This window comes from Maylandia zebra, linkage group LG2 (assembly GCF_041146795.1).
Source record: "Maylandia zebra isolate NMK-2024a linkage group LG2, Mzebra_GT3a, whole genome shotgun sequence".
NCBI classification, from domain to species: Eukaryota; Metazoa; Chordata; class Actinopteri; order Cichliformes; family Cichlidae; genus Maylandia; species Maylandia zebra.
In genome coordinates, this window is record NC_135168.1 from 17,993,217 (window position 1) to 18,063,700 (window position 70,484).

Genomic DNA, 70,484 nt, shown 5'->3' on the forward strand with positions numbered 1-70,484 from the left:
TTAACACAAATTCTGCTTCTTCAAAATACTGGAGTCAAAGTTTGGTCATGATAGTTTAAAGTATCCCTGAAACAGAATCTCACTTCATCTTTGATGAACACACACAAATAGATTTAAAAAGAAAATCAGAATGGTGGAAAGGTCAGTTTACTAGTTTTGGTAAAACCTGGAACAATCCAACACTGTAGAAACTGGCATCATAATAATATGTATAATATATAATATATATAATATGAATTTGGCTTTATCGAAGGTATTCAGGAGTACAATTTTTGCAAGATTTTGGTAAACACACAAAAATATGTCTGACCTTTAGCAAGTGTTTGAGGGACAGATACAGTTTGTTTGATTTCCACTTATAGGAAAATCAGCTGACTAGGTTTTGTATAATCTTGTGAGCACCCACACAGCAGTGAAAATAAAACCTTCCTGGTATTGACTTTATCAGTTGTCAGTAGATGAGCCAGCAATTTCTTCATCCCAGTTACGCAGGATTTGAATTTCTTATGCCTTCAAATTCTGGATTTGCAGGAAAGAAGTGACCGTACATGCAATTTTATATTGTGGTTTGTTGTTTTGTGTAATTTGCCTAGAACCTCTTAACGGCTTTATGCCTGTAAAATGAGTCAAATATTTTTGCTCCGCTGCAGCTTCATATTCAAACAACAAGTAGCAAAACAGGCAGCGACAGTTCTCGTGACGTGGTTAGAGTAATGTATTCCTGTCAGTGAACTAACTGAGGTCAGTATCGACCAAGAGCATTCACAACCTGGCTACAAAACAGCACCTTTTTCCTTTTCCGAGAGTAATATGACGCAAAGTACCAGTCCCAGTCAATATATTGGAAACATTTTGAGACTGTGTGTAACTGCAGAAAGAAATTCCTTCAGCTAATACCAAGTTTTTATACTAAAAATAATTCTTTTGCTCTGTTACATTAGAATCAATAATGTCTTTACTTTGTGTGACAGTGGAAACAAATGACTATCATCTAATAATCTGAATGAAGAAACACTTAGTCTAAGCACTTAATGGATCTTTGTCTTCCAAAACCTTTCATCTGACGCTGATAAATGAGGCTCAGTAGTACCTGGAATAACAGTGTTTGTATTACATCAGTGGTTAGGACCAGACTAAATGAGGTCATGCTATCGTTTCTATTCACTATGGAGCATTTTTCATTTATTTTCCATAGATACGCAAAACAATACTAGACAACAACAAGGTTTGTGCTCATGTTTGAGTATGTATAAAGCTAAAATCCACAGTCTCCAAATAAAGTTAGAATACTAGTTTGTTGACAGATTATGAATGTGGTAAATATAGTAATAACTTTAGTCACTGCATTTATGCATTCAAAACTGAAAGAAAGACTGCCAGCTCCTTTGATAAATGCTTGAAGAGAATTTCCCATTTATTATTTATTTGACAGCTGACATTTGTGTTGCTTTCAACAGCACATAAATCAATAACAATTAAATTTTTGGTTATTAAGGTTCATTTATCATTGTCAGTAATATGCAGTTCCATGACTGTGCATTTTTAGCATTTGGGGCTAATATTTGGAGTAGATGACAAACTTCAAGAGTAAGTCAGAAAAACAGATGGGCTGACACTGACACATGCTCTCTGTCAGTGTAATAACCTCTGTCTCGTGAACCTAAAGTATCCTCTTCCAATGAATCACTGACAGCTGAGAAGCTAAGTATTGTGTAATTGCAGGAGCTGCAGCAGCATGCTGTGGAATAATATACTAAGTGACTATTAATCACTTCTGTGACAATTAAGAAAATAAAGGTGATACGTGGGACGACACTTGCATTTGATTGATGTTCTGTAGATAAAAGTTCTCAACAGCCTAATTGCTGATGAGGCACTAAACTTTTTTAAAGACTTTGAGTGTGTGTATTGTTTTGTTTGTTCTGTGCAAACTCACTAACTACTCCTACTCCTTCAGTTTAGTATAGCCTAGGAACAGAGTATACTGAACAGCAAATTCACAGGTGAAGCTTCTTTTCATTGTTATCGCCTACCATGAGGCGAAAGCATAGACAGGTTATGCATTTTTAATACAAGAAGTTGAGATCTGCTCTCGTAAGCTCCATCTCCATTAATTACTTTTCGTGAACGGTTTTCAGGGTTTTCCATTAGGTCATAGCACCTGGTACCAGTTACTTCTTTAGTACCTGCTCACCTGGGGTTCCAATCAACCCGAGCAGGTACTAAAATGTGACGTCGTCAGACTGCATGCCACCAATTGGTTTGTCAGCAGCGTTACTCGATGAGTCATGAGAGTTCATGAAAAACCCGGCAACGCACGAAATGGCTAGAAAAAACAACGCTGTGTTCCCCAAGTGTAATGAAAAGCCACAGACTGAGTACAGTGGGTTTTCATGGTGCGTCATCAAACCGGAAGTCGCCATGTTGGAGATACTGGAGGTAAACAAAGCACGCGCACTCAAACAGATTCCAAACGTCAAATGAAAGGAAATGGTGAATTATTGCCGTGTTTTTGGCTGTACCAATCGGTCAGACCGTGAAAAACATTTGCAGTTTTATAGACTGCCAAAAGTTATTACAAATCAGGGAGGACAATGCCGAAAGTTATCAGAGGAAAGGAGGCGGTTGTGGTTAGCGAAGCTAAACCAGGATCAACAAGGCAAAAATCTGGACAACATCCGAATTTGTTCTGCTCATTTCTTTTCTATAGTTAAGCATACTTAATAAAATATACTCGTATGCTACTTTTTGGTAAGGGATGATGAAGGTTTGGTTGATTAAAGATGTTATTGCATTACTTACTTTGGCATTCACAACACATCTGTCGCTGATGACTTGATACTGCATCTCCCATCCACACACCATCTGGTTATAGGCCGCCAAACTTTTCTAAGATTTAAGGTGTTCTGCTGTGTATGGGCTTGGCGAGAAAACCAGACAAGACAACTCGTTTGGATCTGCACCACCAATAAACCTTAACTTTTCCAAATATTGTGCTCTTTCCTGCAGACCAAGTCCTTCACTGTATGCCTTCTGCATCTATAACGCATTTTGAGGAGCTTTTCTGTGGTTTCAGACATTGATCCATGCAGTGTTTACCTCCGTGTGCCTCCAATATGGCCGCACATGCAGGTTACCGCCCAGAACGTGACGTAGGTGAAAACCCTCTATTGGTATATTCTTGCATCGACGTCCATTTTTTTTGTAGCGTTCGTGTCGCATATTAATTGCGTCGCAGGCGTTGCTATTAAAACAACCATGCATATTAAGTAGGAAGCAATTGTAATGGAAATGGAGTTAAGCTGACCCGAGTAGCTACCAATGGAAAAGGAGCTTATGTAGACTGGCAAAATATTTTTGATTTAAAGAGCAAGTCAGCTATACTGTGAATTCCAGCTAATTTTGTCTAGTATTTTAAAGCCATGTGTTAGTTTGATTGTACAAAGCTCAAAAGGACAGTGCGTTAACATGCTATGGTTATCTCTTATGCACTTTTTTTAGTTAAATTTATAATGTGTTAAATGTAAAAGTTAGTCCTGATGAACACTTACTATTTCTCTCTTTGAAAATTATGTTTTTAATTTTAAATTTGAACGTGATAAACTGGTAAAGTTTACTTAGGCTCAGCTGATTCTTCATTTCTTGGGGGATGATTCTGGTGACAGTCAGCAGTGACGCACTTTCCAAAGGATTGCTCTGCTTTCTCTTTGAGACGCTGATAAGCAGGGGATATTGTTCAAGCTTTAGGTTTAACAGTTTCACACAATGTTAGATCACTGCAGTTCCGCAGAAAGTCACTACATTAATGATATAGAAATGACTGACAGTTTTCAAGGTTTACAAATGTAACCTAGGTTGAGCCAGCCATTGATAAGTCACAGCTAGTTATTTTAGTGAGTGAGCAAACACACTCCTTAGTAACAAAGCAAGTGGCTTATGTGGTAGTAAATAAAAGTATAGTCTACTGTGCGAAATAGAAGACAAATATCTGCATTTGAGATTTTTGAATTATAAACAATATACTCAGCAAAGTTTCCTTTGCTGCATAATTGGCAGTGACATTTAATAAAGGTGCAACAAAGACATTTTCAATTGTATGTTCAGTTTTCAATCATACTGAATGTTATTGATATAGAGCATAAATTCACAATAGTCATCTCAAGGCAATGAATGTTGTGGGAAACAGATAATGACCTAAACCTCCACTTGGCAAACCTGACTTGCCAAAACTCTGAAACTGAGGAAACCTTTAGGCAGAACTAAAGTCACACAGAAGCCGGCCATCTACCCATACTGGTTTGGGTTAGGGGAAAGTGAAGACCTGAACTGCACAGAGAAACAAAAAATAATACAACAATGAACATAAAGCAGACAGGGATACATGCAGAAAAGTACACGGGAATATTTATCCAGCAAACTAGATGTTTCTTCAGGCTGTTCTTTTCTGCACTGTTGACTCCACTTTTTTAAACTTATGTTAACTTGACTTGTTTGCTGCAAAATCAGGTGTTGCTAGGATTTGCTTTTCTTCCATTTTGTTTGTGTGGAGTGATGGAGACTGTTTCAGATATGTTCATACATAGGTAATTATTCCAGAGCAGTGTGATTGGGCTAGTTTTTGACTGTACCACTTCCTGTACTTTTCTTCCCGTAAGGCTGATATCTTAATACCTAAAGACAGGCAAGAGAAGTCACTTATAATCTTATAAACAATTGTATTGAAGAATGCTGAGAGGATTTCGTACTTCTACAGTAAGTATATGGCCAGTGATACTGAGATAGGTCTTTGCCCCAAAAACCACCTTCGCTGGTTGAATGAAACTTGAGAAGAAGGTGACTCACAGAAGCAATCTGAACTGCTTTTGTTGTACAAGACAAACATGCCTGTCATCCACAACTCTCTCTTCTTCCATCCTGTACGTTCTCCATCACCGGGTGATTATGGCTTTGGGATGATTGATGGGGGCAAAAACAAGCTCTTTCTATGTTTCTTCAGGCCCGGCATGTCACGGACACGCTCCCCGGCGGCCATCAATCTGGTACCACGGCCACTCAAACCTGAGTCCAATAACGCGACAGCACTTCAGACTAAAGAAGAAATAAGGAGCATGAGAGGAAGAGGGAGCAAGAGAGGGAATCTGAGGGAGGAAAGGAAAACAAGCTGTTCACGCTGACATCAAATGTACCTCAGAGGGTCGTCAAGAGGAAGCGCTGAGCGAATGCAGTCCCGGTATGAGCGCCTACAGACGGGAAGTGAGCACCAGGCGGGGAGAGTGTCTGCAAGAAGAGGATGAGCTAATGCACGGGGGAGGAAGGGAGAATCACCTCTTCCTCCTCTTGATTCGACTTGATTTATGTGACAACTTTAAAAACAACATTAGGCACAAATAAAATCACTCAGGATTATTTTGGTTGTAAATCAAATACTTATTACTGTGATCGACATGATGTCAAGATGGGAAGGAAGCATTTTGCGGAACACATTTAGTTCTAGTAATGATGTAAGGCTTTACTGGGATGAAGTTTGTTTTAAATTTATTACCAGAACATGTGGGTGCATCACCAACACTTTTCATACCAATTCAAATGTTGCAGGGCATTTTTCTTCAGTAGTCATTCACTGTGCTTGTGTGTTGTTTTCCAAGGGTTATATTTTCATATAAAACTGTCAATGAATGGATTCATGCTTTCAGATATGTACAAAAAGTACAGTGTCTATCCTTCCAGGGTTGATGGGCCTGGGAAATCAAATTGAAAATTGGCTTACAAAACACTGAACGTAATTTTGAGGCTATTGCCCCATGCCCTACAGAGACGATATTACATGAAAAATGGCACTGCAAGGAGTCTGAAAATTGTTTTGTATTCAATAATTGCTTGGTTAGTTTTGGATGAAGTATTTAGAACTTTTCTTAAGTGAACAATATCAATTTGAAGGTACTAATTGGGTTTTACAACTAAGAAAAACTGTAAAAGTATTAACATGAAAATTGACTTAAAGTACAGAATTTTACAAAATGCAATTACCTAGTAAGTCCTCGCAATGGAGAACGATTACTTCTGGAGTCATGTGCATAATAATACTGAAATGCTAGTTTTGATTCATCATTGAGTACGTCACTTGCTGGGGCTTGTTTTAAATTTATACAATCTATGGGACCTCTATTTACTATGTAGCGTCATAATAGCAATCTGCAAAAATAAAATGTCTAAAATAAAGGTACAGAAAGTGTCATCCTATGTAACATCTTTACACAGACTGCTGCATCCTTGTTTTGACTCTGCAGTGCATTACATTTACACTGAAAGGGCAAATATGCGGTTTAATTGCTGATTTTCAGCTTTAAAGCAGTGTAAGTGCACTGAATGCATAACATAGAAGTTAGACCTCAGACATGTGATCCCATCAAAGTGCAGTGCCGTTTTAAACCAGTGTGAACTCACGTATTTCCGTCAGCATACCTTCATATTGAGGAGATTTACAAAAGACAAACAATCTATTCAGCAAGAGAAGCTTCATGCATCATTACATTTATGTTATAAGCTCAGTTTGGCTTTTCACACAGAGTGTGTCTGCCATCTTTTTGCGTTTAGTGAAACTGTAAGCAACAAAAGAGTTTGTTACGCTCTAATTTTAGAGACGATTCAGACCAAGCATGGTACTTTTGTGAAGCTTCTTATTTTAGAAATTTGCAACTCCATCTGAGGAGATAAGCCGTGACAAAGAAAATGAACTTAAATGTAATGATTGAACTATAGTGATTTGTAATTAAAAGTAATTTATTATGAAGGATATTTAACATTCTTGAGTTTTAGCTTCTTAGATAGCAGTTTCTGCTGTTCTATATGAGTATCTTTTGATTATTTCCAGCAGCGACTGACTTTCATTAACTTCTGTTATAGAGTACTATATCATGGTTTGTCATTACATTCCTAAAACTTGCTTGAGTTTCATAATCTTTTACAGTCAACATCAAGTCCCCTTTCATTCTGTCAATGATGCATTATCATTGAGTCATAATGCACTTTAAGAGTAGATGGATTTGATTTGAAACATCTGCACTGCATCATCTCAATTAAAGCAGACCTGATGTTAACCGTAATACAATGAACAAGACAAACAAGCTATAATAGCTCCACAATAGATTTTCATACTAAATAAAAAGGAAAGGAAATTATGGTTTTAGATTAAAAAATAGCAATAAAGTTTGCAAAATGGTGATTGAGTTGATACGATTTCTCGCCAATGGGTTCAAACATCCAAAACAACCTTGTCCTCATTCACATGGCACCAAATGCTACCATTCTCGCAGAGCAGCTGGCATCTTAAAGTGTGACACTATCTAATGTGTGGGGTTTGTGCCTTTTTGCGGTGTTTTCAGCAATCCTGAGATATTTGGTGTGGACCATTTAATACAACACTTACCACGCTTGATGCATGCTCAATCATCCAGATAAGTAAATCCCTGGATGTAGTATTTTCAGTGGGAAAATGCTACATCCAGATGAACAAAATCAACCTTTAGGGATTTAGCACACTACCTTTAAAGATCACTTTTCAACATTCAACGTTAATTCTGTTAAACCAATCTTAAGCTACTGAAAGGACATTTTTTAAAATAGTAATTTTCTGCATTTGTTTTAAAAAGTATCTCTTCTACATAAAAATGCAACAAATAATCTCTTTTGTAACACTTTGAGGTGGGACCAGCTGCTCCTTATTTGATGTATGGCTGTGGTGATTGTATTAAGTATGCTTTGTGAAAGGATACCTCTCACAAAGCACCATCACTTTGTGCTGGACATGACTCTAGAACATTGCTTGGGCATCCATTTTCCATTGCTTAAATTCCACCCAGGGACACAAATCCCTTTGGTGTTACATCAGGAAGGGCGTCCGGTGTAAAACTCTGCCAGATCAAACCCAATGCTGAATTACCCACTGTGGTGTGCCCTTGTGACAAAGGAGCAGATAAAAGTAGCTTTGTCACAAAATAAACAAATCTTTCTTATTTGAGAAAGAAAAGAATAAAAGAATAAAAACGAATAAAAAATTCTGGAATGATGATCCACTTTTAGGGATACTTAAACTCGTGACCTTTCACCCAGGGGCCAAGCTCTTCTTTGACTAGGCGAACTTAGTAACACTAGATAGCAGGTTTACAATGGTGACGCAAAACAAAAAACAAAACAAAAACACACAGAGATTATATAAAACAGGTTTAATACTAGTGGCCAGTGTCTCTGTGTGAGTTTAAAAAAATGACAAAATGGAAGTCTCTGCAAAAATTGGTGATGTACCCCTTTAAATTTGACAGTTCTCTTTGATCTGATAGTCATTCTTGTAGAATCAAGCCTAATTCTTAACTGTAGCTAGATCACAATTTCCCTTGTTTATTAAAGTCATAAATGTGACTTTAGGAGTATTGGATTATTGACTCACCTGCAAGGATTTCTTTGTTGGGTTTTTTGTTTTTGCAACAACAGGGAGACTAGTGACAGTTTGACTGGCAGGGGTGTCATTAATGCCCTCGTGGCAAGTATCATGGACATGCTTGTCACATCCTCTCAGCCTGAAGACACTGTATTTATTGAACTGTCATCTTTAGGTCAAAGTAATACCGTTCCAAATGGGATGGCACTGACTGAGATCACCTCTGACAACAATTACAAACAAATCCAGCTTCACATCAGTTACATCGCTAATGTCTTCCATATCAGATTGACTGTCCCTTATCAATCAAACTGTCACTTGGAAAGAAGACATAGATATGATGGATGGTCAGTCAGTGAAGTAATAATTCCCAATTTTAAAAACAAATGGTAATTTCATTTTTGTCCATTGACTGGTGTTTTCACTCAGAATGTGATGTTTGTTTCGCATTTGAGTGAGTTATTCAAAAGCTGAGATAGATACTTAGCTGTAGCACTAAAAAAAATCCATACATTAAACATGTCAAATTAAACACTCTTAAGCACAAGATGCAAATCTGAGAAGGTACTGTACAGTTAAATTTAAAAATAAAATTATAAACATTTTTGGATCTGTGTTTTCCCCCCCTCCAAATATTAAAAACATAGGATTATCTCATAGAAAATTAACACAGTAGCGAGATTTAACACCTCTGCAGTCATTGCGGATTATTGAACCAGACGCCAGTGGCAACACCTAATACCCAAAGTGTTGGTAGAATTGGATGGGTTTTAGTAATTGATGGTCGGATGTGTTTTCCCACTGATAATGTGTCTTTGCTGTCGTGGGGTTGCTGCTTTCCTTCCTCTTGCTCCATCAGAGCACTTGCTGTCAAAACAGCACATATGTCTCCCCAATGAAGATGGATGACTCTCTGTCGCGTGGATACTCAGGGATTCAGAGGAGGATTGGGAAAGGAAGGGAGAGGAGGGCAAGATGGAGAAGGAATGCAAAAAACAGAGAAGCAGAGGAGGAGGAGGAGGAGGAGGAGGAAAAGATGAAGACAGACAGAGAGGGGGAATGGAAAGACAAATGGCAGAGGGGAAAAAGAGCAAGGGAAAAAGGTAGGGTGAGAGACAGGAGATAAAAAGTTGGAGGAGGTTGAGGCTCATTTTGAGGCGTTTCCTATGTGGACTGAGCCATCAATATGTTGTGTTTCCTGTGTGGGCGCTTTGGCCTTGGACCAAGCCAAAGAATAGGGACTTTTATTTTGATAGTCTCCAAGTACCAAAACATTAACTGTCAGCAGTTTTTCATTTAAAGAAAGGATACCTATTGTAAATCTTGTAAATCTTGCACGCTTTATTTAAGTGATATCTAAATTTTGTCAGCTTCTCACGTGTGAAAAATGCCATTAGCATATATGATTTTTCACCAGTGTTATACTTGACATGTAAAAGATCACAATTAACCATACTAGTGCTATATTTGATTGGGTTCAGTATGAACAAATGGCATTTTTTCAGTTATTTCCATTGCGAATTAAACAACTGTGCTCTTAAGTGTGCTTTCACAATGCAAATACAAGCTATACATATGTACATGATAGTTTTCTGTGACATTACATGTGTCAAAAATGTAACCTGGGCTAAAAATGTATTGATAATGTAGTCTATTTTTTGTATATGTGGCTAAACCTAAATGAGGAATATATGTAAAAATCTAAGTTCACCTCTCAAAATACCCTTTTAAAAGCCCATTATTAATGCTACATGTCAAACTAAGTGCAAAATAATGGGATAACTCCCACAGTCTTTATGAGAGTATGGCCTTAAAACTGCAAGACACAAACACTCACTCATATACAGATGCTCACACCCTGACATAAAGCGGCTTCCCTTACTGCACCATCCATTAGCGTTGACCTTTGACATGACCAGTTGTGATCATGTGATTGTGCAACACAGGGGTCACGCTGGCTTGTCAAAACACCAGTGCTGATGAGTGACAATGTGGTAACCAACATGGCTATCTGTTTGAAGTGATGTTTTTGACTCACTTCACTCTTCCATGGCTCTTACTGTGCCTCAATCAGACTGAGAAGGAGTGAATGTGTGAGCCTGTTATGAAGTCCGAGGATGTGTTCTTCTTTGTTGTTATGATGAACATGGAAATGCATAATTCAGCTGAAGAACAGTGGTTCTGACACTTTCATATTGCAAAATTTTGTTTTTGATGTGATTTATGAAGCTCTCGGATAGCATTTTCATATAGTTATTACTTATTTTCCTTACTTTATTGGACTAAATGTGCCGTGTTTTCAAGGACCATACTTCATCATATTGTGCTGATATATGAGTTTTTTAGTTTTCAGGACATACTAAGGGGTTTGATCACATTTGATTAGAAAAAAAAAAGATTTCAAAGTCATGGAATGAATCCATCAAGGGATATTTAAAGTGGCCTCTCATCCAATGAGTTCAATGGAACTGATCCACTGTAGGTAACCTGAACAACAAGCTCACAATGCTGATGTTAGAGGGAGCATGATGGCCGTGACCAAAAAGTTCCCCACGTAACAAATAAAATGCATGGTGAATTATTTCTTGGATTGCAGAGGTTCAACTGACAGAAACACTATTGTCTGGCAAAGTAGTGAATTTTTTTTTTGCTTTGGTGCAGTTTTTGCCATCTTACTGTGACCGATGTTTGTTGGACAGTGTCTTCTAAAAAATGCCAATTTTTAATGCTGTGGCTAAAATTAGATGATGTAGCCCAACTTCTGGGGCAAAAATATGAATCCAAATTGCCAAAAACTGCAGTTACTAATGGCCGCTTGGTGGTGACTCCACTTATGTATCATAGGCTCACATTGTGAAAGGTCAATGTTAGTGCAAAAAAAAACATGTTTGCTGTACTTTTTTTGCCCAGTGGTGCAACCAACAGAGGGTGTGTGTGGGGGGGTTAGTTGGAGGCGGGGGTGCAGCAGTGGCCAACCCCGAAAAAGTTACTGGCCCTCTGATTGGCTCCCTCTGGCAAGACAGTTATGTGTTGGTTATAATTTCAATAAATGTGAGCACAAGAGAGAAAGACACCCTAGAATGAGTTGAAACATTGATTTGCTATTCCTGCGTATATAATTTTTGGTTCTGCTGCACCCCTCCACTTTTCTGTTTTTGGTGTAGCACCCCAATATTTTGGCCCCTATATGCCCACCCCTATGAAAACAATTCTGGAGGCACACCTGGTCCTGCCATAAGAATGAGAGCTATAGTAAAATAGAGAGCTACAATGATATGAAGTAAATATATACAAAAAACATGCTTTATAAAGAATATAAGCTGTATTGCAGCCTATCTAGATATATTGATTAGGCATAACATTGACAGGTGAAGTGAATAATATTGATCATCTCTTTATCGTGGTGCATGTTAGTGGATGGGATATATTAGGGAGTGGACATTTTTTGTCCTCAAAGTTTATGTTTTAGAAGCGAGAAAAATATTTTGAGCAACTTTGACAGTTGGGTCTCCAAAACTGGAGTAACTAACAAAAGTAATCCAAGGAATGAATATTGATGCATCAGCAACAGTTGGCCAAGGCTCATTGATGCATGCGGGGTGTGAAGGCAGGCCTATGTGGTCAGACCCAATAAACAACCTTCTGTCGCTCAGATTGCTGAAAAAGTTAATGCTAGTTCTGATAGAAAGGTATCACAATTACATTTTTTAGTTTGTTTTTTTAAGGCAACTTGAAGTGAATACTTTGTTCATTTGGTGTTACAAGTTTAAGTTATTTCAATAACCTTTGTGAGTTTTCCTTCTCTACCTCTGCAGAATGAATAGCAAAATCCATCATCAATCATTAAGTATTAAAATTCCATATATATGTCTTGAAAATATATTTTTGAACATTTTTCTTTGGAGCAGAAGAAAATATAAACTTTTTTCCCCCAAAACCTTGAAGTCTCCCTTTTCACGAAAGCGTAATTGATCTGTCTTTTCACCTAGCACATGTGATGTTTACCTTGTCAGCAGTGAAGAGCAACAGGATTTGTTTGTGTACCAGCCACGGCGATTCAGGTAACGAGGAGATTAGAGGAGATTGGAAGCAGGGAATATTCTCTGACACTAATGAATATCAGTTTTATTAGGATATGATTGCGGCCATCAAAAAGGTTATTGCTTTCATAACATTGTATATTAAAAACAATTTAATCTCATCCTTGTAAACAGTAATTCAATCCCTTTCAAGCTGCATCGCTTGTGATTGATGGCAAAGCAGAAGTATATCATCCATACGATGTCACTTGGAGACAACTGCCTTATATCAAGACATTGCCTCTTGATTTAAGGCGATTCTTTTGACAAGTGAAACTCTGTTGGACGGGATTAGGATTCATGTTCTGAAAGAGAGCTAGAGGTCAAAGATATCAGCTTAAGGGGAAAATTACATGTCAAAGCAAATCACACACCAAGAGCAAGATTGATAGAGTATAATAATTCCTCAGATGATTTAAAAGTTCTTCATAGGAGATTTTAATGATTACTGTAGCAGGAAACAAGTATTTGCTACACTAAATATAGAGTGCTTTCTTAGCAGGAAATGAAGTCATACTTCTCTGTGTATTGTAATCCGAGCCTCTCTGTTTAATAGATGATCAGGCTGCATGTGTCTGTTATTATGTGTGAGTCAGTTCTTTTAAAACTAATGGCCATCGTGCCGTTTACAAAGATATTAAAGTTAAACTAAAAGCAATTCAGTGTTCTGGAGCAGTGCGCTAGTTCTCCCAATACATGTTTACTTCATGTTATTTATTTCATTCACATACAATAGCTGGATTTTAGCTCAGCTGGAAGCTGCTGCTGTTGTTTTGCTGCTCTCCTCTGCTCTCAGTTTCATCATGTTTATCTCTCCTCTGCTCCATGAAGCAGACCCACACAATCATGCATGGTGAAACAGAGAGCAGAGGCAACATAACATCTGCACATGGTAGTCTAAGCATCTAATGACTTAAATATCCATGCAATTCAAAGTATTTTACAGTGCTACAATGGGTAGGTGATAGTGGCTGCCTTACCTTTTAAATTTAACATGAGGGTAAGGGGGAAGTGGAACCAATTTGTTTTGGATTGAGGTGCTGATGCTCCAATGTGTATGTAGCACCTTTAAAAATGGAGTTTGACCTCACTTATCCTCATTTTGCCACTACTATTGGTACTGGCTCCACCTGACACTGCTGGCAAAACATAAAAACCATCACTATGGGAGTTTTATACTATGTACTGTGTCCTAATTTGACCAGAAACAGAAGAGAATAAAAAGATTGAGAGATGGAGAAATAAGGAGCTTAAAAGGAGTGGAGAAAGACAGAAAGAGAGAGGGAAGTAGAGAATGAAAGAGAGAGAAAGAGGGAGAGAGCTTTTAAAAGGATTTTGTCGGTTATTGACTGGTTGCACTCTTCAGCTAATAGCCATTTAAAGATTATGGGCCTGCTGGTGGAAATCAAGGCCTCCATTGTTTGCCTTATTGCATTCTGGCAGATGGGGGCTGACACAACAACACGCAGCATCCCTCCGGGCACGCTCACAGAGCGCCGACCCTCCATCAGCAGATCTCCTATTGAACTGGCCCTAATAACTGGCCATGAATTATTAATCCATGAACCATATTGAAGACAGAGAGAGAAGAGGAAAAAACAAGGGAAGATTGTGGCCAGTTGCAGTGAGTGTGATTGGCGTACAGGTGCCAGTCGAAGGAAAAAAGGTCCGTTCAAAAGAGTCCCAGGACGACCATTTCTCGGAACGGGGAGGACATTCCGATAACTGGCACGGGAAGATAAAATATATATTCATTAAATGTCAGATTGCTGATGAAATGGGTCCGATCCATTAGTGGGTAGCGGAGCGGCCAGTTAATGTTTCCCGGTTGTTCTTGGGTTGGGTGGCTTTTAGTGTTGCTCTGGGTAACTGCTGGAAACAGGATCACTTGATCTGGAAAAAAAAAGAAAAGTTTTCAAAAGCAAGAGCAGGTGCTGTTAAAACTGAAAAGGAGACACTTTGAAAACTGGAGTCAAATGCACCTGTTGTTGAAACCCTGTAACTTTCCTTTGTTTTAGGTCAAGTGAACCTGATCGCTGATTTGGAGGTCTTCTAAACTCTTGTCAGTTGATTTATTTGCAGGGATTGATTGCTAACTTTGGCTAGACTAGCCTTTCTTTTCTTAAGCTGGATATTAATGACTCAATGGCCAGAGAATACTAGCAAATAACTGAGGCCAAGCAGCCAAGTCACCCATAGTGTTTCTTTTCACCATCATCCTCTTTCCCTTTCTTCTTCTGCTGTTGCAGTCTGTTGTACCCCCTAGAACCACATGGTCAACAGATTTAAAATTTGGCACAGTGATTGGTAACAGCTCCCTAATTGCTTTCACCAAGTTTCAGTTTTTTAACATTTGCCAAAATTGGCACAAGTGATCTTGAGACCAAGCTTCACAAAAGCTGTTTTATGGATTTCTGCTATTCAAAGGCTTTCATCTGTCACAGGAAATCCTAATCTTGATACATGGTCTCAGGAAACGATTCTAATGCAGTGCAAAAAATTAGTCTATTCGTCTCCCAGGAGGATGTCTCAGTAAGGTAAATTATATTTATGCTAAACATAAAGAAAAAATGTTAAACACTTTTGCGTTGGCTAATAGTGTGGAATGACATGTCAGCTTGCCATTTTGAATGATGAGAGTACGATATTGGATTTTATTGAAAGGTTTGAAACTTCACTCACATTTCTTTGAATCTTCACCATTTGGCTGACTTGCAGAGCAAGCGCCACAAAGCTTATCAGCTCAATTTAAACATAGCCGCACCATTCCAGGGCTTGGTTTTAGCATGGGGGGTCTAGCCAGGACCCTTACTGGATACCAGGTGGGAATCAAACTCGCAACTATCATTCCAAAGGTAGTACTGCACTACACTATCCAGCTGTGTAGAGATTTTTCTTTATTAGAGCCTATTAAAATGATGCAGAGAACCACGAAACAAAAAGCAAGGCTATAGCTCAGCAAATGTTTGATCTACTAACATCATACTTAACTCTAGAGGACAAATGAGGAAATGAAGAAAATATTTTTTGTCCATCTAACTTACTACCACACTTTTTTAATATTATCAGAAATCTATTGGGCCTGCAACCTGTTGCACTATTTAGCTGCCTCATTGTTGCTTCCAGCTATATAACTTCTTTGTTTTTTTGTTTTGTTTTTTATTTGTTTGTTTTTGACATTAAAATAAATTTCTCCAAATCTATTAAATATTTTGTTTTACTATTTTTTAATTTACTATTTCTTCATATGCAGGGTGCCAGACTTCCTTCTTGGATTTTTCACAGGACTGAAGAAGTGCTGAAAATAAATATTTTCCTCTTCATCTCTGCAATGTTTATTTTAGGTAAACACTGCTTACAGAATTTTGTACCCTGAAGGAAGACATGACAGACTATTATAATTTTTTTGAACATGATTTAGACAAGGATAGGTTATAATACTTGCAAACAAATCCAAACTAAAAACTATATACGCATGTTGCTGTTTAATTTTTGTGTGTGTATCTAGATAGATGGATAGATAGATAGATAGATAGATAGATAGATAGATAGATAGATAGATAGATAGATAGATAGATAGATAGATAGATAGATAGATAGATAGATAGATAGATAGATAGATAGATAGATAGATAGATAAAGATGAAAGTGGAAGGAAGAAAGTGAAGATAATTCCTAGAATTATCTTCACTTTCATGGCAAACACTGTCTCAACCATCTCTTGTACAAAGTATACCAACAAACATGAAGTGCTGATTTTCTGTTTATCCTGAGGTATGTTGACAAAACTTATGGATGCCAAGAAAGAATTGTCAGAACATGTCAAAACAACTCCTTTGTGTATGGGATGCAACACATACTGTGTGAAGAGAAACTATGAAAAGCTGATTCATTTTGATTCACAAAAGCCTTTTTAATGCATTTATAAAATGAGTAATGGTGTCAAGGCTTTCTTTGTGGAAGTATACAATGAAGTATACAAAGAAAAAAGATAAGAAGGATTTCCACAACCTGCTATGCTTTTCTGAACAGTAAGATTTTAGTTTAGCCCACTGGTTAGCACTTAGAATTTTTCCATCTCAGTTTTGTTTTTTTCCTTTCGACTGTGTCAGCCGCAAGCTCCCACTGAATTAAAAAGCCTTTGGCAGGGCAGTTCTCACTTCCCGTTGTTTCAAAATGAAGTCTACCCAGCGCCTGATGAATTGAATTTCCTGTGTCAAAAGCCTGTGATTTTAAAGAAAATAATGAACAACGCCCGAAGAATCCCCTTTCAGATTTCATTATGAGGGAGAGGTTCTAATTGCGAGGAAATTAAATTTCCATTGCTTTCTCTTTCTATGAGTTACTCGCCTGCTGATGATGATGTGGTGAGGTTTGTTTCAGCTTGACGCTTTGCATCCCTTTAAAAGGCAATAATCTCATGTTAACCAAAACCACAACAGGAATAATATAATCAGCTCATATCAAACAGAAGCTTAATGTGTCATTCTTTAGCTTCCGAGCAGTTACTTGGTGAACAGTGACAGCTGCTGCAGGTTCACAGACATCAAAGAGACGCTGAGACGTGTACCCTCATCTATCTGCCTGAACGCTGCTCTTTGGATGAGTGCCCCCATTTCATCAGTTGAACAGACATCAAGAGCATGAAGGAAAACCGCAATAAGCACCTGAAAGAGAGCCAGGAGTGAAAACAAATAGACCTGGATGTCTTCCAGTGCAACTGTCCCATTGCTTACAATGAACCTGCCTGCATTCACTTGAGTCATTTGAGAAAAATCCAAACTATAAAAGCGTTCTTTTTTTCTTTTTTTGAAGATGTTGGTGAAGCTCCTGAGCATCTCTGTTTAGATCATAGCGTAATACTAAAGTCATTACTTTGAAAAAAATCATACTGTGTCATTTCCTGCTCGGGTTTTCCCCAGAAATACCGGAAACAATAAATGCAAAACTTTGAGTCATAACAGTAGATATGTTATCATATGCCTGTATAATGAATGTCAGATAAAAGCAAAATGTCAAAAAAGGATCCACCAAACTGTTGTTTACAAAACTAAAATGAAAATTTGTAGTTCATTAGAGGAAATTTAAAAAGAAAACTGCTGGCACTTATTTTTTTTAATCTGTTGTAGATAATATGCTATCATTTTTTTCTTTTTTGGATTTCATTTAGTCTTTTACCTCCAACTTGCCTTTAATTAACCTGACTGGTTAAGGCTTTAATTACATAAAACAAAAGGCATAATTAGAATTTTGAATATGAAGGCTGGAGCAACTGTTGAATATCCTATTTTATTTTTAACACAAACAATACAAAGTGTGCTTTTGATGCTCAGAGAAGATAATAATGGCTATGCTAATGAATCATCCGCACACAAAAGTGAAAGAGCTGATACAATCATAATTATGTGCCATGACACAATTATATGGTTGAACACCGTGTGTGTGTGTGTGTGTGTGTGTGTGTGTGTGTGTGTGTGTGTGTGTGTGTGTGTGTGTGTGTGTGTGTGTGTTTGAGAGAGGGAGAGACTGAAGAGAAAGAGAGTGGGAAAACGCCTGCAGGCACCAAATGAATGGGACGTGGAAACGAGGGGGGGCAAACACAGAGCAGGTCAAAATGAACACCATCTGGGTACATGAAAGGGAGGTGGGTAAGGGAGGTGGTGGGGTGAAACAAAACAAATGCACCAGCGCTGCCAGCATGTAACCAGCAACACCATACTACCGCCACCTTCCATGTTGCAACCCCCCACGCCCCCTCCCTCCCAGTCAGGTGAAAGAGGGGTTGTTGGACTCACCATCACTCATGCAGCGCCCCCCCCCCCCTTCTCTTATCCCCCAGTGTGTTCAGATCATTGCCAAAGGAGCCACAGGCCACTTGCAGGCTGACAGTCATCTCCTCTAATGGGCCTGGCTGTTTATTTTGTACCGCTTGGAAGTGGATTAGCTGGAGGTAATTATGGTTAATGATCTGCTCGCCTCACCCCGCTGATCTGTAGTCATCCGTTTGCTTGGCTAGTAGCAGCATATAGCTGCTGGCACCATTAATATGGGATAATGTTACCTATTAGGGCTACAAAAGGGAAAGGGGAGATGGAGATTTGTCAGATGGATCAGAGTGTGAAGCATTTCAGAGAGAAATGAGATGGATCCATTTTGGAGTGAAAGTGATGTTCAATGGGGTTCAAGGAGCTTTTCAAATTACAATTTGATTACATATTCTGACATATTGTTGTTTGTATGGGAAGGCCTCAGAACAAACACCATTAACTATACAACTTTGTCAGAGGGATTTTTAATTTTGTAGGATTCAGTTTATAATCTGAATCTCGAATCAATAAAACTGTGCACTGAATCAAAAACACTGCATGGACTGGTTTGATTGGGAAAAAGCAAAATATTTGATAAGATAATATTGGTTTTCAGTAGCACTCATTTGGACTTTTTTGGACCAAATGTCATTGGGATGTCATTGGTCTATATTATGATTGTCACGCACAGATTTTTGTTTTTCTTTAACGCTTGAAGCTGACCCACGATTTTGTTATAGGCTTTTAGGTACTTAATACACATGTATTACTGTCACTTTAAGTATGAATGTATGTATGTATGTATGTATATATATGTATATATTGTACTATTCTTAGTTAGCGTATTGTCTGTCTTGTCTTAATGTTGGTTTAAAATGGAGCACTGTAACAAAAAATAATTTCCCCCAGGGATCAATAAAGTATTCTGATTCTGATTCTGATTCTGAAAAGCAGGCGCCAAACAATCATTTTTTCATTATTCTGTAAATAAAATCAATGAAGTATATACGAAAGAGCTGATACTTTTATATTAACTTTTTAATGATCCATGATTGATCCTGCTGCCTAACTGAAAAATCACATATCACCAAAATTCTACTCAAAGAAAACTGGCATGTTTTTAGGTTTGTGTACAAGCATTCTCAGTTGCTGGGATTTTAAGTGATCCCTTATTTTAAACTGTTCCATAATTTCTAAATTGTTTTTTTTAATCTTTTTTCTTCTCTTGTCTAATAAATGTATATGGCTTACATAAAGCTGGGAAGATGTGCAATTTCTGTACTTCCATAATGTACTTAAAGAGAGCAATACAAAACAACAAAGACTCTTGTGCTTTTTAAAGTTAATTTAATGCTGGGAAAAAAATCAAATGTAAGAAATTAAAGTTGTTTTTATTAAGAACTATATATTCTTTTAAAATGCATGTAAACTAATATATGAAAAGTATTTCTCTATTTGTGTTTGTCATTTAAGCTTATAAAAAGTAATAAGACATAAAAAACAATAGTTTTAGTACCAGCATATTTCAGAGATATTGGCACCATATATCACAGAACTCATTAATTTTCGTCAATCGGGGTGTGTTTTGGTTCTTAAGAACATAATATAATAAATTGCAATAAAACAAAGGCATAAAAGCTGAATAAAGATTTTAGTTATTAATGGCATTTGGAAAGAAGGGCATAAGAGGTGTTATTTTATCCATAATTTCTGAAGTGGGTGAGAGTAAAATGAAATCAGGAAATGTTCTACAGTTTAGGTCAATGTAACTCGTGGTCATCCTAAACACTTTTATCTCATATTGCAGTTTTATGTATAATGGGAAACTGAGACTCCCTCCTGTGTGCGAGACATGCACACACACACACACACACACATATAGAGCGTCAGTCAAGTAAACCAGCTGAGAGGGACATCAAAAAATGATGTCTTCTGCAGTCGACTTTTTTTGTGCTCATCCATCTTGAAAATGCACCCATAATAGCAACAAAGTGGTTTTTCCCCCCAAAATGAAGTTTTACTTAATCAAATCAGGGGTCAGAGAAACATATCTTCACGTGAAAAGGACAGGACACTCCAGGGTTAAACCGATTACGTCCTGTTAAACAGGCATTTCAGAGTTTCCATCTCAGACACATTTTCCTGCCTTTTCCAGTAATTTTTGAAAGCCTTCAAGCTGTAATAAAATATCACTTTTTGTGCATTTGTGCATTAAACACTCTTGGTCTCATTGCATTTTTCTGATGATAATCACATTTCCCCCGAAACCCTCCCCCTGGTCTATTCCCATCTCCCCTTTTAATGCACTTTGCTCCTGTTTCAGTGAAGATGACACTAACTAGGGGTGAGCAAAGGGAGGGAAGTGGAGGGGAGGCTGCGGTAGGCTTTGGCTTACGGTTCCAAATGGAACGTTTCAGCTGGGTCCTCCTTCTGCAGGTTATGTGGCGTCACGTCTCGTTTTGACTGAGCTCAAGAACAGCGCCCACCACTACCCTCTCAGGGACTCTCGTAAAGTGCTCTGATGCTTCATAATGCAGATCATTATCCGGAATGCTGTGGAAGACCCCAAGTCCCCACTTAGATTCGGTGCCTCCCTGAGCCCCCGCCGTGTTATGTATCCCTGCAGATCTCCTGCAGACACTCTGATTGTCCATTCCTGCCCGCCGTCGCCTTGCCAGCAGCAGGCTTTATTGACACTAAGTTGCCCCCACAAGGCGATGTTAATACGCACGACAAAGGCGTTTCTTTTCCTCTGTGTCATGCTGAAGGTGCTTACAAGCAGGAGGTTATTGAAACACGGAGCCATAAAGCTAACACAGATATGACTTAAGATGTGATTGCACCAGGTGACCGATGCATGAGCGCAATCAAGTCATAGACAATGATTTCAAAAGGAGAACAAGGAGCTGTGAAGCAAGAAGGGAGGCAGAGGCCTTATGAGGCTTCAGATTGATGAAGGCAGTAAGAATGACATTAATAGGGCAGTTATTAAGGCACCAGTCAATGATCTGACACAAGGTCCTCAAAACAGCCTTCTCTTCATGCTGGACTCAGTCTTTAAACCACAATTTACACATTTTTTTAATACCTTTAGTTCTAGCTGCTACAATAACAGCTACAGTTCATCACATCTGTAACTCTCTGATGTGATATTCACAGATTTGTTACAGCAAGTGGTTCTCGCAAGTGTCATAAAAGCTATTTTTCAGATCACTACATCCTTTTCTTTAAATTTTGTAGTGTAACATTGAAAACATTTGCCATTTCCTAAAATGTTATTTACTGTAACTAAAATTTGCCCTCCACACTAACTACTAACAAAAATGACTAATATCAATACTACTACTAATGAAATAGTAGTAATAATAAAAAATATAAGTTAATATGAATTTACTGTATCAATTTTTTTACAGGTCTTTATACAGTTGGGTTTTTTGGCTTTTGGTTTTTTAATTATGCTTCACATTCTTCATGTATAACAGAAGTGCCCATAAATGATACTAACAATATAGATTATAGATATATTGGAGTTGATGGAAATGACTGCAAAAAGTCAGTAGAAATTCTGTTGAAAAATGGCCAATGTGCTGGCAAAAATCTACCAGGATATTGATTGCGGGTTGGATGGCTTTTTTATTCTCATCTGTAGCCAAGCTCCTGACAAAAGTAACCTGTATCTTGGGAAAAAATATGTATTTTTATTCCAAGTTGCCCACAATCATTTAAGTGTACCCAGAGGCTAAATGTTCTCGGGCTGTAGTGTTTCATAACTGGTAGGATTTTGCTGTAATGCACACAGAATCCACAAATTAAAGGAGTCACATGCGGTGAAATTTGAATCAGGAGTTTGATCACCATTGCGACTTGTCTAAATGCCCTTTACTTCCTTTCATTTCTTTGTAAAATAAGGTTTTCTTGCAGCACAGGTAATATAATTCTTCATGTTAAATCAAAGCAGATTTAACATGAAAATATGACACTGACAACGGTATGTAACATACAGTTCTGAAGTGTCAAAAGCCTGTGCTTCTGGTAGGTATTACATATCTGAAAGATATCAGATATTTGTGTGGATACAATTATCGGGGCCTCTTTCACATAAGTATTCACGTTGTCCTCAAGCAATCATTTATTCATCCACACAATTAGAAACAACACAGCCGCTGCTTTATTAACTCTTTCCCTACCTGGCCACTGCCTAGCGAGTACAAAGAGGGCTTCAGGTGTTGAGAGAGAGAAAGGAGGAGAGCAGATTTAATGAAAGCTCTGGCATCTGTATCCGATTCATCTTGTCAATGTTGCACCACCATCTCTGCCCCAAACCAAACCCCCAGCATGCCTTGCCAGCCACTTTAATTACTTTTCCTTTTTGCATGATATGGCGACCCGCAGCATTGACAGACAGGTGCAGCGATCCTGATTAATTAAAATAATAAAGACCGGGAGAAGACGAGGAGGGGGAATATCAATGTGTGGACAACTTCTCTTGATGGGCAAGCGGTGAGGAGGCATCAGACTGCAGGGCGGGAGCATTGATTTACTTTGTGACAACAGGGTGGCCTTCAGGCTTGACAGGGCTGTATAGAAGAAAGGCAGCGACAGGGAGGGTGGGGGAAATGGGAACTCTGTCCCGTTCACATCCTCAGGGCCTAGTTTAGCTCCCAGGGTGAGGACATGAAAAACCCCGGTGCCTCAGCAGCTGCAGCGTCCCGCTCGGAAAATGCTGGTGCCATCACACCTTTCAACATGACATGGAGTTAATAAAAGCCATCTCCTGGGATTCATCAGTTCTAATAGCCATATATTATTTCACCAGACAAAGAAAACATGTTTTTGAATGATAAGCCCTAAGAGAGTGTACGGTTATTGTCCTATCAATTTCTCTTTTCATACTTAAATCACATATTTTGGAAGGTATGCTGGATTCAAAATAGGGTTTCTAGGCAGAAATGTGCTTCGAGAACATAGGTGTGGTGAAAAAAATTTTTTTTATGGGATGGGAAATTGTATTGCAGCCATGCTTTTTCTAGAACCTAATTACACTAATCATTTAGACATAATACATATAGTACAGTACAATCACAGTACATTTCCTAAAAGTATCACTTTTTTGAGAAACCATTCCCATACAGTATGTCATCCTGTCTTTTGGCAGCAGGCAATGGGACACTTGGCGTCACATCCACCCATACTGTGGGCTGAAATGTGAGAAGTGTAAGTTTGTGTGTGTGAAAGCTGACCTGCAGTGCCCACATCCTCAAGCTGACACTTTAGAGCTCCTCTGTCTCAGCTGAGCGTGTCAGAACAACAGAGATGTGGAAAAGGCCGGCGTGTTTACCACCTCTCTGTGAAATCAAATACAAGCTGAGCTCGCAGCGCCTGAGTGTGTGAAAGCAACACATTGTGAGCTTCAAAGTTGCTCTGATACAGTGTGGAAATGTGCATGATGTTGTTGTTTGCTTACAGCTATTATGTTTACTACTAATGTATTAAACATGCAACAAACCTTAAAAGTTCTACTCCTGTCGTGAGTTGAATCAGATTTGGATTCGACTGCGGAGAAATGCATTAAAACCTCCAATTACCATATGAAGCAACATTGGGTTTCACAGCTAGGCTCTGCATTGAACTGGTACCTGATGGCAACATTCTCTACCTCAGGGATTTGCCTTCAATACTAACAAACAATACATGCAATTCCTCATTTTGCAAATTCCTTTATAGAGATCGAAGGTAGCTAAGCTCTTGTATTACATTCTTCCAGTCTTACATCTTTTACATGTATTTCACTTGGAAAAATTCCTTTTCACTGCACTGTGTAAAGGAATAATGTCTTAAAGAGAAATGCTTTTGCTTATGTAATTTGAAGGATAATTTTAGTTTGTTTTTTTGTTTATTTTACTAATTTATTTTTAATCGTAGCATTTTTTTTTTTTTTGACACGTTGTGCACGCTGAGATTGTGAGTAATGTTGCCCAAGAAATGTTTCGCCACTGCATTGGCCATTTGAAATGGACTAATATGACAAATTTAACACAGAAATGTTATTAGGCTCTTCAAGAAGTTTCTGAACTACTATATTTAACAGTGTAACCACAGTCTCCTGCAACATTGAAATAATGCTTTAATATTAATGAAAACTTTTGTTTCTAATACCTGCTGATAATACTTGAGCAACTTTATAGTAAAAATGTAAATGGATAGGGTTGGGGTTTTTTTTAAATTATTTTACTTTGATGAAATAATTAAATGTCAGTCAGAGGCTATCTGAAATGTCCCATTCACAAAATGCAATTTTTTGTGACATAATATAAGGTACGTGCCATTCATGTTGAGTGGGATCTTTGCACTCTCTGTCTGAAACAGGATGTCAGTGTGGATGGCAACTGAGAGCATCACACGCCACCTAATGGACGAATCATGCTGAGCACATTCAGCGATGCCATTCAGAGTCACTCATATTTAAGGCACTGAGAACAGCTGTATAGGATCATGAAGACAGATACTTACTTGTTTTTTTTTCTCATACTATATTCTATGTTTCTTTTTTGTTCTTTTTACTTTTTACTCATCTAACAAACATTGCGCCTTACTTTAAAAGAGGTTTGTCACACATTATCTGTGCATTTATAAAACTAACAAATAACCATGCAGCGTTTTTCATACCTTAACAGTAAAAATGTCACTATTATGATTAAGTGTGATCTTACTTTGGAGAAGCTGGAAACTGCATTTCCAAATCAAAATGAAACACAAGACCAGAGGCATCACTAAATTAGGTTTTAATAATTCAGTTCCCTATTTTTCATTCCTTAACAGTGGGATAATACCATACTTTAGGAGAAGAAATTGATTTTTCAGCGTGCCTATTAATGCAGAAAGTCAAAAGCTCTCAATGCAGCTGGCTATTTGATATATTCATAATCAACTGCACTGATGTACTGCCTAACAGTCTTAAACTGCGATGGATCTAGCAGGAAATGAAACAAATTCGATTGGCTTTCTGCTTCATGTCTGAAGATTGGCTGCTTTGTTTCCTTTTGATTGGTCAATTAAAAGTGCGCTTCCACTTTCAAAGACTGGACCCATTACAGAAAGTAATTTCAAGAGCCAAGCTGTTTGCCCTGCGCTCTCTGCTACGAGGAATTCCCTCTTCACTTTGCTGAATCAGGCTGTGGGAGAGAGGGTTGGTAATATTAGCTCCCGTTTTATTGAGAGATCCATTAATTGTAGCCTTCTGCTGCTGACCCGTTGACCCCCGCTGACCCCTGGACATCATATTACCAGTCGAGCAAACTAGAGTTAAAGCCAGCAGGCCAGACATATCTTTCTTTAAAAAAACAAATACCAGTTTTCAGCTCACTATTTTGTCCCAATTCTCACAGCAGCGCTTTCTAATGCTGATACTTGGCCTTGATAATGTGTTAAATGGCAACATGATTAAAAAAAACATTAAAATGTTTCTCACTTCTGCTCAGGAGCAACTTTGAGTTGTCTTATGTGTAATTAATTAACATACAGAAGGTGTTGGCCAACTAAAAGATGGCAAATCTTTTTTCCAGAGAGCAGCTTTAGAGCAAAAAAAAAAAAAACATTAGAGCAGCACAAGAGCGTATGCATTAGGCGATGGAAAAACATCCAGCCAGTGGGGTGGGGTTGTGTACAGTAATATACTACCATTAAGTATCCTACTGATCTAATGCTACCATTAAGTAAGCCAGGTCTTTACAAGGAGTGTAGGATTTCACTGAAGTTACCCTGACATGATTGCGAGTATTGTGTGTAAAATTATGCTAATAATATATGTTGACAACGCGAACCTTTTATAGAAGAATATGAGCACTGCTTCATTCAAGTTCCTTGACAAGCTATTTTTGAAGATGATGGCTGAATACATTTGTTGCAGCTTTATGATGGGTCATTTAGTAAGTATCATTCCTCTAGTACTTTACAGGATCTCTTTATCAGCTGTCGAGCACCCGACAATAGAAGACTTGTGTAATTTTATATACGCCTTTGTCTGACGGCTACATAGACTGCACTCTACCTGTTTTTCGACAGGCAAAGGCTGGGCCCAGGACGGGCGTTGAAAGCAAATACCTGATTGTATTAGTGTCTCTCCTTTAAGCTGTTGTCACCTAGCTGACCGATTATGGGCAATTACCTGCTCTGTCGGAATCCTAGCCGAATAGATTGAATTCAGATTGATTTTTGCCCAGGAAAGAGGAGGGAATTTAAAGCCTTTTTTAATTGGGTATTTGGTGTGTGCTGATCTGAACACCGTGGCCTTCCCGAGGGATCCTTTATGGGCCAATAATGGCATTGGAGTGAGGGGGGTGCTGCAGTCTCGTCTGCCGACTCCTTCCCAAGGCCATAACCCTGCATTTGCTCTGAGTGCTTTTCTATTATGCATTGATAGTTGAGCATCAATCAATAAGAGGGGAAACAGAAAACCCAGCGAAACCAACTTCTTAAGTGTAAAATGCCTCTTAATACCCGGGGCCTTTCAAACAACTTAACCTGGACGCTTTTTACCCTGCCCTTCCTCCCTCTGCTCTTTGAGGGACACTTACCGGCGCCTGGTGACACAATGTTTTATTTAGGAGGCCTGGAAATGTGCAGCTCTCAGGTGAAAATGTACCACAACCCTCTGGTTATACTTCAGCAATACATCACTAAGTGTATGCAGGCACAGAAGCAGATTTACAGAAAACAAATGGGTCGTTCCATTTCCAATATATTTGCTCATTTTACTCTTCTCTGTAGTCAAAAGAGCTTTCTGTCAAACAGGTGAAAATGTACCACAGCCCTCTGGTTATACTTCAGCAAGACATCACTGTATGTATGCAGGCTTTACAGAAGCAAAATGCATCACAGCATTTCCACTTCCTTTCTACAGTTTTCTTTTCTCTGTACAGTCAAAATGTTTTACTGACAAAGGGTTCTGAAAACATATTAACAAAGTAAAATAAGCAATGTCTCATCACTGACCGGGTTTATTTGATTTGGCGTTAAAAAAAAAAATACAAAATTTGGTTTATCACATTATGAATGCAGTACGTCTTGAAGTCAATTCCCACAAATAATTTTAAGACGATACTACTCCTGCTCCTAGTCTTTCTTTACATGAACTTTCCAATTGGTTGACATGAAAAAAAAAAAGGTTAAAGAGTCACCTTTCATATTACCAGCGCAACAGTTCACTAACTTGGGGAAATTACGGGAAGGAAAGGGGGAAAAAAACAAAACCCTCACTCACAGATAAGAGGAGCTGTGGGGATCGGACCTCCTCTGTGGAAGAGATAAGAGGGAGACAGTCACAGCAATGCCCGGCCACATAATACACAAGCCCACCTCCAGCCGTCTAAATCTCCCATCAGCACCAGTCCCCATCGGCTTTCCTGTCACCACTAATGCACCTTTTCCTATAGGACAAAGCCCCAGATGCAGTAAGGTTATCTGGGGCTTTGCGGGACTTCTCGGAATTGGCAAGTTCACCTTTCCTTTAGTCCAGATGACAGGAGGTGATACAGCTGAAGGAGATCGATTGTTCGTTGCATTGTGTGTCTTCATTCTCCAGCTGCTGATTAATATTATCACATATCAACAAGTTCAGGTGCAAACTCTGAGAATAAAAGGTGGAATAGAACTGAAAATCCACGGTCTACAGACTTTAACAACAACAAGGTATTAAGCAACGCTGTTGCGAGGGAAGCTGATTTCCCAGAAGCATTCTTCAGTCCTTGGTGGCATCATAGCCCTGAGTCGTCCATTAAAACATTTCTGCACGAGTGATTAATTATCTCAATTTTAGAAAATCACAGTCTAATGGCCATATCATTTTGTAATCAGTGTTAAGCACATTAAAAACTATTACTTGCCCACTTTCAAGATATCTTATTGACACTACAAAAAAAGACAAAAAATATTAAACTGGCTGGGGGAGCGGAGGGTGGGGGAGTAGTGGGGGTATATGCACAGGGAGGATGCCCCCAAACTCCTTTGGTTACACAAACTTTGTTTTCGGGCTCAATGCATCAGAGCCCTCTCCCTCCGTCTGCCATCTGCTGCTGAAGAATCTGTTTCACTCGATGAGCCAAGCCCAGCCTTTATTGGTCCTAATGGCACTATCAGCTGAGCCGCCAAACCCAATTACCTTTTAAAAAGGGAGGCCACCCCAGCTAATCATGGCTGCCTAACCTGATTTGCCTGTGATGAAGAGACGGGATAAAGAGCAGTTAATGGAGGGAGAATGATCTCACAAATACAAAAAACTCAATTCATTTCTCCGGGAGAGCAATCTGTCCGATTCAGCGGTAATGGAGTGGAGATTCATTAGACCTCAGGCCTTAGTAGTAGCACCGTCCCCTTATCAACTGAATGACAAAAGAAAATTCAGTGTGTTCCACTTATAGACTTCATGCTGTACACAAGGCGCATAAAAAGGTGCCAGACTGGTAATTGAAGCTAGATATAAAGATTGGGTGGTGTTTCTACATCTTTTTAATTCCATAACAGAGCACTGAAAGCATTGAAGATGGAAAGGAGCACATTAGTTTCTATTCACAGTTCTTAAATGGTGAATATCTCTTTGTTCAGTAAAGTGGTATCAGCACTGGTAACTCGCAATTCAGAAAATGTCTTCGCATACTGTAGCCTATTCTTCTGACTTGTATGAATCATGTAAGTGGTTTTGAACATAAATATTTAATTTACTGTGTTTCCTGAAGATGTTGTAACATTTTATTGTTGGTAATTTATTGTAGAGTAGCTTTTTTTATTGTGATGAACCAGTGTGGAGCCAAATAGTACCAGTCATCTATATCTACCACATATCCAGCATTGGCAGATCACTGCATTTTAAATAAAACATAGGCGCCTGGCAGTGAAGTCTATGCTGTGAATTCTATTCATGCTGTCTCGCAAAAATTAGAGTTCACTGGTTTCGTCATACAGAATCCAGGCCTGCACTAGAGGTATAACCAGCTCAAGACACTCAACATCCGCCTTCTTCTTCAGCAGACTCCACTCTCATTCACACGCATGTTCCCTAGATGATGTAAGTGACACACATGAATGACCAATTGATGCCAAGAATGTCATGCAGGGAATGAGTAACTGAGAGCATGGCGCAGCGAACACGAATGACCCGACCCCCAACCCAACCCGCAGAATCCATACACCACTACAGCTCAGCTTGGCCTGGTCCAGATATGATCCAGAGGACGTCGACTAGATGGGGCATAGGGCCATAGCCAGGGTTTGCAGACGGACATTAGGCCAAAGCCAGAGTTAAAATCCTATTAGTTTGAGTTGGGAATCGGATTATCGTCGTCGAGAATCACTCGTCTGGCAACTAGGGTCTAATTTACGCCAATCAACGGCAATTATTGAGGGGAAGGGAGCCCCTATTAGAGAGCCTCATCCACTTAGTCTAATGAATGGGGAAGATTCAATCTTGGCTGTGGAGACGCATTGGAGAGCTCCAGCTGAATGCGACTACACCAGCAGGCTAAAGAAGAGCTGCTGTTATTTATCAATGGTAGGGTGCTGTCAGAGCAAACATGCGTTAGCCATGGGGCACTAGGCTCTGGTTTCTGATGGTCTGAGGACACTCTGTCTAGTAAAGCAGTTAGTTTAGCTCTCTGTGACCCATTATGTGTATGTCATACACATAAAGATATGAACCTGTGTTTATGTCATATATTTAAGACCTGAGTGCTGGAAATTTTTACCAATTTCTCTTTATAAAGTATGACCTTCCAAGTCTATATAATAATGTTATCAAAACTAACATTGAAAATGGCAATAAATGTTTAAATTGATTTATTTACATCTTATAGATAACGGACACACTTTTGAAAGTTAAAAAAAAGCATACTGTACTATATTTTCTCAATTTTTGGGGGGGCACAATACAATTGATTTTCTCCTACCCTAACTAAATGTATGGGGTTTTTTCCCGCATTTTACCAGAGTTTGCCTTTAATTATCTGCAATGAAGCAATAATGAACAGAAACTTGTATCATCTCCTCGAGCTAGTTTAAACCTGAATCATCTGCTACTGTCTAACTAATAACTAGATATTTTTTTCCAAAACCCAGCGGATGATAAATGATTGATGATTATCTTATCTAAAATTAAACTACAAAGTCTTTTTGGACAAGAAAGCATGATTCCTGTGTAACCTTCAGCTTGCCACATATGCTTTGTTTTTATCTCCGTTCTTACACTGCCCTCTACTGTTAAATGCTAGTTTTTACTATGAACTATGCAGATAGGCTGCTTTCAGAATCTAAACACAGAGATCTGTATTTGACACATTGTACTACATAGCATATATATATATATATATATATATATATATATATATATATATATATATATATATATGTATATATACATATATATATATAAAAACACCCAGCACGCCCTGCAGGCGGTTTATCCTTCAAGCTCGGGTCCTCTACCAGAGGCCTGGGAGCTTGAGGGTCCTGCGCAGTATCTTAGCTGTTCCCAGGACTGCGCTCTTCTGGACAGAGATCTCTGATGTTATTCCCGGGATCTGCAGGAGCCACTCGCCTAGCTTGGGAGTCACCGCACCTAGTGCTCCGATTACCACGGGGACCACCGTTACCTTCACCCTCCACATCCTCTCGAGCTCTTCTCTGAGCCCTTGGTATTTCTCCAGCTTCTCGTGTTCCTTCTTCCTGATATTGCTGTCATTCGGAACCGCTACATCGATCACTACGGCCGTCTTCTCCACGAAAAAAGTGGGCTACTGGAACAAGAAGGCATCAGTGGGCAAGAGACGAAAACATATATATATATATATATATATATATAGATATATATAGATATATATGTGTGTGTGTGTATGTATGTGTGTGTGTGTGTTTAGTTTATATATATATATGTGTGTGTGTGTGTGTATGTGTGTGTGTGTGTTTAGTTTATATATATATATATATATATATATATATATAGTGACCTAAGACAGTCAAACAGTGTTAAAGGTCAGTTTAGAAGAACTACTGGTGATACTGATCATCGCTGCATGTGGGTGGAAGCAAAAATAAGACCAATGATGGAAGATTGATTTGCATATTCCCCCTGCATGTGCAAGTGTTTGTGGTCTACCTACAAATTACATCAGATCATGTTTGTCATGACTTCTTGCGCAATGCCCTACTGTAATCTGGTGTTTATTTATTTTTTATGTCTTTTGCAAAAGTTGAATGTAAAAAAGATAAAGACTTGATAGCAGTAGTGGTGTCCTGAAAATCTCACATAGCGGGGGAAATTCCACCACCTTTATTGGCTTTCTGTTGGGGTTTAGCTTTTCCAAACTGGTAAGAGGGTGCAGACGTGCATGAAGTTATTAATAACACCAAATATTTCCACTGTTGATGGTTTCATTTCCGATCGAAGCTGTAGTGATTTTTCCGCACTCAACAAACAGTCCCGCAATAGATACATTTACTTTTTAACCTTTTCTCCCACTATTTTTGTTTCTATCATTTACATGTTTCTCTACTGCACAAGGATAGTGCAGGGGAAACATGAAAAGCTTATGCTGTTACTATTTCCTGACCCATTCAACCTACTTATTTAAATATCTTCCCGTTGCTTTGTTACAAATCTAGAAATAGGTTTAGTATTTAAACTGAATTAGGAAACGGCAGATGCTATAAAGTGATTGTCTTCTAAATACGCACTTTTCAACATGTGTGTAAATCGGAAGAAATCTGTCTCCAAAATGAGAAAAACAAAGCAAAAACAACCGCTCTCCCAGCTTCATTAATAGGAAAACCTGTGGTTAAGGCCTGAGTGACTCATCTTTTTCCTTTATCTTAGTTGCTTATGGGAACAGGGGGATGGAGCATGCAAACTCATTTCAGACTGCACCCTTTCTCTTTTCAAGTGTGACTGATTAGAGAAGTAATTTTAAGATTGTCCCTACAGTCTGCGGGGGTGGCAAACCATATTTGTTCCTGTGGTGACCTTCACTGCTTGTTGCCTGTAGGCTGCTTGTTCCATTTTACTTTTATGCTCTCGTAATTGCTAATCAATGTCCCCGTTGAGGGTACTTTATACATCAAAGGGAAAAGTGAAAATACTGACATCAGAAGCCTTTAATACTGACCCTTATCATACCAAAAGTTTCATTTCTGTTACCTGCAAACAAGGAATGTCAACCATAGGCATCTACACCCACTGCACTTACTATACTTTGCCACTGAGGTGTGATCACCAAGTGGGCAAAGAAAGATATGCAAATGGATATGCAGCAGCCCTGATACATGCTATAGATGTTATAATTAGAAGAAGCAGCTCAGTGTTTACTGAAACATTGGCAGGCAGGTTTTGTCACCTTACTATGGAGCAATGTATGTACCTGCCCTGTTTCCAGGTAAGCTGTTCTTACTGGAAGCTAGTTGTGGATTGATACGAACCTACATGAAATACATATCAATCAATGAAGCAAGCAAGCATAAATGTCAAACTACATCTGTTTAAGATAAGCAGTTCAGTTTCCCTTTAGCTATAAGCTGTAGTCCCTAACAGAACCACAGCATGTTATGCTCAGGATATATATATCACCTTGACCCTACAAGGAAAAAGAAAGCAAACTCTGTTCTACTTGTATTAGTGTACTCTGCTGAACAAAAAGGGAAATGACACTGTGTACATACTTTCGTCTGTACGAATTGCGACTTATTTATAAACATACTGTAATTTTGTCATACCTGAGGTAGCGATTTAATTCTTTAGTACTAATAGGAATGACTCAAACAAAATATAATAGCACAGAAAAGGCTCAAATCAAATGTAGATAGGAAATAGTTATTTCAGATATGAACTTCAGGGCACTAGGTCAGGACAACACTTTTCTTATTTCCATTACTGACTTGCAGGCTGTTAATCAAGGATATTAAACTTTAACTAATGTACAAGCAAATTAAAATCTAATCAACAGTTGCTGAATACACTTCCTTTTGTTGAAGATGAGGCCAAATGCTCTGATGTGTCTTCTTGTCATTGTATGACACCATGCTTTTTCTTTAGATAAACAATTAAGAGACAGTACAAAAACCTATAATTATCAGTGTGAGGTGATAAAACAAAGCAACTATTTTGAGTGAGCTACATGTAAGGAAATTCCTATGCCGCTAATTTAATCATCAACAAGACACACGCAAGGTGATTTTGTCTTTACGCAATAAGGATACTTGAAGGTTTGCAGGCAGCGAGAGTAGGTGTGTGATCTCTGTTATCAGCAAGTGTGCATCTGAAAGGGGGAAGAAGGAAACTGCTGCTGTATACAAATATACCACAACTGTCAACATGTCGGAGGCCAGTGGGAGGTGAGGGAGAAGCCCCTTTTTGATTAACACGTATATATATATATATATATATATATATAAATGGTTTACATATATGTATATAGTTTTTATGTCATGAATAATAAAAGAGTTAAATGGACAACACTAAACAACACTGAAACATCATTTTAGCAAATAACTTCTCATAGTTAAGTCTGTCTGTGATGCACCACTGATTACAACTAACAGCCAACTGATCCTGTGTTGTTAGGTCACATCACCCATGGCACTAACCATGACCACTGATGATATGTCAGAGGGCTCAGTGAAACAGATAGGATTTCAGGATTTTACTAAGTCATACTTAGTGTTGTCAGGTGATGGGTTGGATGAGGCCCATAGGGAAGTGAGTTATTTCCCTATGGGTGAAAGGGAGGTGAAAGTTCCTGTTTCTAATGTCTGACCTTTGTCCACCTCATCTCCTGACAGCTCCAGGTTTGACTCCACCTTTCACAGTTTTACTGCTTCACCCCCTTCCCTCTGCTTCCTGAAATATGGACACTTGCTGTCCAGTACAAAGGGTACAAAAGTAAAATTATTTTCCAAATTAAATAAATAATGTGCCACTTTTTTACCTCAAACATCGATCTTAAGTTACAATGTGTATTAAACCTCCCAAAAACGTAGCACCTAAACTTACAGCTAACGTCATCATTCATTTTCCAAACAGCGTGTGTCACCTGATCAACCGTCAACGCCCACATTCAAGCAAGAACGTTCACACGTTGACGGCGACCACTACGTCCAAAGTTGTCAGCACAGGTAAAACGTGTTTGCCCCTTTTTGTAGTCACATTTACATATATAATTCAAAACTCAAAGCTTAATGTACACAGTATATCAGGTGGGTAAATGTAGCGGGCCTAGCGAGTTTTCTTGGCTAGGTTTGTTTTAAAGCGAAGATGTAAAGATTAGTGACTTTGTTCAGAACTCTGACCTAAAGCACGCTAGCTAGCTAGTTAAATCTCAAATGTTAAAGCGACAGTGACCCTCAAGTTAAGGGCCTTAACCGTTAAGCTATTTTCTTTTTGAACGTAAAGAATTTTCTGTATCTATTGTTAAAGATAAAGCGCTAAAATTATTTTCTAAAGAAAAAAAAAATAATGTTAGCAATTAGCAAAATTGCATTTTAGCAGTTAGCCCACGCTTGGCCTATCTTTAAATACTTGAGTTATATTTTGCAAGGAGAAAGAATGGAGCGATTTATTGAAATTTCCAATCCAACTTTATTTATAAAGCACTTTAAAATAGCCAGCACAGGACCAAAGTGCTGTGCAGTAAATAAGTTAAGAACAATAGATAAAACAAAAGAGCAAAAATTAAAACACATAATGCATAAAGTTAAAAAGCCCTATATTTTTTTTTAAAGTGAAATATGTGCAAACATATCTCTTTAGAGTGTTTAAGGCAACAAATAGTTTGTACCACCATTCTGAAAATCAGGACAGTCTGAACTGTATTTGGTAAGCTTTCTCATATATATATATATATATATATATATATATATATATATATATAAATAAAAATAAAAAATTTTTCGGTAGTCTAAAGAAATAGATCTCCAGGTTTCTTAAATGTCATTCATGTCATGTCAGTTCGCTGCCCTTTCTTGTGCTCTCCCACACTGCTTTAGTAATGTTGAAGCGTGGGTTCTGGGGAGGCCAATCCATGTCTCTGGGTGTTCTATTGTGTTTTTTTTTTTTTCCTATCCAGGTATCATTTTGCTGTACTTGTAGTGTGTTTGGGATCATTGTCTTGCTGAAAAATATAGCCGTTGTGAATCAGATGCTTTGGTGATTGTGTATCCAAATCTAAAAAAACTGATCTGCATTCATAATTCTGATCATTTTGAAAAGATCACCAACATCACTGACTTAGATGCAGTCTCAAACCATGACAGAGCCTCCAACACGTTTTATCAGATCAATCACAATTTGAACCAAAAATTTTACATTTGAATTCATCACTTCATAAGATGTGTTTTGTGTTACTGACAGTTCCAGTCGGTATCAGGTTTTTGCTGGACTTTTTCCTCTCTTTTTTTGGGGGGGGGACATGACTTTCAGATACTGTACATCTGCTGTAGTTCACTTTTGGCCTCCACTTGTGTACTTTGGGCATTTTTTTTCTTCCCTAGAAGAAAGTACATTTCATGCCAAAAGATGTCAAGTTTGCCATTCCAAGTTTTCAGTTAATAGCTCTTTGAAAATCACCTTGTAGGTGTAAAACTATTGTATGTTTGTCAAACTGTTGTCAGCTCTTTGAAATTGTCCATAGTTTCAACCAAAACAAAAAGAAACAAACCGTGAGCTTTTGTAACAGGCTGCTGGTAGCAAAGTGCCTAAAAACTGGGAACTTTCTGCATTTCAAACCTTTAAAGCAGGTGTCTCAAACTCCAGTCCTCAAGGACCCGTGTCCTGAACACCACAACACACCTGAATAAAATTAGTAGGTCATTAGCAAGGGTATAGAACTTTACTTCATGCTTATCTGGCAACCTCAAACCCTACTCAAGTAAATTTAAGTAAATGTAAGTGTTTGGAAAAATGTACTTCTAAAAGTATTTTTATTCCACCATGTTCATTCACTCATGAGATGCTGTAACATGAATCAAGTGGCTGAATTACCACCTCAGCATGCAGTCAAGTTCTATAGAGTCTTGCTAGTGACCTACTAATTCTATTCAGGTGTGTTGCAACAGGGACACATGGAAAAGTTTCAGGACACCAGCCCTCGAGGACTGGAGTTTGAGACCCCTGCTATAAGGGAACCCTTTAAACTTTATTTATTCAGATAAATGTGGTTGATAAGACATGGCTTTAAGTCAAACAGTGCTGTTCTCCTCTTTTCAGAACTGGTGAAATTTGGCAGGATGTATCGAACTGGTGGATCATTTGGGGGTTCCAGAGGAACTTGTATTGAACAAATTCTCAAGAAGAATTTGCCAACGACATCAGGACCAACCCGATCACCATCTAACATGAATATAGGTTTTGATCAGCAAGTGAAAAGCACTTTTAAACCTGGTAGGTTTGAGAAGTTAATCTACTCCAGATACAGCTCCCACAGTGCTCCAGATAATCAATGTTTCAGCCCCTTTAAGTTGTGGTTTCTGTTGCAGGCCTCCAAATAGAATCTATATGGGTTTAAAATTTGAATCTGCTTTTTCGTGTTTTCCCTACTAAGGTCATGATGGAAGACCAAAAGTCTCTCCTAAAACACTGATTGCCAGATACAGGAATGGAGAGACAAATGCTATATCTTTGCTCCATCAGCTTGCCCAGACTTTGCAGTTCCATCTGGAAATGAAGGAGACAGTAGCCCCAGGTAAATCTTCCGAGCATGCTGGTGCCATTCAAATACAGATCTAAAATCTTTAACAACATCTATGAAGACGTCTTCACGTAATCTATTCAGACAGCTTTACAATGCCACATGGCGTTGTTTATAATGATAGAATACATAGCTGTATTCTATCATTATATATTACTGTTTTTATCTTTGAGGTAAAAGCAGCAATGTTTTAAGGTCTTTCAAGTAAGAAGTGAACTTGGAAATACATTAGAATAATGCAGTTTATTTTTTTATTTATAATGCAATCACAAGATCAGGTCTATGCTAGATTTTTTTTCCTTTTGTTATTTACCCCTTTATACAAAGAAAGAGAAAAAAAACTGTTGTTCAAGAAATTAAGGTATTGTGCCAGAGGCTAAGTCATTAAAGGCTGATGTCATTTCAGACTGGATACAAACTGAAGGATCTTCACAAATTGTGACTTCTTGTTATGCACAGTGGCTGACAGAGAAGATGTCAGCCAGATGTTGGGGTATGATTGTAGTAAAATTCATGACTTTTTCCTGTTTTTTCTTTATTAGCCAGTACAACAGGGCTTTATTTTGCCTTTTGCGCTGTGATCGATGGAGTACAGTACAAGACTGGTATAGGAGTAACAAAGAAGGAGGCTCGTCTGAATGCAGCGGAGCTTGCTTTTCAGGATCTCCAGCCCACCCTGGAGAGTCTGAAATCTGCACTTCCTGAAGCATCATGTTAGTATTTGATGAAAATAAAGTGTTTGTTCTGCAGACTCTGAGATGCACATGTTACTTTTTTACAGTATTTATGATGTTGGTTGTTGCGGTTGTTGTTAATATTGGATACACCATTTAACACAGCTTTTTGCTACATTTATTTATTTATTTTTATTGTACATTAAGTAAATGTAAGGCTGTAAATGTTCTTCGAGCCAGTCTTACCACCGATTTTTGACAATTAATTTGGCAACATTAAAAATGCACATTTAAACATTTTACATTTCATTCACTTCTTTGCCTGCTTTAGCCTTGGATGTCCCTGCACCTTTGCCAGTAAAAGAGGAGCCCGCCATTTCTGATAGCCATGCTCATAGAGCCATGCTCGGTAATTCTGGATTTTATATTCTTTGACTGACTTGTTACCTCTCTGTTTGCATATTTTGTAGTAAATGACACTAACAGTAATATTTTGAACACATCTGTATACGTAGCACACAGACCATATTTTATTGTTGCATAATTTGATTTGAGACCACTGACATTTTATTTTTTAAAAGTGCAATAACCTTTTTTTTTGTCTTTGGCATTGCCATCACATTGGTCTGGCTAAGTGTTAAGGATGATTATGTTGGATAGAGTTAGGGATATACATTATGACTTAGGATAGGTATAGATATAGTCAGGGCAGTCGTCCGGCCAGCTGGGGCCTTTGTATGTAGAGTTTACATGTTCTCCCCATGCTTGGGTGTTCTCTCTGGGTGCCCTGATTCTTCCCACTGTCCAAAGACGTGTGTCTTAGTTTAACTGGCAATTCTTAATTGGCCTTAGGGTGTGATTGTGTTTGTGTATGGTTTTCTGCCTCTGTGTGAGCCCTGCAATAGACTGGCGAGCTGGATTGGGTGTACACTGCTGATGCATGCATGTCATTTATGCGATATCATTCCTGCCTTATAGATTTTGTCTGCTAAAATACAACAGCAATGTTTAATTTGAAGGTCAGAGACAAATTTAGTCATATGATTCATTTTACTTATCTAGTCATATCTTGGTTATTTAAATACTTTGTAATGAGAGCAGGTCCTTTTGAACAAGTCCTTGGTTTCAATTTGGGGGACAAACACACTGTCTACTTTCACAATTACTTCATGTTTCCCTTTTGATAACACTACTCACTACTGGAACGTCTGTCCCTGAACAATCCCTCAAGATCTGATTAGATAACCTCTACCTTATTTATCAACGAAGTAGGGAAATTACTTTGACAACAGCCATAAATGTAAACACAACATGTGACAAGATAGCTTAAATAAAATATCGTAGGTCAATAAAGAGAATGCAATATGACAAGACAAATAGCTGAGTGAGTTAAATATTATACAAAAGGAGTACATTTAAATTGAAAATAGAAGAAGAAGCTTAAGAAAGCTACAGGAAAAAGAAGAGGCTAATAGTCAGGCTAGCTCAGCGGCACACAACCATGAGCTAGCCTTGCATAAGATGAGATTGGATAAGCTGTACTTTTTAATTAACTACCAAAGTAGGGAAATTAGTGTGTCAAAGTAGTAAATACAACCAATGACAAAATATCATAGGTCAACAAAGAAAATACTAAATGAAAAGGCAAAATAGCTCAACAAGTCACAATGTACACACAAATTTGAGTACATTTAAATAAAAATGGAAAAGGTATCTTTAAAAGAGTTTTTATGAATACAAATCTGGATACAATAATGAACTTAAGTAAAAATCTAACAAATGAGTACAGGCGTTATTGAAGATTTCCTATGTCTGTCCTTGTTTTAGCTGAGCTGAAACAGATGTTAGTGAAAGTTCCTCTACATCTCCATAGGAGGCATCAAGTACTTATTCCCTCTGGGTTTTAAGCAGCTTACCAAGCTAGTCCATCTTATAGTTAGAGAACCTCTCACTGATATGATGATGGCTCGAAAATGCTGTGTTTGTATTCATTAAGCTGCTACAAGTTCAGGCTGCTGGTGGACCTCCTGTGATGCACTTTTTTTCTTTCTTTCATAGTTTGTGTTTTGTCCTGTTTATTATTTTTAGCCACTTTATGCTCTTTACTGAGCCGTGTCCTGTTAGAGGTCTCTTCCGGTTAAAAGGGAATTCTTTCTTCCCTTTGTTATCAAGTGGTTGCTCGGGCAGTATCTAACATTTTAGAGCTTACAGTGGGGCAAAAAAGTATTTAGTCAGCCACCGATTGTGCAAGTTCCCCCACTTAAAATGATGACAGAGGTCAGTAATTTGCACCAGAGGTACACTTCAACTGTGAGAGACAGAATGTGAAAAAAAATCCATGAATTCACATGGTAGGATTTGTAAAGAATTTATTCGTAAATTAGGGTGGAAAATAAGTATTTGGTCACCTCAAACAAGGAAAATCTCTGGCTCTCACAGACCTGTAACGTCTTCTGTAAGAAGCTTTTCTGTCCCCCACTCGTTACCTGTATGAATGGCACCTTTTTGAACTCATCATCTGTATAAAAGACACCTGTCCACAGCCTCAGACTCCAAACTCCGCCATGGCCAAGACCAAAGAGCTTTCGAAGGACACCAGGAAAAGTATTGTAGCCCTGCACCAGACTGGGAAGAGTGAATCTACAATAGGCAAGCAGCTTGGTGTGAAAAATTCAACTGTGGGAGCAATCATCAGAAAATGGAAGACATACAAGACCACTGATAATCTCCCTCGATCTGGGGCTCCATGCAAGATCTCATCCCGTGGGGTCAAAATGATCATGAGAATGGTGAGCAAAGATCCCAGAACCACACGGGGGGACCTGGTGAATGACCTGCAGAGAGCTGGGACCAAAGTAACAAAGGTCACCATCAGTAACACACTACAACGGCAGGGAATCAAATCCCGCAGTGCCAGACGTGTTCCGCTGCTGAAGCCAGTGCATGTCCAGCCCCGTCTGAAGTTTGCCAGAGAGCACATGGATGATACATGATCATGTGGTCAGATGAAACCAAAGTAGAACTTTTTGGTATAAACTCAACTCGTCGTGTTTGGAGGAAGAAGAATACTGAGTTGCATCCCAAGAACACCATACCTACTGTGAAGCATGGGGGTGGAAACATCATGCTATGGGGCTGTTTTTCTGCCAAGGGGACAGGACGACTGATCCGTGTTAAGGACAGAATGAATGGGGCCATGTATCGTGAGATTTTGAGCCAAAACCTCCTTCCATCAGTGAGAACTTTGAAGATGAAACGAGGCTGGGTCTCCCAACATGACAATGATCCAAAACACACCGCCCGGGCAACAAAGGAGTGGCTCCGTAAGAAGCATTTGAAAGTCCTGGAGTGGCCTAGCCAGTCTCCAGACCTCAACCCCATAGAAAATCTGTGGCAGGAGTTGAAAGTCCGTGTTGCTTGGCGACAGCCCCAAAACATCACTGCTCTCGAGAAGATCTGCATGGAGGAATGGGCCAAAATACCAGCTACTGTGTGTGCAAACCTGGTAAAGACCTATAGTAAACGTTTGACCTCTGTTATTGCCAACAAAGGTTATGTTACAAAGTATTGAGTTGTATTTTTGTTATTGACCAAATACTTATTTTCCACCCTGATTTACGAATAAATTCTTTACAAATCCTACCATGTGGATTCATGGATTTTTTTTTCACATTCTGTCTCTCACAGTTGAAGTGTACCTGTGGTGCAAATTACTGACCTCTGTCATCATTTTAGGTGGGGGAACTTGCACAATCGGTGGCTGACTAAATACTTTTTTGCCCCACTGTATATGTTAAAATGTGAAGAGCCTTGAGATGGCTGTTGTTTGCACTGACACGTGGAAAGACAATGAACTGACAAATGAATAAGTTGAAAACCTGTCGTTTTCTTTATCTCACCTGTTGTACAGAAAGGAAGCCATTTGTCAATCTGCAGATTCCACATGCTGTCAGGGATCAGCTCACGAAACTGATGAATAGTCACCCAGAGTTCTCCGGATGTGCAGTCACCACAGCAGCATTCATTCTTCAGACTTGTAAGTGAGACCTCAAAGTAAGAACGATAGATGGTAACCAGTCTGTTAGTGGAAAAAAGATTTTAGAATGCTTGATTTAAATCTTCATCTTGAATATAGTGACAACAGTTTTGTTTTGTTTTTAATTCCTTGCAGTGTAAATTAGTCCTATAAGCAACTGCTGTTATCTAATTTCTAAGATTATTGTACAACATTACTTTTAGTATAGTGTAGTTTTAAGTGCTGGATTTTGCACAAAAACAATTCATTGAAATACAATAGCTTTGATTTACTGTATAGCGTACAAATGTTAGAGCCAAAGACACTTCCTGACATCGTCCTAGAGAAAAAAGAACTTGACAGGTTAGACAAAAACTGTATTGACTGAAGAATCTGTACAGGGATGGGAGATAAAGCATGTAGTTTATTGTACGGAAATGTTTTGTTTGTTTTTTTTTCTTTAGTGGGAAGACAAATATTGTTCATTTAACTTTTGAACAGCTGTCAGCTGGTAGCATTTATCAGGTACTGATAAATTCTTAATTATCTCAAGCTCCTCAGACCGAGGTCTTTAAGAGCACGGAAGTTATCAAAATCATCCAGCTTGGAATTTCTTCTTTAAGATGACAGAGTAAAAGCCAAAATATATTTTGAAAGAATTCCAGTGTGTAAAGTAAGCAAAGAGACATCTTCTGTCAGAGTCCTTTGGAAACAGGTACTATATGCAGATAAGATACACAGAAAATAACAGCTGTATGCGTGAAGAAAAAAAAATGCAGTGTTTGCTTCAATTAATGCTGCTGTCTTTACTCTCCCCACCAAACTGGAATTTTCAGCTGATTGGTATAGGTCTGGTCATGTCATGTTATGCCTTAGTGCTGTGTGACAGCCAATGACTGTTTTTATAACACAGCAGTAACCCAAAGCATACCTCAAAATCCAGCTGAACTTTAACAATCAATAGGAAAGGAAAAACCTGCTCAGTGAGCTGTTTTTGGCAGGCCTGGAGTACTTTTTTAAAAATTTAATTCCTTATTTAATGGTGAGTCGCACAAAATTCTCTCATGGATAAAAAACTGTAGCTATAGATAGAACAACAATACTTTTGTTAAGGAAACTGAAACAGACATGAGTTATATAAATGTTATAGAATGATATGTTGAGTGGCTATCAGGTAAATATGTTGTATTTACCTCTCCTCACACTTTTGTCTTTCTCTAGCCAATGGATATGAAGTGGTTGCTCTTGGGACTGGTAATTTTAATACAAAAGAGAGTATCTCATCGAACGGGAGGATTGTGCATGATTCACACGCAGTTGTCACAGCAAGAAGATCTCTTATGAGGTTTGTTGCAACCATGACCCATATTTTTTTATGTGTCATGTCACGTTATAGCAAATGGTTTTCTCCACTTTATACCATGATGGAAAAATGAAAGCAGTATTTTTTTTCCCATGCAAATTTGAAACCTGATTTTTAAAATACCCATTAGTTATATGTTGTAATGTTATATTATATGCATTGCAATGTAATAAAATATAATATAATCACTAATTACTTGTGATATTATGTCGTGGCTGAGTGATGTCAACAATATCAATATCATAATTTGTAACATTTTCTCAACAGTGGTAATCGATTGTTTTACTCCAATAAATATTTTGCACACTGTTTATCTAAATCTAATATTTTACAGCTATAGACTCTGGTTAAAAATATTTTTCATTTACCTTGTGGTTTTTGTAGATATAAATAGACCTCTAACGGTAATTGTTTGTCTAATGGAACATACTAAACCAAAGATGATTCATTCTAACCTCAGTACAACACAGCAGTTTAAGTGGATACATGTACACTTAACTCTCGTGTTCTTAAAATGTCGTAATGTATAAAGCACTTTGAGGGCTCAGAGTAGAAAAGCGCTATATAAGAACCAGTCCATTTACCATTTTCCTATTTATCAATGATGGTTATTTAGACACAGATGCAAGTCAATAATACCAGAGCTAATCTCTTAGCTCACTTCACTTGTCTTTACCTCTTTTTTGCTGTTTAATAAAAAACTAACTTTATTAAAAAAAATAAAAAGCCCAAAAGTGTTTTACACTATCTTATACTGTTCAACCAGCAAATCCAGAGTATACTTTTGGTCCCCAACTTACAATGTGCGTGTAGATTGTAGATGATGTTCGTTAATACATCCATCCATACATCAGTCTTCTTCTAATTAGCTGAAGCCAGGTCACGGGCTGCAGCCTAAGCAGAGAAGCCCAGACCTCCTCCTCCACACCCACCTCCTCATTCTTGTCTGGGGTAACACCAAGCATTCCTTGGAGCCAATTTAACTTCTTCAACTGGCTCCTTTTGATGTGGAGGAGTAGCGGCTCTACTCTGAGCCCCTCCTGGATGGCTGAACTCCTCTCTCTAAGGGAGAGGCCAGTCACCCTTCGGAGAACGCTAATTTCCATGTCCTGGTCGCTAGTTTTGGACATCCACCCCTACAGCGCCTCCTGCAAGTGGTGGGCCTACAGGAGGGGGGCCCATGTCCCTTTTTCAGGCTGCACCCGACCCGGCCCCATGGTCTAAGGCCCGGCCACCAGTCGCTCACCCTCTGGCACCCTCCCCAGATCTGTAACCCTGAGTGAACTCTTCCCTGGGTCTTCTCCTCCTGGGGTTTTTTTGAATCACTCTTTGTCTAATCCCTCACCCAGGATTTGCCATGGGAGACCCGCTGATAGGTAAGATAACATAGCCCCTGGGATCCCTGGGACTTTGCTCCACCACGATAAAGTAGCGATTCATGGAAGGTCATTAACCCTTTAAAGCCGGTCGGAGTGGGCACGCTCAGTTTTGCGTAACTAGTTTTAAAGCACTATAGAACCGGAACCACGTAAGCTAGCACAATAATTTTTTTTGCATATGAAACCGGAGGAGTTGTACTTACATCTTATGCCATCAGCTTGTCCTAAGTCACGGTTTCCTTCCACATGCAGCTTTGCAAAAATTGCATAAAAAGCACTTGCAGCAACAAGCTCCAGAAACAGGCTTTGCCGATCCGATCAGCTGTTCATAACACTTCCTATGTTGGAATAGACGTCAGGGCGAACTATCACATGGCCGCCACTACTTGCCCGAAACCGGAAGTGACGTCATTTTCGTAGAAAATTTTATTTTTTACCTTCGGGGCCTTATAAGCCTATACTGGTGTTTTTATAAGTCATGTTTGACTTCATGCTTTTCTGAATAGTTTCTGTGATGCTTAGAACTCAAATTGCACTGCTGGAAATAGTTTATTTTGGTGCACATGCTGGGTTTTTTTTTTGGGGGGTTTTTTTTTTGCAAATTTGCATTATAATATTTATTTTCGTTTTTCCTGCAGTATATAAAAAATCGGTGTATCTCAAAAATAAAACTATGAAGACACTCAAAATAAATTTCCTCTTGTTGGAAACTATTTTGTGCTTACAGTTTTGAGGGATAAATCTTAAATTTCTCTAACTAGAAATATATGTAAAAAGACACAAAAAAACAAAACAATTTTCGATTTTTTTGTAGTGTATTGCACTTTTTTGTAATTTATGTAGTTGCTATGGACTTAATGCATACATATTATTAAAATGTGGGCTATAATGGTTGTATTGATGTATAGCAATTGAAATGCTCCCAGAAATGGGACTGCAGCATGTAAAATATAACGATAAGCTCTGGCAGACTTGGTTCTATGGTAGGTCTTAAAGGGTTAATCATGTTCATTAATACAATCAAATATAATCATTCCCTTTTTTAAGGTTTCATTTGTGTGTCCTGACCTACTTTGGTATAGGCTGATTGCAAATGTTTTCAGTTAATATGTTTTGTCCACTAAAATTCTAGCAGACTTTTAATTTGAAATCGTTATCATGTCTGAATATATAGAGATTAATGACTATCATGTATAAAGAGCTTATGTGCAAATGTGTCTGACAATGGCTGGCTTTATTTCCTGTTTAAATGTTAAGAGATCTCTGAAAGCAATGTTTTGAGGTCTGCGGGCAAACATGTTGCTTGTGTATTTCTTTGTCTTTTGGAGACCTTAAAGTAAGCTAACTGCAGCAAACCTCACATTATGCTCAAATGGGTCAGTATAGTAGCTTTAACTTCAAGATTTAGTGATATTGCAGATTTTCACTTTTAAAAAATGTTACTACATAGATCTATGGCCACTTTGCACAGAATAAGTAATATCTCCTTGTTGGCAGGTTCCTGTACCGGCACCTGCTGATGTTTTTCAGCAAAAATGCAAATCTCACTCAGAAGTCAATCTTCCAGCAAAGCAGCAGCAGCAGCTTCCTCAGCCTGAAGAGTGGTATAACTCTTCACCTCTATGTCAACCAACTGCCAAAGGGTGCTGCGCAGATCCCTTCCAAACTGTAAGTGCTTATCAGCTTAACCCCACAGAAGTTCATTTCCTTTAACGCCTCTTCTCTCTCGCTTTTGAAAACAGGTGAACAAAAATATGTTACCTACATTTTAGCAGATTTTTTTTGCTTCTTACCCATCTTTGTAGTAATGACTGAAACACACAGCATGAACCTGAAATGGTTTACACAGGCTCTGGCATAATAATGACCTTTTTAATATTGGCTTACTCATCTCACTCAGTTTAGCAGTTTACTCATACTCAGTTTAATATAGGAAAAATACCAATACATAATTAACACTGTGTCAGGTGCAGTGCTTTTCCAGCCAGAGGCTGCAGTTATGTCATATTTGACCTGGTCCTGATAATAGCAGTGATTTAATGGACTGAAAGAGGAACATATACGGCCCAAGTCTAATGGCTGTATGGAAATCTCATACTAAAAGATTTGTTATACTTAGGAGGCAGAGTTTAGTTTTGAAACGTGACTAAAAAAATAAAGTTTATTATATATAACATTATTTTGATGATGTAGATAAGAATCTGTTCACATGAACCATTTCTGAAAACTCACAGGCAAGAACTTATTTTCATAAATCTTAAATCAGAAGTGTCCAACTCCAGGCCTTAGGGACTGGTGTTCTGCGGATTTTAGATATTATGCTGGGTCAACACACCTGAATCAATGATTATTTCATTACCAGGCCCCTGGAGAACTTCAAGACATGTTGAGGAGGTAATTTAGCCATTTAAATCAGCTGTGTTGGATCAAGGACACATTTTAAAAACTCCAGGACACCCTCTCTTGAGGCCTAGAGTTGGACACCTCTGTCTTAAATGGTTATAGAGTAATAATACATTTTGATCAGTCCACAGGTGAAAATTATTTTAAGAGGTAAAAAAAAAAAAAAAAACCCAATCACGTCACATCAATCAAGTTTTTGCTCTTGTCACCCCACATTTATTGCTTCTTGATGTATTACTATTTGTTTTTGTTTAATGTGGATGAATGGAGACAAATGTTAGTGGGTAGTGCGCTCGCTGTTAACATATCCCCACTGATTGTACTCCCCTACTATCCTATTGTGCTTTTTCATAAATGTATGTGGTTCTGGGTTGTTAAACTCCCCGAATACCAGAATCTTTATGCACATGCACCATCCCGGTAAACTGTCAGAAAACAAGACTTGGATCTATTTCTTCAACAGTGCTGAGCAGAAAATGCTAAAAAAAAAAGGCATGAACTTTAATAGTTGACTGAGTGTTTCTAGTTAAAGCACATTAACATGTATCTGTATGAGGTTGGATGATGATCAAATCCCAGTTTTTTATCAATTTGTGCTATTGACAGTGCAGTTGGCAGCAGATTGATGCAGCAAAAGCAGTACAGCTCTGAGACATGTATGCTTAGCTCAAAGTCTAACACACATTTTCCACTAAAATACCTGAAACTCACTTCGTGTTACCACATTTGATTGAACCTCCCACATATTTATGCCTCTCCACCCACCAAAACGCAAAACAAAGATGAGCAAAGCAAATTTCGGGGGTGCTTTTCATTATGGTAACATGTCTGCTCACTTTCCTCACTCACTCTAATTCTTGCTTCTTAGTTTACACTGGCAAAATTATAAAAGAGAGAAATGTGAAGCTGACATACCTTGATATCATACCATATACTGATAAATCAGTTTTAAACAATCCAGTCTTTAAGTGATGACGTGATGAATCCTGCTTCCGTGCCCAAACTACTCCACGTTTAATAAGGCTTTTGTGTTTTTTACGTTTTCATGCTTTGTATCTTGTTCTTTTTGATCTCAACAAGCCCCTAAAAACAGTCACCGATCACTGTCGGCCTCTCTGTTTTTATTACCGCTAATCATTTTAAAGCTCACTTTTTAAAACCTTACGATGTAACTACAGACCAGCCCATGCAGCAGTATATTAATAACTAACCTTGTATTATGGATGGATTATCTCAGTTGTTCTCCCGACTGAAGTTCGGTCTGTTCGGTGTGGTCAGCATCCTGCCATGTGACTGCATTTGTCCCGAACCTTCAGCAACCATCACGTTAACTTTTATGGAGTGGAAAAAATTTGGCATTCATCCTTCAGCTTCACTGTTTATATTATGCTAACATAGCTGTGTCGCTAGCGATCACGTAGCATATCATTATATAACCCTACAAACGTCACTGCTGTCTACTTTCCTGTCTTCATTTATGTCGGAAATGATAGCAGAGCTGTACATCTTAATTTGATTCGGAAATCCCTCAGTGAGAACATGGTATATTATATTTAGATGGAATCTAGCAAGCTAACGTCCTGCTAACTTCTAACTCCATTAAATTTCATAAATTTGGTTTTCATGGATGCCTGGATGTTAAATGTAATTGTTACACCTGGTAGAGCAGCAACGCTGATCATTTTATTACAGATGAAAGGATTTAGACAGTTTTTAACTCTGTGATGCCGCAGTGATCGTGTGACTTAGGGACCTGCAGCGAAGTTTGGGCCCACACAGGGCTAATGACGTCAGACTTAAAGACTGGATATTAGTTACTTGTGAGATAAACGGATGTCATTAAGTCACAAGAGAGGACACTAGGAAGCATAGGTTAGCATAACAAAAGGCACCCAAGATAATACCAGAGTGTGTGAGTGCAGCTTGCATTGGTTTTTGGAATGCGGCTGAAACGTGGTCCATGAAGAACCTGATGTCAGCTATCTGTGAGTGATGTTGGTAAAGAGTTAAATTAATTAGAACTTCAGTTTAAACAGTTCGGGTTATAGAAGTTTGAATAACATCTTGAAAGATATATCTCTAAATAATATCTCTAAAGATATTATTCAAGGTCAGAAATATTTTTCTCACCTTTCTGCTTAATTTGCAGGCGCCTGAACCCACTCTCCATGTCAGCATGGCAAGTTAACAGCGAGATCAGCCTACACCTGTCTGTGGAGGGCAAGGTGTTGTTTAATTTCTTTTATCTGCTGAACACCTAAATGATTCACCTGTACCTGTGTTGATGCATAAGTATAAAGGTGTACTTTCTTTTAAAGGTGTTCTCGGTTTTCTCATCACTCCTTGATCAATCTAACTCCAAAGTTGTCAGCATGTCCACAACAGACAAGATCACTCAGTGGCAGGTCCTTGGATACCAGGGAGCCTTGCTTAGCCACTTTATCGAGCCCATCTATGTCCACAGCATCCTCATAGGCAAGTAATAAAATCAGTCATGCTCCTTAAGGGTAGTTGGGAATCACCCTGTATTTGTTACCTTTTCCAAAATATGAGAAGGTAGCAAATGAGAGACCCTGTTTTTTTTTGTTTTGTTTTTTCTTATTTTTATTTATTTATTTTTTATCATTATGCAAAAGTGCATCACCACCAAGTCCAAATACACCAGTAGAATCACTCCACGTTGGCACTGGGTTAGACAGTGTGGGTGAATGCTAGACGTCTTCATTTTTGCCGTTAATAGTGATATGAACACAGTTCTTGTGCTTTTGTCATTTCACAAAGTTTTTACAAAGCACTAGTCTCTCACACAGTCCCAATTTAAAATGGAATAGAGCAAGCATCTTAAAGATTCATTTCATTTCAGGGCTGGGAGGACTCTATTAGGGTGTACTTCACATCATAAAAAGATAGGACAAATTGTTTTTCCAAGACAGATCTTAGTGTAGTACCTGCTGTCATTTAAAAGTACAGTGGAACCCCGACTTACGAAATTAATTCGTTCCTGAGGGTCTTTCGTAAGTCGAAAAGTTTCCTAAGTCGAAGCACCCATTGCGCGTTTTGAGTGAGGCGATGCTGAACGATAGGCTAATTGCTAACTAGAACAACAATACGTCGTTCAAGTGGAACAGCGAAGCTCAAGTACAGAAGCCAAGGGGTTGTCACACGATTCAGAAGGCATTGTGGGCATTGTAGGCTCAGCCAATCAGAGCCAGCGGATTTCGTTACTCTGGCATTTTGCCGTAACACAGGCAGAAATATTGCCATTCAGTGCCTTCGTAGCTTGAATTTTTCGTGAAACCGGGTATTCGTAAGTCGGGGTTCCACTGTATGTGGCAAAGAAACAAACTGATGGCTCTACATTTCATACTCATACAATTCCTTCTGTAACTTTGTGTAACCCTACATAAGATCAATGTATGCACCTGCTTTTAGGCAGGTGAAAAACAGTTGACAGATTCCCCAAGTTGTCCTTTTGACAATGTATCACTATGTCACAGTAGTGTATCCTCAAGTTTCCAAGTTATTTTTACAAAGGTAAAGTAATAATTTTCTTCCTTCCTCTCCTTTTTCATAATCATAATGACTTTGACCACATTGATTCAGTCTGTAAGGGATGGGGAAACTCCAAAATGAGTTATACTCTATATTTGCAGCAAACAAAGTCAAACACCTTCACAATTGCAGATTGCAGCAAGATTAGTCATAAAAAAATGATACCACTAACTGAAGGAAACTACATATGATTCTGTGTCTTGTAACTTTAAATCAACCTTGCAGGTGACTCTGACTGTAGTGAAATTCGTGGCATGGAGATGTCTGTCAGCCAGCGTGTAGAGGGCATCACCTCCAAGCTGCCCATGTTCTATTGCATGATGAGGCCTCACATTAGCCTGGTGCCATCTGCGGCTTCCAGTCATGCAGGCGGTAACCAGCTGACCTACGGTATCAACTGGAGCGAGGGAGACAGCTCCCTGGAGGTTGTGGATGGTCTGGAGGGCAAGACCATAGAGGAGTAAGAATCACTGTATAGGAAGTTGGGAGAATTGAGGGGTTTTGGGGTTTGATACTTATTTTTATATGCTTTATTTTAGTTATACTTTTAAAATGAAGCATCTTAAAATAATACGCTACCAGTGAAAAGTTTGGACACATCTTCTCATTTAATGGTTTTTCTCTATTTATGCTACTTTCTAGATTGTAGATATAGACATCAAATATATAAAACAAGATATATGGAATTGTGTAGCAAAGAAAGAAATCATGAATAACTCTGAGTATATGTGATATTTTAGATTACTGAAAGTAGCCACCCTTTGTTTTGTTGACAGTGCTGCAAACCCTTGGCCTGTTAGTGAGCTTCATGATGTGGTCACCTGAAATAGTTTTCGCTTCAGAAGTTTTCCTTGCCAGGATTAATTTGTGTAATTTCTTGCCGTCTTAATGGGTTTGGGACCATCAGTTGTGTTGGGCAGAAGTCAGGTTGGTACAAAGTGAACAGCCCTATTTGATAACTGTTATAATTTCATATTATGGCAAGAACCAATCAGCTAAATACGCATTTGATTTACAGGTACAACATATTTATGACCACAATTTGAGCCCATACAATCCATCATTACTTTAAGAACTGAAGGTTAGTCAGTCTGGAAAATTGCAAAAACTTTGAATGTGTCCCCAAGTGCAGCTGCAAAAACCATCAAGTGCTATGATGAAACTAGCTAACATGAGGACTGTCCCAGGAAAGGAAGACCAAGAGTCACCTCTGCTGCTGTGGATAAATTCATCCGCGTCACCAGCCTCAGAAACCACAGCACCTCAGATGAGAGCCCAGATAAATGCCAGTAGCAGACACATCTCTACATCAACTGTTCAGAGGAGACTGCACGAATCAGGTCTTTGTAGTAAAAATGCTGCTAAGAAACCATTACTAAGAAAAAGTAATAACAGATATGTTTGGGCCAAGAAACGCATGGACCAGTGAAATCTGTGCTTTGGTCTGATGAGCCCAAATTTGAGATCTTTGGGTCCAACCGCTGTGTCTTTGTGCGACGCAGAAAAGGTGAACGGATGGTTTCCAAATGCATGGTTCCCACTGCGGAGCATGCTGGAACAGGTGTCAATGTGTGGGGGTGCTTTGCTAGTGACACTGTTGGGGATTTATTCAAAATTGAAGTCACACTAGTTGTACCATAATTTATTTTTCAACAGGAAAATGACTCCAAACACACCGCCAGGCTGTGTAAGAGCTATTTGACCAAGAAGGAGAGTGATGGAGTGCTGCACCAGATGGCCTGGCCTCCATAGTCACCTGACCTAAACTCAATCGAGATGGTTTGGCATCAGATGGACCACAGAGTGAAGGCAAAAATGCCCAACAAGTTCTTGTGACCTCTGGGAACTCCTTCAAGACTGTTGAAAAGCCATTTTAGTTGACTACCTCATGAAGCTCATCAAGAGAATGCCAAGAGTGTGCAAAGCAGTAATCAAAGCAAAGGATGGCTATTTTGAAGAATCTAAAATATAAAACATGTTTTGAGTCTACATGTGTTTTGTGGACTTGGAGAAGGCATTCGACAGTGTCCCTCAGGTGGTCCTGTGGGGGGTGCTCCGGGAGTATGGGGTGTCATTGCTACGGGCCATTCAGTCCTTATACGACCATTACAAGAGCTTGTTCTGCATAGCCGGCAATAAGTTGGACTCATTCCTGGTGGGTGATGGGCTCCGCCAGGGCTGCCCTTTGTCAATGATTCTGTTCATAATTTTTATGGACAGAATTTCTAGGCGCAGCCAAGTGGCGGAAGGCTTTCACTTTGGTGGTCTCAGGATCTCATCTCTGCTTTTCACAGATGATGTGGTCCTGTTGGCTTCATCAGGTGATGGCCTCCAGTTCGCCTTGGAACGCTTCGCAGCCGAGTGTGAAGCAGTGGGAATGAGAATCACCACCTCCAAATCTGAGGCCACGGTCCTCAGCCGGAAAAAGGTGGAGTGCCCACTCCGGGTCAGGGACGAGACTGCCCCAAATGGAGGAGTTTAAGTACCTCGGGGTCTTGTTCACGAGTGATGGGAAAAGGGAGCGGGAGATCGACAGATGGATTGGTGCAGTGGCTGCATTGATGCGGCGCTATACCGGTCTGTTGTGGTGAAGAGAGAGCTGAGCGTAAAAGCAAAGCTCTCAATTTACCGGTCGATCTACGCCTCTACCCTCACCTATGGTCACGAGCTGTGGGTAGTGACCGAAAGAACGACATCGCGACTACAAGCGGCGGAAATGGGTTTCCTCCCAAGGATGGCTGGCCTCTCCCTTAGAGATAGGGTGAGAACCCAGTCCTTGGAAATGCCTGCACTTTCTATCACCTCGGAGTACTACACACCACAGGAAATGGTGGGCTTTAAAAAGACAAATCATAGAGTGAAGAAGACCTGGAAGAAGGAGAAGAAATCCATTGCAGATGACTTTCACCTCAATGACACCTGCAGCTCTGACTTTGGCTCCAGGACACGTGGCCGAGGCCTCAAACAGGAGAATGATGAAGACCAAGAAGTAAAGAAGGAGGAGAAGGTGGTGACGCATGAAATCCACCTGCTGTCTGGCGACATCAGGATGACAGAAATGGACATAAGCGACAATGAGGAATTTACCCCTCCTGAGCATGCTGTAATTGAGGAGGATGAGGCAGAGCAGGAACTGCAGAAGCAGAGGAAGCTGAAGCAAATGCAGCTCCTGAAAGACTCTGGGGAGAAAGTGGCAGAGCAGGTTAAGAACCTTGTTAAAAATGACAACGAAGACCATCCTGACAAGAGGAACAACTTTTTTTTTTTTTTTTAATGCTACCTCAGAGTTTTGCAGAATCCTGGGTGATATCCCAACATGCGGACTGTCAGGCAACAGAGGACCAGGAAGACATTATGGACTTTGAACAGGAGGAGGAAAAAGATGATGCTGGAGGTTAAGACTCTTGATATGGATGAGAATGTTGGATGGAGTTAACCTGGATCACGAGCAAAATCAACCAGATTTTGCCACAGCCTGTGCCACCATTTTGGACGAGGAGCCCATCGTCAACTCTGGCCTCGTTGCTGCACTGTTGCTGTGCAAAAATAAGGGTTTGTTGGACACTCAAGTGCAGAAAGTAGCACGTGTCAAAGCACCAAAGGGTGCCCTGCCCAATGGTGACTAGTGCATTGAGGACAAGATGGGCTTTGATGACAAGTACAGCCGCAGAGAAGAATACAGAGGTTTCATGCAAGACTTCAAGGAGGATGGCTGCAAGCCTGACGTCAAGATTGAGTACGTGGAGGAGTCTGGGCGGAAACTCACTCCAAAAGAAGCTTTTAGGCAGCTCTCCATCTATTCAACGGAAAGGGGTCTGGAAAAATGAAGACCGAGAGGAGGATGAAAAAGCTGGAGGTAGAGGCGTTGCTGAAGAAGATGAGCAGCAGCGATACCCCTCTGGGAACTGTGGCTTTACTGCAGGAGAGGCAAAAATCCCAGAAAACACCATCTATTGTGCTTGGAAACAGTATGAATGCAAACACAATTACTAAATAAGCATGAGGGGAGAAGTGTATTATAATTGTGTATAATTAACGTAGAAACATTCATGTGCATAGATAAAATACACCACACATATACACATCTTTTAATTAATGTCTATGATTTAATGTCCTAGTTTTTTGAAGCTGCAATGTTGTGTTTTTAATTGTTCAATAAAATCAGTACAATTCAGAAGGGGAAAAAAAAGAGAGAGAGGGTGATTCGGCCATTTGGGAGGGGCTCAGAGTAAAGCCATTGCTCCGCCACATCGAAAGGAGCCAGTTGAGGTGGTTTGGGCATCTGACAAGGATGCCCCCTGGGCGAGGTTTTCTGGGCATGTCCCACCGGGAGGAGGCCCCAGGGCAGACCCAGGACACGCCGGAGAGATTATATCTCTCGGCTGGCCTGGGAACACTTTGGTGTTCCCCCAGATAAGCTGGAGGAGGTGGCTGGGGAGAGGGAGGTCTGGGCTTCTCTGCTTGGCCTGCTGCCCCTGAGACCCGGCCCCGGATAAGCAGAAGAAAATGGATGGATGGATGTTTTGAGTTATTTTATGCTTTTTTTGTTTTACATAATTCCATGTGTTCATATGTAGTTTTAATGCCTTCAGTGAGAATCTACAATGTAAATAGTCATGAAAATAAAGAAAAACCATTAAATGAGAATGTGTGTCCAAACCTTTGACTGGTGGTGTATACCCTAAATAATATACGAGAAATGACTAATTGAAAGATCAGATTATTGTAAGGTTTTTACTAGACCACTTGGAAATGTAATTAACATGTTACCAGATATATTGAGAACTATAGGCAGTATCCTTTTTTGACTCAACTCGGGCTGTATTAGAACATCATAACTAGAGTTTCAGACTCATTTATTTATTTGGTGTTTAGCTCTCCCTTTAAGAGTGGATCTGCCCTAGCAAGCCGTCTGTGCAAAGCAGCGATGATGCACCGCTTCAGGTTGGTGGCCAAAGAGGCTCAGAGGACGGACCTGCTGGCCACAAGTACCTACAGAGAAGCCAAGGTAAACTCAGCACCTTCTTCTGTGTAATCTGAAACTTTATTTTAGCAATGTAAACTGCTGTACACTGATCCAATAGAAAGCAAATGCTGTTAAACACGTTAAAATAACCACCACACAAGCTTATTGTATTTTCTGCTTTTTTTAAATGACCGTTTCCTGACTTGCTGAGTTGTTGTTTTAAAAAGAACCCCAAGCTGTTATTCATACTATATATTTTTTGGGTCACTGAAGATGATGGCAAAGCCATACCAGGAAGCCAAGAATGTGCTGCGGGCGTACCTGTTGCAGAAGGGCTTTGGTTCCTGGCAAGACAAGGTCTTGGTTAGTGATAACTTCAGCATGTGAATAATGTTACAACATTAAAGAAGAATGTTGATCAATAATCAGTTGTGTTCAAAACGTTCAGCCTACTTTTCATTTGCACCACTTGCTGCATGTTGGTTTCAGAATTTGTTTTTTCAAAATACGTTTAAAGATTTGTAGAAAATAATTTGAAAGCACCCAACATAGAATATTGCACCACAACTGGTCTTTAGTTTTGCTTCTTTCAGTTAATACATGTACTGTATATTAAGTACATTCTTTCTTTATTAACATTTTCACTGGTTCATATACTGTATCTTTTGTGATGGAAATGGCCATAGAGCTTAGGACAGAAAAAAATAAAAGTATGTCAGCCAAAGCTCATATCTATTTTTTTTGCCACTTGTATTTTTTATGGTGAATTTTCTGTTGGTGTCAAATTGTTACTTACATTTGTAAGTCTTAGTTCAAGCAGCATGATCAAAGACATTCCTTTGTTTCTCACCCCCTCCCCAGACTGTTGAACGGTGGGGGAGGCTGTAGTGTTTTATTATGGGACATCCTATGTGAAGGTTCTCTTTTCTTGTTTAGTAAGCTTCCTGCTTTTAGGACCCTTTTGTCGGCAGGAGTTCACACAAACGCACTCACATGCATACAGACATGCACATTCTCACACATGCATACACACATACAGTGGGGCAAAAAAGTATTTAGTCAGCCACCGATTGTGCAAGTTCCCCCACTTAAAATGACAGAGGTCAGGGATTTGCACCAGAGGTACACTTCAACTGTGAGAGACAGAATGTGGAAAAAAAAAATCCATGAATCCGCATGGTAGGATTTGTAAAGAATTTATTCGTAAATTAGGGTGGAAAATAAGTATTTGGTCACCTCAAACAAGGAAAACCTCTGGCTCTCACAGACCTGTAACGTCTTCTGTAAGAAGCTTTTCTGTCCCCCACTCGTTACCGGTATGAATGGCACCTTTTTGAACTCATCATCTGTATAAAAGACACCTGTCCACAGCCTCAAACAGTCAGACTCCAAACTCCGCCATGGCCAAGACCAAAGAGCTTTCGAAGGACACCAGGAAAAGTATTGTAGACCTGCACCAGACTGGGAAGAGTGAATCTACAATAGGCAAGCAGCTTGGTGTGAAAAAATCAACTGTGGGAGCAATCATCAGAAAATGGAAGACATACAAGACCACTGATAATCTCCCTCGATCTGGGGCTCCACGCAAGATCTCATCCCATGGGGTCAAAATGATCATGAGAACGGTGAGCAAAGATCCCAGAACCACACGGGGGGACCTGGTGAATGACCTGCAGAGAGCTGGGACCAAAGTAACAAAGGTCACCATCAGTAACACACTACAACGGCAGGGAATCAAATCCCGCAGTGCCAGACGTGTTCCGCTGCTGAAGCCAGTGCATGTCCAGGCCCGTCTGAAGTTTGCCAGAGAGCACATGGATGATACAGCAGAGGATTGGGAGAATGTCATGTGGTCAGATGAAACCAAAGTAGAACTTTTTGGTATAAACTCAACTCGTCGTGTTTGGAGGAAGAAGAATACTGAGTTGCATCCCAAGAACACCATACCTACTGTGAAGCATGGGGGTGGAAACATCATGCTATGGGGCTGTTTTTCTGCCAAGGGGACAGGACGACTGATCCGTGTTAAGGACAGAATGAATGGGGCCATGTATCGTGAGATTTTGAGCCAAAACCTCCTTCCATCAGTGAGAACTTTGAAGATGAAACGAGGCTAGGTCTCCCAACATGACAATGATCCAAAACACACCGCCCGGGCAACAAAGGAGTGGTTCCGTAAGAAGCATTTGAAAGTGTGCAAACCTGGTAAAGACCTATAGTAAACGTTTGACCTCTGTTATTGCCAACAAAGGTTATGTTACAAAGTATTGAGTTGTATTTTTGTTATTGACCAAATACTTATTTTCCACCCTGATTTACGAATAAATTCTTTACAAATCCTACCATGTGGATTCATGGATTTTTTTTTTTTTTCACATTCTGTCTCTCACAGTTGAAGTGTACCTGTGGTGCAAATTACTGACCTCTGTCATCATTTTAGGTGGGGGAACTTGCACAATCGGTGGCTGACTAAATACTTTTTTGCCCTACTGTATATACACACACGTGGCTACACGTGCACACATACACACACATGGTGCCTTATCTTACTTGCTAGCAAGTAAAAAACGGTTAAAGATGTTCGTCTTGCTTCCTTGTTGTTAACGGGAATGAGTTTCTAAACCAGCGGGGCCTGTGGAAGCGCAGACCCAACATTTTCTTTTTTTTCTTTTTTTTTTTTTTTTTTTAATTTCTGGTTGTGAATTAGGCACGGAATAGCTAAACAGAAGGTGTTACTGACCACAAAGCCAGTTTTGTAAGGGCAACCACCAGCTTCTATGTCTACCCTTACTGTGGGACATCATGGGTGCACATGGCACCAGACATGCGTGGTTTTGCTAGTTCTGATATATGACCAAAACCTCAGATTGCTTGGCTCTCATGTTTTTGTGCTAAGCAATCAAGCCGCTTTAAAGGAAAGATCTACATTTGATTCAATAACATAATAGTAAATGGGCTGGTTTTTATATAGTGCTTTCTTACTCGAGCACTCAAAGTAAAAGTAATTTTCAGCTTCTTTTTTTTCATAATTGTTGAAATTCTAAATCATTGCTGAGGTGCATGTTGGATAGCTCTTTATTTAATTATTTATAAAAAATCACCAAGCTTTCACTAAGACTTTAGAGCAAAGTTCAAGATAAACCTAGTAAGTGATTTGTTGTCATAACTGAATATTAAATCTATAAGGTTGTGGATATGTAGCAACACATAGCACTATAATGGGCAAATATTGGCCACTTAGACAAATGTTGATAATTAGATATATAAACTCATTGAGTACAGCTTTTCAAGTAGATCATACTTGTCAGAGAGGTTTTTTTTGGGTCAGTTTTGGTGGCTCAACTGCTCCGTCTGCACTGCTCCCAAGTGGAGTACCACAAGGTTCTATTCTGAGTCCGATTCATTTCGTTTTATATTTAGTTCTTGTAGGATCAGTCCCAAAAAGATATGGCATCTCATCCACTTCTACGCTGATGGTTCCCAAATCTATTTGCCCCTGAAAGGAAATGATAGCAACTCATTAAGTCTTTTGTATTTTGATGACATTAAAGGCTGAACGGCTTTAATGTTTCTAAATTTGTTGAGATTTGTCTGGTGATCAGGTACTTCTCCATGTTCCAAAGACCAGACTTAAGAACAGGGGCGAGCTAGTAAAATATAACCTAATCTATGGAACAATTTGCCTCCACATATTAGGCTAATCCTCACTTTGCAGATATTTAAAGTAGAGATGGACCGATCCGATATTACGTATCGGTATCGGTCCGATACTGACCTAAATTACTGGATCGGATATCGGAGAAAAATAAAAAATGTAATCCGATCCATTAAATATCACGAAAGCACCTCACAAAACTTGCAACACGCCGTAACTCACCTCAGAACGTTAGCACGTCGGAGCAGTATGCATCACGTGATAGAGCGGCTGTGGCATGCGGGACCTGTGGTGGTCTGGATAGCATTTGGAGCTTCGCTAGCAACCCGGCATTTCATCTCCGACAAAGTTATCCCGAGAGAAGTAGAGCAAGTGTGTAAGTCCATCTCTGAATGTTTGTAAAGCATTCCTGCGTTAAGCTTAACAAGCGATATATGGAGCGACTGCCTCTCCTGCTGCTACTTCAATCATGAAACTGCTTAACGATCAGCTGATCGGCTTTTCTGTCGCGAGTCCATCTCTCTAGTTTGTTTTTGGCCCACTTTGCACCAGAAAGAGGAAACCAGCGGCTGAACAACAGCAGCACGTTTAAGCTTGATCAGCTGTTGTTAGAATGTATTTAATATTACTTTCTACTCCAGGATCTTTTTCTACGTAGCTGACGGCTGGTAACTGTGCAGGGGCGAATCTAGCAAAGTTTAGCCAGGGGGGCCGATAGGGCATTAACAGGGAAAAGGGGGCACAAAGACATACTTTTCTTTCTTATTCTCATTTAAAATGTCTAGCTTTTAATAAATAATTATCTGACACCCAAAGTTTTAATTTGATGTAAAATGAATAGAAGTCAATTACTGTATATAGTAACTATTAAGTCTAATATATATACCCTAGTAAGCTATAGTACTTTTTCCTTTGGGAAGGTACCATCTGTGCAGTCTGCAATTTTGTTGAAGAAAGATGTTGAATCTATTTAATATTTCTTGAAAAATAATTGATTTCTGTGCATTTTTTTTCACACTGCATCAAATTAAGGTTGATTACGTCGATTAAGCATCATGAGGTGGAGCGTGAGGGGTGGTTCCCTATTTTTTTATTTATTTATTTTTGTTGTTGCTGGGAGTTGGAACCCTATTAGTTAGGTTGCTTAATATTTATGCTAAGTACTCTTTAAAATACCAGAATAGGGAGGATGGTGTAGGTTTAAGTTTATTAGATTGATCAGTATTGCTGAACTATGAAATATTTTTTTTTGCATACAGGTATAACAGAATAGCTTTAGTGTAGTTGTTGTTTTAAACTTGAGTATGAACTTATACAAAATGCAGCAAGATATTTAAAAAACAGTTTTGTTGATTAAAAAACACTATATCGGATTCATATCGGTATCGGCAGATATCCAAATTTATGATATCGGTATCGGACATAAAAAAGTGGTATCGTGCCATCTCTAATTTAAAGTACACGGTGTCTACTGGCAGCAGGAATAATGCACCATAGCACAAAGCACAGATCAGAATCAGAATCAGAATACTTTATTCATCCCGAGGGAAATTAGGGGTTACAGCATCTCAAACTGATTTTTTGAACAGGACAATGAGTTCATCATACTTAAAAATCATCTACACATACTAGATCTCAATCCAGAAGAGCACTGTTTTGGTAGAATGGGAGATTCTACCAAAATGTCCAGCTGACAAGCCTGCAGCACATAGCATTTGTTAAAAGGAACATTTATGGGCAAAACCTCAAACCCTATATGTTATTATAACAGCAGTAAATGACTACCTGCTTCAGAGAGTTGTGCATTAAAAATTACACATTCACCACGTACGAATAGGTGGTTTGTGCATTTCCTATAACGTTTTCTCATAATTCTTATAAAGTAGTGCATTCCCTAGATTTTAAAAGAGCAAATGACTGGTCCAACATCCTGCACCATTCATATTTCTTAAAATAAAGTGCCATCTTCCTAGTTTGCTTCATCAAGAAAGGCATGACTGATTTTGTGTTACAATTTTAAATAGCAAGCTCCTGCAAGTGGCTGGTTTATTTGAACAGGTTTAAAATGAGATTGCATTTAAAGCACTGTATAAAAAACTGTCTTGTGCAGACTGAGGTTGTTTGTTACCAGATTCTGGTAAGCTGACCCTCTATGTTGATAAACTGTTGATTTACCTCTCTATATGGTGTATATATACACACATACAGGAAATGCTTTGGTTTCCTGTGCATGCGATGCAGCAGATCATTTACTCCTAACTGTTCAGCAGCCTTGTGAATGAAGTGGTGTGTTAGCCATTGGTTAGCCAACAGAAGGAATTGCCTGCATGCAGGGAATGTTTGCACCAGGATCAAGCTATGCAGTTGTATGTACAGCACCAGGTTTCCTACGTATGTCTTCTTTTTTATGCTACTAGTTTTGTATCATATGCACAGCAGTGTGAGATCTAACATTTTTAATTTAGTGCACCAAACCCTGATTGTAACTTGCATTGCTTTTAATTGTAATTTGACAGAGTTGCAGTAAATTGCAATTTTATTGTTCTGGTGAGGAAATTCTTCACTTCACATTTGCAGCTTCCAGTGAGTTTGGTTGACACTTTTGCTTTTGATTTAGTTAAGGAAGCAGTAAGACTGCTCTCCAAACTTGCTTGAAAACATAATGAGGGAAAATGCTTATCGAATATTGTGTCAATGCACTTTAAAGTCATGCATTTACCTGCATGTAAATGATTCTCCTTCTTGCTCTGCCAAGGATATTTTGCACATGTATCGACATATATTTTATTTAGTAAATAGGCAAATTGTAGATTATCAAATGAAGTAATTGTCATGTCCTATGTAAATAAGAAGAAATCCTCCTTACTAATTTTATTTTAATTCAGATTTCATGACAGCTATGCTTAATGCGCGTCCACGTCAGGCAGTATTCTGTACACTGTTGGGGGTTTTTTTTCCAAATACATGGAGGTCCACACGCTGGTAGTCATTTTTATTTAGTTTTTTTTTTTTTTTTAAGGTAGTTAACTTCGCATAAGTGTATCAGGGCCTAATGTTATTACGCTCTACAGAGTATGCCAGAGAAACCTGAAGACCTCCCAAACAGAAGCAGATTTACACAATGTAAGCCTTCTGTTTTTCTTTCTTTTCTTTTTCTTTTTTTTTTGTCTTCAGTCAGTCACTAAGGTAATAGTAGTAGGTTTAGAGATAAACAGGATATGCAACTCTCTTGATGTGGTTACACACAGTGAAAACATTTAAGACCTAAACTCTTAGAAGCTGCAACACCCATAACCGAGGTGCTTTGCACAAGGAAAAGTAATACATTCTGCATTTTTAAAAATAGTAGCTGGGTGAAGAAGTAAGCAGGCACCATATTGCATGTTTTAAAATTGTTTTCTGCTAAAAATCTTGATTAACTTGATATAATATTAGGTTCAGCAAATATCAGCAATACAGCCATGAGTATGAGAAAGTGACGTAATAGTGCACAAATAGCTTCTTCCGTGAAATGGGTGAAACACTTTGGAACATGGAACAATACCATGTAAAAGAAAAGCAAGTGTTTTCCCTCAGATTTTCGCTGATCTTTCAATTTAGCTCGTTTTTATATTAAGTGCCATCCACACTGTGGATCTGGTTGGAACATCCACTTACCCATTATAGGTAGAAAAAAAACAAGCAGTCCCAGTTTATTGGAATTTTATATCAATGCGATGATAAGAAAAGGAAGTCCTTTGAAAGAGGTTCATTGCTGGGGCACTGAAGCCCAAGCTGCAGTTAAAAAAATTGCTCAAGTGGTTTGTTTTTCAGTAGATGAAATTTACACCTGTACTTCAGGGTATGGTAAGACATAAGTAATTGACAAGTGTAAGAAACAAAAGCAACTTTCTTTTAAGGCAGAGATGGGCAATTCCAGGTCTCGAGGGCCGGTGTCCTGCAGGTTTTAGATGTGTCCTTGATCCCACACAGGTGATTTGAATGGCTGAATGACCTCCTTAACATGTCTTGAAGTGCTCCAAAGGCCTGGAAATGAACTAATCATTTTATTCAGTTGTGTTCACCCAGGGTGATATCTAAAACCTGCAGGACATCGGCCCTCAAGGCCTGGAGTTGCCCCCCCCCGCTGTAAGGCAACTGAGAATGCCAATTAGACCATGACTGACATGGAATTTTCTAGGATGATATAGAGCGAATATTTATCAAAGTTAAAACTGTGTTGGAGTCATTTATATGAACACGATGTGGCTGGAAATACATAATTAAAAACTGATACTTCATTCCTAATTATTTTCACATATCTTGATGTGCACATGGATGCTACAATTGTCATTATAATTAGTTGTCATCAAATGTCTATGCGTGCATGCCTTTTGTGTGCTTGATATCGTATTGTATTTATTCAACTATCAAACGTTACCCATAGACTGGACTATGTCTGGATTTGTTGTTGAGGAATTGCTCTCCATTCCTGTCCTGGATGAATGCATCATGCACTGATGGTCATTGGTTGTGACTGCCTCTGATATACATGTCCACTCAGTGCATTACAGGCATACTCAGCAGAAGCCACATCGGGAATAATACAGTCTAATATGTTTCCCTAGAACCTTGCGCGACTGTGGTTGTGCAGGGGCAATGATTGTTCTGCCACAGGGCTGAGTGCTGTCACAAGGATGAGACAAATACAAGTCGAGGGCACCTCATCTCGATATCTTGTTCTAGTCAGATTTCCAAGAAGAATAGTCACATCAGAGATGATGCTCTCAGAGACATGCAAGGCTGCAGCAAAAGCTCTTATATTTTTTTTTCTATTCTGACACCACTGGTTTGAGAATGCAATAAACCGAACCAATTTTGATGGGTTCAAATGAGTTTGTATTCAGTTAGCAAATTACTAATTCTCTCATTGACTCACAGCAATCAACCGGAACTGAAAACTTCTCATGGAAATTGTTTGGGTTTTCTAAGAGATAGAAATGCTGTGCTGAGAAATGGATTTGAAACAAAGATTGAAAATGTATTTGACAAGATACAACTAATTTCCTATTTGACCTGTTAAATAAGTATCATTTTTAATACTTGAAAAGAAAATAGTTTTCATTCAAGGACTGCCTGGAGTCTAGAATGCATGGAAATCACTAAGTGCTGTGTTTTATCCATTCACATGCTCTGTCAGGCCTTAACTCAACTGTCTTCAGTTGCTGCTTATTTGTAAGACCCTTCAAGCTCATCCTCAGGATCTAAAAAACTGACTTTTTTGGGGTGAGTCAGGTGATTGACTTGGCTATAGAAGAATACCACATTTGTTTTCCATGAGAAACTCTTGGGTTGTTTTGCAGCTTGTTATTTGTCATGTTTTTATCCATCTGCACTGCAAAGCACTGTCTAATCAGTTTTCTAGCATTTGAGTGAGTGAGAGCAAAGAGCATTGATCTGTACACTTTAGAATTCACCGTGCTGCTTCTAGCAGTAGTGACATCATCAGTAAATGGTAGTGATGGAGTTGCATTGGCAGCCATACATGCCTATGCCATAATGTTGCCACCACCATATTTGACAGTTGGTGTAAAATGCTTGGATCAGTGAAGGAAAGAATTCACTTGAGTTGTCTTCTGTGGTCTTTCAGGGCTTTTCGTGTTACTGAGCTTGGTAGTGCATTCCTTTTTTAAAAGAATGTATCAGATTGTTGATTTGGTGAACAGTGAGGCAATGCAAGTTCAGTATTTGAAATTAACAAATCTGTTGCTGGAAAGTGGTTCAAAAGGATAACAATACCAATAATTGCGGAAATGCTTACTTTCAGTCCCAATAATCGACCAATCAGTAATATAAATGCAGCACACGATCAGATTATGTCAGCTGGAGGAGTCTATCAGAAAATACATCAAACTGCACTGGATAGGATTGAAGTGACTAAATCCTTTATTAGATAGATAAGTAAGCCTTCAAAGTTCAGTAGAGCAAAAACCCCTATACAGAGCTCTACATCTAAATATGGAGCATAGGTCAGATGAGTCATCATGTGGCCAAGTGCATGCATAACGTAGAGTGGCTCAAGCCTGAACCCTTAATCCTTATCGTAAGCTGAAACGGCTGCCAATCGATTAAAGACATTTCACTGGTTTGGTTGCCCACTTTAGAGGGAACGGCAACTGTAAAACAACATAACAGTGCTGTGGGTACTCACATCATCCTATAACTACAGTGTTTAAGTGGTCCAGGATGGCAATATTCCCACATCCATAAGACATGAAAATGGTTTGAGTATGTCAGGCCAAAAATATTTGTTTTGCTTTAATTAATCAAATTCAGATCTTCATTATCAAAAGTTATCGAGATGACTAGAATCTTTATGTCCATAGTTCCAAAATAGGACACAGTTCCCAGTACCTTAAGTGCTATTAGAATACATGTGTAATGACAATAAAGTTGAATCCTAATCCTTAACTAATCATATTTAAATATAGTTTAAAGAGTTTTTAAGCTGATGTCTCCTGCTTCTTTCATCGTACTCCTTATTTATTTTTGTACCCATTTAGGCAAGTAGTAAGGGCTTTAAGTACAAATAGTTAAGCAAAGTGGGAATGTACAGTATTTGTTCCAAAAATTACTCAATGACCTCAATGTGACTAGATTTTCCATCCCTAAACTTCTTGTGGACAGCCTGACTTAGTTTAGTTGCCCTTACCAATGAGGAAATGAAGACTCCCACACAGGCCAGAAACACTTATTCCATTCCCACATTAAGGGGAGAAATGTGACTCTATAACAAACTTTGTATCATGTCTTAAAATTCTTGCAAATATGCATTCAAATTTGATGAAGAAAATACATCAGAGCTCTTCTTTCGGAAGTTTCCATTTCAAACATCTACCCTCACTAATATAACATGTAATATGTTCAAATAATGCCAATAGATTGTTGTTAATACATTTATTACATTTTATTTAGAGCACCAACATACATAATTCATCCATACAGCATAAATAACATAAATAATAAATATATAAATAGAAAATAAAGAAATTTTACAGTCTAGATAAAACAGTCTTAATATTACTGACTGAGAACTTTGCAGTATTGTATTGTAGAAGTTAGATATAAATATATTCTAGCAGTGTTCAGAATGTCTACATCATTTAAACAGCTATAGACCTGAGATCGCTCCATTCGACATGCATAAATGTGGCTAATCACATAGAGTGACAGTTCTTTATACAGTATTGGTTGGTCACGTAATCTTATACGAGATGAGGTGTTGCTGTCCATTATTTGCTGCTTAACAGCTAATTTGGAATTTCCGCGTTTATTGTGTGAAGCAAAGTCAAGATGTCATCCACAAAACTAGAAAAATTCTTTTCAGGCCACAGCTCACATCTACATTTGCTGGAGTTGTGCTGTGTCTAGGAAGAAGAAAAGTCAGTTAAGTCTACTTGTTTAAATTTTCATCTTGTCAGCTTTTTTCACAGGCTATTAATACGTTGGTATAATATAGGGCAATACTTACCAAGTTCTTTGAGTTCAGTTGGCTAGCGATCTTATCCAGTGTATCGAGACCCTGGGGAATGCGTTTGTGTGGGTCTAAACATTCCTCGTTTGCCACTTTGTGAAGTTCTGTGATAACGCACTTCAGTGCCTCAAGGGAGCATTCTTTCTGTGTGTGACAGAGAAAGATTTTTCTGTTACTGCTCTGAGACAGGCTTGTGGCTGCAAATAGAGGCAGCCTCAGCTGTGTGAAATATCGACACCTGGCAAGCTCATTTCCTGTACTAGAGAACCTTTACATGTGGTTTATAAAAGCTTAACTAGCATATGGGGACTACCCAACATGACACCTTCTGTTCTGACTTCTTACTCCCTGATCAGCCTATCATCATCATCTTCTGTTTGGTACAGTGGCTATACAGCTTATTTTTATTTGTGACAGACAGAAGTCTCTGGCAGCACTACAATTTTCAAAAAATGTAAATGCAAGTTTTCAAATATAATCTTACCTCTATATTTACAGGAGCATAGAATTCGGAACCGTCAATCTGTAAATATAGAAGAAAACATTGTATTTATTAGCACATAGCAGATACTTTACAAACCCCTTAAAAAAATCATCTTGACACTTACACAGCTGACGCTCTTAAAAAGGTTCGGATTCCAGTCCTCCACTGCTATTGAGCGTTTGGATAGAGGTTTCCCTTGAGTGTTCAAGCAAAAAACAGCAATAGTAACAATCCAAAAGGCAATCCTAATAAAGTGCTTCATATTCAGCTTGAAGTTTTGTCAGTGTGAAGAGCAAGTTGTTTAGAGAAGGTTTTGTGTTGGTTTACTTACCTCTGAGCTGTTATATAGTGCTAGGGTGGAAAGGGTGGGCTGAATTAGTTCTATATCGCCTAATGCACACAGCACTTTTTTTCCTTTAGATGACTCTTGGAATTTTTTTTTCTTCACCATTCTACTAGCACCGTGGTAAAATCCCTCAGTGGCCTATGGTAAAGCTCTTGTGAAACTAGGGTTGGCTGTCTATTTTGTGGTTCATAGGGTTTCTTGCTTTCTGTTTGCTTTGTGAACTCTGTTTAATGAATCCTTGCTATAAACTTGACATATTTTCTATCATAAACACAGCCCTGACATTTTAACTGGGTTTTCATGTTTTAGAAAACAAAACAAAAATAAATAAGGCTTTGGCTGTGAAAGCGGATCCATTTTGTGAACCACCAACTGCTGATTATTTATCATGATAAACAGGAATCGCCTCATTGTGGAGGTGTAAAAACTTATTAGTACTCATTAGATCATTTTGAGTGGGACAAGTAAAGATATTTGTATGCGGCATATTGTTAATAAAACAGTTCATATAAATGCAAGTTTACAATAAAAATTCACACACATATGTGGCACAATCATGTACTGCCAATGTTAATACTGAAAGCTCGTTGAGCAGCTAAGTGCTCTGTGTTTGTATTTTAGACGTGGTACAAGTGCATAGTTAAATAATCAGAGGTGCAGGGGACTTTCAGATATTTAATTTTTACCTATTTTTTATTTCATGAGGCAATCATATGGTCATCACTGTTAGGTTGATTTGTCACAGTGGTTTTGGGTTTAGTCAATTTTGTGTATTTGTGTGCAGGATTGATCAGTGCGTCCTACATTTGGAGCCAAGCATTTTTGATGTTTGGAAGAATTCTTTTCCACCGTGAGATAGGGGGAAACTTGACATTTAGCTTTGCGTCTTTGTAAAACTGCATATTCAATTAAAATAATAAGAAAAAATCATTTAGTGTTCATAAGGAAATAACACAAACAAAGGCAGATATCCTTTCGTGATCCATAGTCTGCGGATATTTTTCGTGCTTTAGCAGGTGTATGTATCTTGTTATTCATTAATTAAGTCTGTTAATGTTTGCATAAATTCCTACCAGCTGTGACTTGTGCTTATTTATGCTGTTACTGTTACTTACATTAACGCAGGTCACAAAACTCTATGTAATAACTTTAAATGTACTCCGCTTTGTTTGAGAGGTGTTATGGGGTCGTTTCAAACCTACTCTAGTGTTGTAGAAGACATCCAAATATGCTCATTTGTTACCTAAAAATGGGAGACTGCTTAAGTGGTCCTTTTTTGATTGTTCAGTCTTTAAAAATCAGATAAAAGTGTGTTTGTGGGGTTTATCACCATAATGACTTAAAGGTCCACCAGCACCATGTGAAGTTAATATCTCCTTAAAATCCTGCGATGACTCACACTTTTCTTTTGAGTAAAAAGTGTGAACTCATACGGCCTTGTGGTACTGGATCATCCACCCCTCCCCCCCACGCCGCCACCGCCGCCTGCAGAATTTGTAGATTTACTGTGGTTTGAACTCTAGGAAATTAAAAAGTATACGTCACAAGTGTGCCAGACGCAGACCACACGCATTAAGTTTATCTTACTGATATTTTAAATTGATTGTTCCTTTTAGTTGGCCTTTGGAAAAAAAACAATCCAGAGCATATCAGTTCAGTCTTTTTTGATTGTAATTTGAATCTTTGGGGCGGGGGTCTTTTTAGTTAGTAGAAAAGGTGGAAAAACAGCATTTAGTACTTGGTACTGCACACTATTGGGGGGTAAAAGTTCCAACTGTGGGTTGCCAAAAGGTTTGCGTAATTAATTACCAGCCACCAGGGGAGCTATAGAGCAAATTATGTCTGTATTAACTGTTCATTCTGCTCACTGGCAGTTGAAAACATATGGAGTAAAAAGTTGGCATAAGACAACATGTTATGACAAAAATCATGGTAGAAAATCTGCGGCACTATTGATTTGCACATTTGAGAAATGATGCTGCTGAATGGCAACGGTAAAAGCTTGCTGGCCATCTTTTTTTTTTATAGGTGATGAAAAGAAAGCAGAGATGCTCCACAAATACACTGTGACTAAGAAAGGAGTTTTAAAAGTTTTTTACAGATTTTAGTAAATAGGGAACATTTCACTTCATTTCCGGTCACGTTGCTCCTGGGATAAAAATGATATGCTGTAAATTAGCAAAAAAGTGTCCCTGGCGCAAAAAATAGGTTCCATTATCAAAGCTGTGCTAATATTGAGATGTAAATTCACCGTTGACTCGACTTCTAGAAAGTCGCCTGGATGTCTTCATTTGACCTTCAACAAAAAGAAAGTTTGTAATCAGGCATTTTTTCATGTTATCCTTTTATCATAACAAAATGATAGAGAGAAAATATCCTCAGGATGAAGAGGAGGTTGAACATCAGAATAACTCTATCACCCTGGGGATCATTTCTAATCATATTTAGGAAACTGATTACACAATCAGCAGCTGAATTACCCCTGATAGAATGATATCAGGGGGCATAGAGGCCATAGTTGTGACAGTTGGACATGCTCACCATGGAACAAATAAGACAGTTTACATGTAGATGAATGTAAATATGTTAATATGTTGAAAAACAGTGTCTGCTAATACAAGTTTGTTCACATGGAGTGGACATCATGTTCACAGTCATTTAATGCCTAAATTATCTTTCAACATCTGTCTATCTACAGTTCAGTTTTTGCTGTCATATTGCACCTAGTAGTGACGTGCGAGATAATATTTTAGCAGCGTTTTGTGTAAAGTGTTTTTCCTGAACAACAACAGAATAAAGACAACGAAAGTGGAAAAACGTAACAGGGAATCCGTGAAGGGCTAACTCTTTGGTAAATGTTTAATTTTATTAAGTGGACCTAGGAGTAGATTATTTATTGTTTTATACTTTTATGATGATACTAAAGTTCTTTGTTTATACTCCTGACAGAAGAATGAGCCATGATACAAGTGACACAACTGATGTAGAAAACATTTTAATTATAGCATAACGGCCTTGAAACTGACTTAAATGTGACAAATGTTTGGAGATCAGTAAAGCTTGGGTGTGCTTTTGGGGGTGCCTCGGTTGACATT

The 70,484-nt window shown here is 38.8% G+C and overlaps 1 protein-coding gene and 1 pseudogene across 2 annotated transcripts; both read left to right on the plus strand.

The window, feature by feature from the left end:
* Positions 1-34,377: 34,377 nt before the first annotated feature.
* adad1 (adenosine deaminase domain containing 1 (testis-specific)) lies at positions 34,378-56,115 on the plus strand. Of its 2 annotated transcripts, none has more exons than XM_014408566.3 (13): positions 34,378-34,469; positions 36,559-36,732; positions 36,893-37,033; positions 37,582-37,752; positions 38,045-38,122; positions 41,624-41,749; positions 42,950-43,073; positions 45,968-46,138; positions 49,023-49,098; positions 49,192-49,348; positions 50,651-50,885; positions 55,301-55,433; positions 55,665-56,115. In XM_014408566.3, the coding sequence occupies exons 2-13, from the start codon at positions 36,579-36,581 to the stop codon at positions 55,776-55,778; spliced, it is 1,680 nt and encodes a 559-aa protein (XP_014264052.2). In that variant the 5' UTR covers positions 34,378-34,469; positions 36,559-36,578; the 3' UTR covers positions 55,779-56,115. The 2 variants fall into 2 exon arrangements, with proteins under 2 accessions (XP_014264052.2, XP_014264053.2); XM_014408567.3 differs by having other exon boundaries at positions 34,409-34,550.
* LOC143413273 (U4/U6.U5 tri-snRNP-associated protein 1 pseudogene) lies at positions 53,160-54,478 on the plus strand (annotated as a pseudogene).
* Positions 56,116-70,484: the final 14,369 nt, after the last annotated feature.

Bases quoted from the DNA above. Each gene is read 5' to 3' on its own strand.
- adad1 (XM_014408566.3), top strand. From the start codon at position 36,579: ATGTATCGAACTGGTGGATCATTTGGGGGTTCCAGAGGAACTTGTATT. The intron at 43,074-45,967 runs GTTTGTTGCAAC...CCTTGTTGGCAG, and splicing joins GCAAGAAGATCTCTTATGAG to GTTCCTGTACCGGCACCTGC. The intron at 55,434-55,664 runs GTAAACTCAGCA...GGGTCACTGAAG, and splicing joins GTACCTACAGAGAAGCCAAG to ATGATGGCAAAGCCATACCA.